The sequence below is a fragment of the Zea mays genome, chromosome 8 (genome assembly GCF_902167145.1).
Source record: "Zea mays cultivar B73 chromosome 8, Zm-B73-REFERENCE-NAM-5.0, whole genome shotgun sequence".
Lineage (NCBI taxonomy): Eukaryota > Viridiplantae > Streptophyta > Magnoliopsida > Poales > Poaceae > Zea > Zea mays.
Window position 1 is genome coordinate 107930878 of NC_050103.1, and position 72089 is coordinate 108002966.

The following is a 72089-nucleotide window of genomic DNA, read 5'->3' on the forward strand; positions in this document are numbered from 1 at the left end:
AGACGGTCAATTCAAACTTTTCATTTGATTATTCTCGTATTCCACATAGTTCAAATTCGCATTTGCTTTCCATTCCTCTTGGCAAACCTCCACACTTTGATGGGGAGGACTACGGATTTTGGAGTCACAAAATGCGTAGTCATTTATTCTCTCTCCATCCAAGCATATGGGAGATTGTAGAGAATGGAATGAAATTTGATAGCTCGGATAGCCCTATGTTTATTAATGAACAGATTCATAAAAATGCACAAGCCACTACTGTGTTGCTAGCCTCTTTGTGCAGGGACGAGTACAACAAGGTGAGCGGCTTGGACAATGCCAAGCAGATATGGGACACCCTCAAGATTTCTCACGAGGGGAACGACATCACCATGCTCACTAAAATGGAGTTGGTGGAGGGCGAACTTGGAAGGTTTGCGATGATAAGGGGCGAGGAGCCAACCCAAACATACAACCGGCTCAAGACCCTTATCAACAAAATAAGGAGCTATGGAAGCACGCGATGGACGGACCATGACGTCGTCCGACTATTACTAAGGTCCTTTACCATTCTTGATCCTCATTTGGTGAATAATATTCGTGAGAATCCCAGGTACACCAAAATGTCGCCCGAAGAAGTCCTAGGAAAATTCGTCAGCGTGCGAATGATGATTAAGGAAGCAAGGTACGTGGACGACGCCTTGAATGGACCGATCAACGAGCCGTAACCTCTTGCTCTCAAAGCAACAAGAAGCAAGGAGGCGCTACCTAGCAAGGTGGCACAAATTGAGGCGGCCGGACTTAATGATGAAGAGATGGCTCTCATCATCAAACGCTTCAAGTCGGTGCTAAAGGGTCACAAGGGACAGCCAAGCAAGACCAAGACAAAGGGGAAGCGCTCATGCTTCAAATGCGGTAAGATTGGTCATTTTATTGCTAACTGTCCCGAAAATGAAAGTGACCAGGAACACGGGAGCAAGAGGGAAAAGAAGAAAAATTACAAGAAGGCCAAGGGCGAGGCACATCTAGGAAAGGAGTGGGACTCGGATTGCTCCTCCTCCGACTCTGACAATGAAGGACTCGCCGCCACCGCCTTCAACAAGTCATCCCTCTTCCCAAACGAGCGTCACACATGCCTCATGGCAAAGGAGAAGAAGGTATGTACTCGAGACGGTACTACTTATGATTCCTCTAGTGATGATGAATCTAGTGATGAGGAAATAGACTACTCTAGCTTGTTCAAGGGATTGGATAGAAATAAAATTGATAAAATCAATGAATTGATTGATGCATTGAATGAGAAGGATAAACTCTTAGAGAAACAAGAAGATTTATTGTATGAAGAGCATGATAAATTTGTAGAAGCTCAAAGATCTCATGCTCTAGAAGTTAAAAGAAATGAAATGCTTTCTTGTGAATTATCTTCTTGCCATGAGACAATTTCTAAATTAAGGAGCATTAATGATGATATGAATGCTAAGTTAGAGATTGCTAATAAATCCAATTCTTGTGTAGAACATGTTGCAATTTGTACTAGGTGTAAAGATTTTGACATTAATGCTTGTAGTGAACACCTAGTTTCAATTTCCAAGCTTAATGATGAATTGGCTAGTCTTAATGCTCAACTTAAGACTAGCAAGAATGATTTCGATAAGCTAAAATTTGCAAGGGATGCCTACACGATTGGTAGACACCCCTCAATTAAGGATGGACTTGGCTTCAAGAGAGAAGCCAAGAACTTAACAAGCCATAAGGCTCCCATCTTCGCCAAGGAGAAAGGGAAGGCCCCTATGGCAAGTAGCACTAAAAGGAATCATGCTTTTATGTATCATGATAGGAGACAAACTAAAAACGCTTATAGGAGTTATAATGCTTATGATGATTTTGACTCTCATGCCATGTTTGCTTCTAGTTCTTCCTATATGCATGGTAGAAATATGTCTAGAAAAATGCTATTCATCATAAGCCTAGAAAGAATATTATTCATGCTCCTAGGAAAGTAGTGAATGAACCTTCTACAATATATCATGCTTTGAATGCTTCCTTTGCTATTTGTAGAAAGGATAGGAAAATAGTTGCTAGAAAATTAGGGGCAAGATGCAAGGGAGACAAAACTTGCATTTGGGTCCCTAAGGATATTTGTGCTAACCTTGTAGGACCCAACATGAGTTGGGTACCTAAGACCCAAGCCTAAATTTGCCGTGTAGGTTTATGCATCCGGGGGCTCAAGCTGGATTATTGACAGCGGATGCACAAACCATATGACGGGGGAGAAGAAGATGTTCACCTCCTACGTCAAGAACAAGGATTCCCAAGATTCAATTATATTCGGTGATGGGAATCAAGGCAAGGTAAAAGGGCTAGGTAAAATTGCAATCTCCAATGAGCACTCTATCTCCAATGTGTTTTTAGTAGAGTCTCTTGGATATAACTTGCTATCTGTTAGTCAGTTATGTAATATGGGATATAACTGCTTATTTACAAATGTAGATGTGTCTGTCTTTAGAAGGTGTGATGGTTCACTAGCATTTAAGGGTGTATTAGACGGCAAACTTTATTTAGTTGATTTTGCAAAAGAGGAGGCCGGTCTAGATGCATGCTTAATTGCTAAGACTGGCATGGGCTGGCTGTGGCATCGCCGCTTAGCACATGTGGGGATGAAGAACCTTCACAAACTTCTAAAGGGAGAACACGTGATAGGTTTGACTAATGTGCATTTCGAAAAAGATAGACCTTGTGCAGCATGTCAAGCAGGAAAACAGGTGGGAGGAGCACATCACAGCAAGAATGTGATGACCACATCAAGACCCCTGGAGCTGCTACATATGGACCTCTTCGAACCCGTCGCTTATCTGAGCATAGGAGGAAGTAAGTATGGTCTAGTTATCGTTGATGACTTTTCCCGCTTCACTTGGGTGTTCTTTTTGCAGGATAAGTCTGAGACCCAAGGAACCCTCAAGCGCTTCCTAAGGAGAGCTCAAAATGAGTTTGAGCTCAAAGTGAAGAAGATCAGGAGCGACAACGGGTCCGAGTTCAAGAACCTTCAAGTGGAGGAGTTTCTTGAGGAGGAGGGGATCAAGCACGAGTTCTCCGCTCCCTACACACCACAACAAAATGGTGTGGTAGAGAGGAAGAACAGGACACTCATTGATATGGCGAGGACAATGCTTGGAGAGTTCAAGACCCCCGAGTGCTTTTGGTCGGAAGCCGTGAACACGGCTTGTCACGCCATCAACAGGGTCTACCTTCACCGCCTCCTCAAGAAGACGTCGTATGAGCTTCTAACCGGTAACAAACCCAATGTATCTTACTTTCGTGTATTTGGGAGTAAATGCTACATTCTAGTGAAGAAGGGTAGAAATTCTAAGTTTGCTCCCAAAGCTGTAGAAGGATTTTTGTTAGGTTATGACTCAAATACAAAGGCGTATAGAGTCTTCAACAAATCATCGGGTTTGGTTGAAGTCTCTAGCGATGTTGTATTTGATGAGACTAATGGCTCTCCAAGAGAGCAAGTTGTTGATTGTGATGATGTAGATGAAGAAGATATTCCGTCGGCCGCTATACGAACCATGGCGATTGGAGAAGTGCGGCCACAGGAACAAGATGAACGAGATCAACCTTCTTCCTCAACAACGGTGCATCCCCCAACTCAAGACGATGAACAGGTTCATCAACAGGAGGCGTGTGATCAAGGGGGATCACAAGATGATCATGTGATGGAGGAAGAAGCACAACCGGCACCTCCAACCCAAGTTCGAGCGATGATTCAAAGGGATCATCCCGTCGACCAAATTTTGGGTGATATTAGCAAGGGAGTAACTACTCGATCTCGATTAGTTAATTTTTGTGAGCATTACTCCTTTGTCTCTTCTACTGAGCCTTTCAGGGTAGAAGAGGCCTTGCTAGATCCGGACTGGGTGTTGGCCATGCAAGAGGAGCTCAACAACTTCAAGAGAAATGAAGTTTGGACGCTGGTACCTCGTCCTAAGCAAAATGTTGTGGGAACCAAGTGGGTGTTCCGCAACAAACAGGACGAGCACGGGGTGGTGACGAGGAACAAGGCTCGACTTGTGGCAAAAGGTTATGCCCAAGTCGCAGGTTTGGACTTTGAGGAGACTTTTGCTCCTGTGGCTAGGCTAGAATCAATTCGTATCTTGCTAGCATATGCCGCTCACCATTCTTTCAGGTTGTACCAAATGGATGTGAAGAGCGCGTTCCTCAACGGGCCGATCAAGGAGGAGGTGTACGTAGAGCAACCCCCTGGCTTCGAGGATGAACGGTACCCCGACCACGTGTCAGGGTGATGACGCAGAAATTCGAGATGTCGATGATGGGCGAGTTGAACTACTTCCTTGGGTTCCAAGTGAAGCAACTCAAAGATGGCACCTTCATCTCCCAAACGAAGTACACGCAAGATCTGCTAAAGCGGTTTGGGATGAAGGACGCCAAGCCCGCAAAGACTCCGATGGGGACCGACGGACACACCGACCTCAACAAAGGAGGTAAGTCCGTTGATCAAAAAGCATACCGGTCAATGATAGGTTCTTTGCTTTATTTATGTGCTAGTAGACCGGATATTATGCTTAGCGTATGCATGTGTGCTAGATTTCAATCCGATCCTAAGGAGTGTCACTTAGTGGCGGTGAAGCGAATTCTAAGATATTTGGTTGCTACGCCTTGCTTCGGGCTCTGGTATCCAAAAGGGTCTACCTTTGACTTGGTTGGATACTCAGATTCCGACTATGCTGGATGTAAGGTCGATAGGAAGAGTACATCAGGGACGTGCCAATTCTTAGGAAGGTCCCTGGTGTCGTGGAACTCTAAGAAACAAACCTCCGTTGCCCTATCCACCGCTGAGGCCGAGTATGTTGCCGCAGGACAGTGTTGCGCGCAACTACTTTGGATGAGGCAAACCCTCCGGGACTTTGGCTACAATCTGAGCAAAGTCCCACTCCTATGTGATAATGAGAGTGCTATCCGCATGGCGGAAAATCCTGTTGAACACAGCCGCACAAAGCACATAGACATCCGGCATCACTTTTTGAGAGACCACCAGCAAAAGGGAGATATCGAAGTGTTTCATGTTAGCACCGAGAACCAGCTAGCCGATATCTTTACCAAGCCTCTAGATGAGAAGACCTTTTGCAGGCTGCGTAGTGAGCTAAATGTCTTAGATTCGCGGAACTTGGATTGAAGTGTAGCATACAAGTGTTTATGCCTTTGATCATGTTCATTCTGCATTTTGTTGCTTATTGTGGTGCTCAAGTTGTACAAACATTCCCTGGACCTCACAAGTCCTTGTGTAAGTGATGCACATATTTAGGGGGAGTTGTGTTACAACTTGACCCTTTGAGACTAACCATATACTTGAGTTTACTTGATTTAGTCTCAAAGGAGAATTGAAAGGGAAAAGGTGGACTTGGACCATGAAAGACTTCCACTGCACTCCGATGAGAGGGTAACTTATTCCAAGTTCATCTTTAAACTCTTATTGCCTATTTGCTCTTAATTGAAGATTTTGGTGAGGCAATGGGGTTAAAGGGCCAAGATTGATCCCGTTTTGGTGCTTGATGCCAAAGGGGGAGAAAATAAAGGCCAAAGCGATAAATGGATCAGCTACCACTTGAGAGATTTTGAAAATAGTAGAATAGAGCTTTTGGTTTGTCAAAACTCTGTTGTTGTCTCTCTTGTCAAAAGTTGGCTTCTTGTGGGGAGAAGTATTGATTATGGGAAAAAGGGGGAGTTTTTGAAATCTTTGATCAATCTCTTTTGGAATGACTCTCTTTATGCTTCAACATGTGTGTTTGACTTAGAGATAGAGATTTGAGTTTGATTTGCAAAAACAAACCAAGTGGTGGCAAAGGATGATCCATATATGCCAAAATTGAATCAAAAGAAATTTGAGTTTTATTTGAAGTGATATTGCACTTGTTCTAGTTGTTTTATGTTGTGTTGGCATAAATCACCAAAAAGGGGGAGATTGAAAGGGAAATGTGCCCTTGGGCCATTTCTAAGTATTTTGGTGATTGAGTGCCAACACAAGTGCTTAAATGTGAATTTATGCTCATGGATGGACAAAGTGCAAATCAAGAGTAAAGGTATGTTTCTAAGCTTAAGTACATTGGTGTTGTGTACTAATATACTTGTCTAAGTGTTAGAAACAGAAAGAAGAAGAAAAGAAAAGAGGTGAAAAAACTCAGCTCAGTCTGGCACACCGGACTGTCCGGTGGTGCACCGGACAGTGTCCGGTGCGCCAGGCTGACTCGGCGCGAAGTGGCCGCTCTCGGGAATTCGCCGACGGCGTACGGCTAAAATTCACCGGACTGTCCGGTGTGCACCGGACTGTCCGGTGAGCCAACGGTCGGCCAGGCCAACGGTCGGCCGCGGAATCCGCTCGCGACACGTGGCCGAGCCAACGGTCGGAAGGGGGCACCGGACTGTCCGGTGTGCACCGGACATGTCCGGTGCGCCAACGGCTCTCTGGCAGCCAACGGTCGGCAGCGCCAGTTAAGGAAAGAAATCGGGCACCGGACTGTCCGGTGCGCCCGATGACAGAAGGCAAGATCAGCCTTCCAGAATTGCTCTCAACGGCTCCTAGCTGCCTTGGGGCTATAAAAGGGACCCCTAGGCGCATGGAGGAAAAGACCAAGCAACCTTAGAGCATTCTTGATCATCCACACTCAGTCTTTGCGCATTTGTTTGTCACTCTCAGTGATTCGAGCTCCGTTCTAGTGAGAACTTTGAGATAGTCTTTTGAGCTCGATTCTTAGCCGTGTGTGTGCGCATTTTGCTGTGGATTTGCGTGTGTTGCTTCTCTCCCTTACTCCATGCTTCTTTGTGAACTTCAAGTGTAAGGGCGAGAGACTCCAAGTTGTGGAGATTCCTCGCAAACGCGATAAGAAAAGAAAAGCATAACACTGTGGTATTCAAGTTGATCATTGGATCACTTCAGAGGAGTTGAGTGCAACTCTCGTCCGTTGGGACGCCACAACGTGGAGTAGGCAAGTTTTATACTTGGCCGAACCACGGGATAAACCACTATGTCTTCTCTGTGTTGAACTCTTTGTGGTTATCGTATTGTGCAAAATCTTCTCTCTAGCCACTTGGCATTAACTGTGCTAACGTTTAACCAAGTTTTTGTGGCTTAAGTCTTTAAGTTTTACAGGATCACCTATTCACCCCCCCCCCTCTAGGTGCTCTCAGCTAGTCCACTACAGCAAAACGAGACAATTGCTGAGTATGTTGATGTGTACTCACCCTTGCTCTACACACCCAACCCCCCCAGGTTGTCCACGTTGCAACCACTGCTCAGGAGAAGATGAAGCCGTGGAGGAAGACTTCCAGGAGTTCCAAGAGCACGACGAGTTTTAGGGGTGGGTTAGCGGCAACCCCCAGTCGGCTGCCTGTGAAGGCCGCGTGTATCTACGTTTCATTTTCGCACTTTGATTATTGTTAAAGACTATGTGGATGTATCAGACATCATGATGTAATCGACTAGTATTACACTTTTTTGTTATTATTTGAGCACTGTGTGATGATGTCCAGTTATGTAATTGTTGTGTACGTGAATTGCTGATCCTGGCACGTACATGGTTCACATTCGGTTTGCCTTCTAAAACCGGGTGTGACAGCACATTAGTCCTTCGCAATGGCGCGGTCCTACTACGCCGGAGCAATTACGGCGGCGAGAATCCAACCCTCCATAGCCCCAACATGGTCATATGCGGGCACAAATCGGTACTATGAACCAAATGAACACAGCAGGGACAAAAATTTTACCGCAGAGAGAGTGGTAGATCGACCCCGACAGTGAAGCCCGCGTCCACAACCTTCTTCTTCGATTCCGATGGGCAATTCGCCCGCCACAGCTGTCTTCTGATGCTAGATATCACTCGTGTGTGTTCCCCGTTTGCTAGCACTACCCCTGACCACCGCACGCACACCTCAGCAGCGGCGGCGCGGCGACGCTACCCGATTTCTCCCCTTCGAGCTCTCCCTGGTAATGGCGGCCGACTCTTTTGAGTTCTAGAGGACGGAAGGTGGTCAAGGGTTTCGGGTGATGGGAACATGGCCTTAAGACGTGCAGGTGCGCGACGGTCTCGCAAACTCCGAGGTCTCCGGCGAGCTTCTTGCGCGAGGTGGGCGTGGTCCGCGTGGAGAGATCCGGTACGCCCTGACGAGTGGGTCCCTGCGGCCTATGAAACCCACGCCCCGAACGGACAGTAGGCGCGGCTGCCAAGCGGTCCCATGCGCTAGTGTCGCACACGCCCAACACCAGCGCACACGGTGGGACTGCCAACTGGACCCCGCATGTCGGCGCGCGGATCCCCCAGTTGGGCCGAGCGCGCTGTAACACCCCGGGATCCACAAACACCCCGAAATGCTACTAAACTACACAACTAACATTCATATATAAAATTTCGACAACATCTCCTTTAAAAATTTGCATAAACGTGGAAGCAACATAGTATAAACAAATATCATGATAACAAAACATACTAGACATTAATAATCTACTAGCAATGGGATGATAACCATAACAACATAAACTGAATTAACTAGTGTGCACGACTAGTTAAAAACAAACATCCTTTACAAGAAGTTTCTAATTAAATCATGGCTGTGCCTGGGCAGCATTATTATGAGAGTGAAGGTGGACGTGCTGCTACTTCACTCATTCCCAACATGAATCAAGTACATGCATTGAGTAATGCAAGAGTGAGATGAAAACATCTCAGCAACTAAATTGTTTTGACGAGATATTTAAACCAAAAAAATTGAATTAATCAACATTTTAAAGGGATCACAATTGAGATCAAAAATACTTGTAGATATAGAACTCAATAGTCCCAAAATAACCAATGCCATCTCATTTCCTCGAACAACCACAATAGGTTGTATAACACTTCCCTGTGTCAACAGTACCTGCAAATATCACTTCAATGTTTGCATAGGAATGCAATGTGTAAGTCCTCTGCCTTCATACCTCTTAGAGTATAAAACCACACCATCTGCAAATATCACTTCAATGAATGCATATGAATGCAATGCATATGTCTTCAGCCTTCATACCTCTAAGGGTATGAAGCTGCATCGTACCCCTACTCGGGCAACGTACGATGCTAAGTTGTACCGGTACGGTCGTACCATAGGTCACGACAAAACTACAGATGCAAGTGAATCATGTAATGTATATGGCATGCTGCATTTATCAATATACTTCACTTCCTTCACATACAATACAAACCTCAAACAATGCTTCATTTACCTTCAGATACAATACAAACCTCAAATAATACTTTGTTTACCTTCAGATACAATACAAACCTCAAATAATACTTCATTCACCTTCAGGGGTGTGAATTAATCTCGTGGGTCATACTCGAATCATCATCATCATCAATATATGATTAAGCATCAATATAATACAATCAACTAAACCATCACCATAGAGTTCAATTATGAAAGAATTCGATGATTCTGAATATTAGAGTATAGGCGATGAAACAACAAGTCAAAACGGTAGCAACCACCGCTACATTCACTTGCCTTCATCGAAGAAGAAAAATGTACTAGGCATGATCCAGAGTGTAGACACCTGCTGCGGGGCATAAAACTTAGTACAAATATTTCACAAACATTTGCCAACAATCAACAAATCGCTCCTACACTTGAAACCAAGACCCGGTGGAATGACTCCTACCCTGAACCACATGCCAAACAACAACAGTGTTGTTTGTTAATTTTGTATCTTTAAAATTATAATGGTGGTGATATCAAACAAATACTCTAGAAGTTTCTACACAAAATACCCTACAACTTCGGTATTTAATGGATAATTAAATTTTGTCATCTATAAGTTCTAAAACATCTGACAAGATACCTGACTGGATCTGTTTCAGACAACAGCATAGTTAACTTCAAAATTCGATATCTCCCAAACTGCTCAACCAAAAATTATGAAAGTCTGCTGGAAGTAAGAACTTTTATCCTCTACAAAAGTCTCTATAGTTGGAAGAGCCAATTCTGCCATTTACTAGACGAAACCTACCAGTCAACAGACCCGCTCATTTTTGTCAGGCAAACAAGAACAGCCACAGTAAAACAAACATAACTAGAGTTTAAAAATTCATATGAATGCACTATTTAACAATATGGAAAGCTTATGAATATATCTACAACTTCTTTTACCAACCTAAAGTTTAATTATGTTGATAAAATTGCCTAAATCTTAAGAGAACAGATTCTACACAGAATTGTAAGACTGAAAAACTGCTATAATCAAACTGCAATAACTTTCTGATCTGATGTTCGATTTAGGTGTTCTTCACGGCCACGGAAAGATCTACAAATTATCTACGACTCATATATAGACTTTTATTTTTTTGAGGCCACTAAGACCACGGAAAACTAGTCTGAACAGAAACTGTCGAATCTGTCATTCTGCAGAAAACTAAATTCGAGATCAAAACCTAACCCCACATGTTATCCAATCTCTAATCCTTTAATCCCCATGATCCACAACCTCCAAAAGCACATAATTACAGGGAGGAACAAGGATTTCATCCATACCTAGGGTTTTCCCCAAGAAAATCTTCAAGAAGAGATGGTGAAGAACATCTCCTTGATCCTCTCTCCCTCTTCAATTCAGCGTGCTCCTCCTCTTCTCGATCGTTGCTACATGGGGGGAGATCTAGAAAGAGGAGGAAACTGTGGAGAGGGTAGAGGGCGGCTGCCCAAGGGGAGAAGAGGAAGAGGGAGGGGGCGGTGGCCAAAGAGGTGGAAAAGGTGGGGGCGGCTGCAACCCTTGGTATAAGGGGAGGGGTCGGTTAGGGTTGGGAAGGGGGGGATCCCATCCATCGGATCCAGATCGAAGGCCCAAACACGCTCTCCCATCTGAGCTCCCGACCCCAGCAGAAAAAATGCCAAAGGATCTACTGTTTCCCTGAGGAATGCCTCCTGAAACTCCAAACCCCAATGCCACAGAACATGAAAGAAAAGAGAAAAAGAAATTTAACTTCTTTTTCAAAAAATTGGGATATCCCACTCTACCCTCCTTAAAAAGAATTCATCCTCGAATACGACCACTCCAAGCAAAGCATCCAAGGTACCCCATATAGCACCACCATTCAAAACATGGGTCCATTATTGGTCTTAATTAACACAAGAACTTCTACCTCGGACTAATTGTCTAAGGAAACTACACAACCTGATATCCAGCATGAATCAACGTGCAATGAAGCTCAAAGCAAGTCATAGATGCAATCAACACTACGATTTCACACCATCGAATTTGGATGCATCCATACATCAACATCAATGTCTTCAAACAACACTCTTTTATGAAGGGGTAATATGCACTAAGCACAACCCTTACCAGCTTCAATAATTCATTTTAATTTATTGGTGAAACATCCACACGAGATGAATGTATAAGAAGATCAAACACCTCACCTCAAAGAACCACAAATCAAGTGGTTCTATTGAAACAAAACTCCTAATCTTCCTAAACCTTGTCCTTGCCATCATGAAAAGATAATCATGTAATCTCACATTCTTTGCACCCCACAAAAGGGAGAAAGTCTACAGAACTAATGGAGCAATAAAGCCGACAAGAAGCCAATAACATTCTGCGTGGCACAGTTCATCGAAGAAATGCCAAAACTCCACAAAGAGCACTGACAGCACAACAACAACACAATACTTGCTTAATCAATGACACTATACTTCATCCAAAACTCAACTAAGAAAAATATCTAAACTAGTAAGGTTGACCTACACATAATATAAGTCTTCATCTACTTTAGTTCAGAAACTTACATTTCATTATATCATACGATGCACTCAAAGTACCAGACATATAGGGTCAATAATAACCCCGTAATCCTTCACACATTTGACAAACATCTCAAGCTGATGTAAAAACCACATCATTTAGGAATAGGTGACTAACCACACCCAACCAACTCTAGGCTAGGCAATGACTTCATTCAAACTAATAGATAAGTGGTCCAACAATGGCTCCACAAGCATGCATCAGGGAGATAACCATCAGATCCTCAACGTATTAATATATAATCAATGGATCAAGAAAATCAAAGATTTATTCTACAATTAGCAAGACTAACATGCAACCACTTTAAACCACATCTAGGCTTTATGGATACTAAAACACAAGATAGAAGGGAGACATGTAAGCCACTCTGGCTAGCTATGTAAAGACTTCCCCCAAAATCCATGTAAAAGTACCAATATTCATTTCTTTCAGAACTGGTTTCTCGGCATAAACAATCATTCCTTGCAAAGATAGTTGGAGCTATCCACCAACCACCCAACAACTTAAATCCAAATCGATGGTTACCTTGTAACCCAAAACACGCAATTCACACTCCTCTTAGAAACATCCTCAATCAAACATATATAACAATATTATTGTAATAAAACTCAACCATGAAAAACATGTTGACAACAACATAGGCATACATGTATAACACAAGCATAATAACAACCTCAATCTCACAAAAGACCAGCGATACCAATCGTATTAATAAAACAATATCAAAATTTAGAAATGAATTATATCAGGCATTAAGTCATAAACAACTTACCACATCACCGTAAAGGAATAGGGAGGGTGAAATTATTTCATCTACACTTCAAAGACATTAACATATATCAAAGATATTTGAACCCATACCCTTCCTATATGTGCAAGTGTGTCAAATTTATCTTCAAATTGCCAAGAATCTAAAGCCTATGCTTTGATACCAACTGTAACACCCCGGGATCCACAAACACCCTGAAATGCTACTAAACTACACAACTAACATTCATATATAAAATTTCGACAACATCTCCTTTAAAAATTTGCATAAACGTGGAAGCAACATAGTATAAACAAATATCATGATAACAAAACATACTAGACATTAATAATCTACTAGCAATGGGATGATAACCATAACAACATAAACTGAATTAACTAGTGTGCACGACTAGTTAAAAACAAACATCCTTGACAAGAAGTTTCTAATTAAATCATGGTTGTGCCTGGGCAGCGTTATTATGAGAGTGAAGGTGGACGTGCTGCTACTTCCCTCATTCCCAACATGAATCAAGTACCTGCATTGAGTAATGCAAGAGTGAGATGAAAACATCTCAGCAACTAAATTGTTTTGACGAGATATTTAAACCAAAAAATTGAATTAATCAACATTTTAAAGGGATCACAATTGAGATCAGAAATACTTGTAGATATAGAACTCAATAGTCCCAAAATAACCAATGCCATCTCATTTCCTCGAACAACCATAATAGGTTGTATAACACTTCACTGTGTCAACAATACCTGCAAATATCACTTCAATGTTTGCATAGGAATGCAATGTGTAAGTCCTCTGCCTTCATACCTCTTAGAGTATAAAACCACACCATCTGCAAATATCACTTCAATGAATGCATATGAATGCAATGCATATGTCCTCTGCCTTCATACCTCTAAGGGTATGAAGCTGCATCATACCCCTCCTCGGGCAACGTACGATGCTAAGTTGTACCGGTACGGTCGGACCATAGGTCACGACAAAACTTAAGATGCAAGTGAATCATGCAATGTATATGGCATGCTGCATTTATCAATATACTTCACTTCCTTCACATACAATACAAACCTCAAACAATGCTTCGTTTACCTTCAGATACAATACAAACCTCAAATAATACTTCGTTTACCTTCAGATACAATACAAACCTCAAATAATACTTCATTCACCTTCAGGGGTGTGAATTAATCTCGTGGGTCATACTCGAATCATCATCATCATCATCAATATATGATTAAGCATCAATATAATACAATCAACTAAACCATCACCATAGAGTTCAATTATGAAAGAATTCGATGATTCTGAATATTAGAGTATAGGCGATGAAACAACAAGTCAAAATGGTAGCAACCACCGCTACATTCACTTGCCTTCATCGAAGAAGAAAAATGTACTAGGCATGATCCGGAGTGTAGACACCTGCTGCGGGGCATAAAACTTAGTACAAATATTTCACAAACATTTGCCAACAATCAACAAATCGCTCCTACACTTGAAACCAAGACCCGGTGGAATGACTCCCACCCTGAACCACATGCCAAATAGCAGCAGTGCTGTTTGTTAATTTTGTATCTTTAAAATTATAACGGTGGTGATATAAAACAAATACTCTAGAAGTTTCTACACAAAATACTTTACAACTTCGGTATTCAATGGATAATTAAATTTTGCCATCTATAAGTTCTAAAACATCTGACAAGATACCTGACTGAATCTGTTTCAGACAGCAGCATAGTTAACTTAAAAATTCGATATCTCCCAAACTACTCAACCAAAAATTATGAAATTCTGCTGGAAGTAATAACTTTTATCCCTCTACAAAAGTCTCCATAGTTGGAAGAGCCAATTCGGCAATTTACTAGACGAAACCAACCAGTGAACAGACCCACTCATTTTTGTCAGGCAAACAGGAACAGCCACAGTAAAACAAACATAACTGGAGTTTCAAAATTCATATGAATGCACTCTTTGACAATCTGGAAAGCTTATGAATATATCTACAACTTCTTTCACCAATCTAAAGTTTAATTCTGTTGATAAAATTGCCTAAATCTTAAGAGAACAGATTCTACACAGAATTGTAAGACTGAAAAACTGCTATAATCAAACTGCAATAACTTTCTGATCTGATATCCGATTTAGGTGTTCTTCACGGCCACGGAAAGATCTACAAATTATCTACGACTCATATATAGACTTTTTATTTTGTTGAGGCCACTAAGACCACGGAAAACTGGTATGAACAGAAACTGTCGAATCTGTCATTCTGCAGAAAACTAAATTCGAGATCAAAACCTAACCTCACATGTAATCCAACCTCTAATCCTTTAATCCCCATGATCCACAACCTCCAAAAGCACATAATTACAGGGAGGAACAAGAATTTCATCCATACTATTCACTGTCCTGTGCACCGGACAGAGTTACTATTTATTGTACTGTGCACCGGACATGTTACTATTCACTGTCCTGTGCACCGGACATGTTACTATTCACTGTCCTGTGCACCAGCCAACAACACACTAAGTGTTTTTCCTCCATTCTTTCTCCGTTTGACTTCAACTTTTGGGAGGATTTTCCTGAGACTTAAACAAACACATTTAGAGTATAATACAATTGATTTAGTTTTAGAAACTTACATCTTTCTTGTTCTTCTCCTAGTTTTTCTGTTTCTCCTCCAGTAGAGCTCAGAATGGTACTTTCTCTACAGAAAGAGTTAGAGAGCAAACCAAAGCACCAAACTTGTAGTAAGAGGTGTATGCAACATGGTTGAACACTCAAACCTTACACACTTAACCTTTTTCATCGTTTTACCCAATTTGGCATGTTTGAGGTCGATGTTGGACTCTAAACCATTAAGTCAACTTGACTTGATCTACATTGACATATCTGAGCTCCAACTCCCTTGTTCACTTCTCGAGCTTGATCTTGAGCCTTATGACTTACACCACATAACTGTAGATGTTACCTCATTGGTGGTAAGTCATGTCTTATGTAGTGATCCTTGATCCACCATAACTCTTCCTAACTCGATCAACCATGACTTTGCAAGTCTTCTTCTTCACCCCTAGCTTTGGGTTCCTAGTCTCCTTGACCTTCTCCCGTGCACTTGGTACCTCGAAGCTCTTTTTGCCTCCATCCTTGGCTTGATCGGTTGTCTCTGAGTTACGCACACCGAGTCTCACTTAAGCAGTGTTCATTATCTATAGATAATCCAGTCTTTGGACCATCACACTTGTTCACTTGTGTTGAACCATGTTAGCTTTGCATTAAGCACATGTTCAACACTTAGCACACTTGTTAGTCCTTTAATTGGGTTGTCATCCAAACACCAAAATCCACAAGAGAGCTTTCAATTATTAGTGCTTCTCTTTTCTCCAAATTCTAGGATTCCAATTTAAGTATTAACATATTTCTTTTTACATTATTTTCATATTGTCACAAAATGCACAAAAAATAAAACCTCAGCATGATGCATATTCCATTTTAGTATCATTTATTTTAACTAATCACTCTTACTTATAGGTAAGCTCTTGTTATGATGAATATATGTCACACAAAAAATAAGAAGATCAACTATATTCTCATTGTATACATTTTTGGGTATTACATAGACAGAGCGCCTGGCCAATTTCTCGAGAGTGGCATGTTCGGCCAGATGATAGCTTGGGCACCGGACAGTAGTCCAATGCGCCCAGGCTGGCGCATGTTTGGCTAATCCAAGCCAAACTTCTTTGCTCCAATTTGTCTCGACTTGGAGAGTTTCCTAGCACTTAGATGAGCATATTTAGTAACTAAAACAATTGACTAAGTGCTAGATGCATACCTTTGATTCTCCATTTCAATAAGATTTGCTATGTGCTCCTATACTTCTCAATTTGCCTTTCTTTATACCGGTGCTCATACTTATAGTAGGCATGCTAGATCAAAGTGATGTGTTGGGCACTTAATCATCAAAACACTTAGGAATGGCATAAGGGCACATTTCCCTTTCACATGCAACTCCTATTAGTCAGGTCACTATGCACCACACGACGTTCGACCTAGACAACAACGCCAATGGCAGAGCCCTAGATTTTCTATAGTTGGTGGTGCGCGAGGACTGGATGACAAAAGTGTTCAATGCAGAGCAAGTGCGCACGGGCGATGGCATCATAGAAGAGGATATGGTGGTATTGCTACAGGTGGCCATGGGCGCTTCAGTGCGACGACATATATATAGTATAACAAGCGATAGATAATTTTCGTGAAAACTCAAACCACAGTAGATAAAATTATATTAAGGTGTTGTAAAAGTTATATAATCAAAAGATATTTTTTGTTAAGAGGATTTTGATAAAAGTCAATCTCTTTAATTGACTTTTAGTTTTTTTAAAGTTAAATTAAATTGAAAAGCTCAACCAAAACACCTTTGTGGTATAAAGACATGGCGTCGTAAGCAGTGGTGGAGGACACACTAAAGTTAAGGTGTTGCTAATACAATGACATCATCCTTTGTCGCACTCGCACGTAACAGTCAAGCAATGACTTGTAGCACAACCACACCATGGCAAGGCATATCGTCGAACAACCATCGTGAGTCGTCCATGAGCCTCGACTTGCATATCCCATCGACGATAACGGGCGTGGCAAGTGGTGAGATGAAGCACGGGCACGAGCCAAGCGTCCGCATTAGGAGGCTTGCGACATTCGCAAGTGAAAGGGAATTATGCTTACACCTTTTTCCTAATTGATTTTGGTGGTTGAATTGCCCAACACAAATAATTGGACTAACTAGTTTGTTCAAGATTATACATTCTACAGGTGCCAAAGGATCAACACAAACCAATCAAAAGAACAAGTTAGGTCTCAAAAGAAAGGAGAAAAAAGGAAACCAAAGGCTGCCCTTGTCTGGCGCACCGGACCGTCCGGTGTGCCACTAGACATTGTCCGGTGCACCACCGGACAGTGTCCGGTGCACCAGGGTGAATCAGCTCGAACTCTTCACCTTCGGGTTTCCTAGGCGCACCTCCGCTATAATTCACCGGACTGTCCGGTGTAGCACCGGACAGTGTCCGGTGGCGGTCCGGTGCACCAGCGGAGCAACGGCTATCTGCGCGCAACGGTCGACTCTGCAAAGTGAACAGTGGAATTCAGATGTTAGAGCAGCGAGTCAGAGGGGCACCGGACTATCCGGTGCGACACCGGACTGTCCGGTGCCACATGAGGACAAAGCCTCCAACGGTCGACCAGCTTCAGGGCCTAACGAGAAGATGACGTGGCGGCGCACCGGACACTGTTCGGTGCGCCCTTCGCCAGCAGACTTCACCAACGACTAGTTTTTGGTTGGTGGCTATAAATACCACCCCAACTGGCCACTTCAAAGCGTGGGAGCCCAAGCAACATTCCAAGTCATTTGTTTGACATACTCAAGCCCTCCCATCCACTTCTATTCATTGATCCATCCTATACACAAGATTTAGACCACTACAACCAACACAAGTGCCACAAAAGAGAAAGCAAGCAAGAGAGAGCTACTCATTTGAGTTTAGCACTAGTGCCTTGTGAGATTCATTGAGAGATAGTGTGTGGTATATCCTTGTGTTCATTTGCGCGTGGAGTTTTGACTCCCATTGAACTTCCTCCAAAGTTTTGGAGACATGTAAAGCTAGCAAGAGACACCAAAGAGTGTGGTGGTCCTTGCGGGGTCTTAAGTGATCCTTGAGAAGAAGAAGAGCTCGCCGATCTTGAGTGATCGGTGGAGAGAGGGAAAGGGTTGAAAAAGACCCATCCTTAGTGGACTCCTCAACAGGGACTAGGCCTTCGAAGGCCGAACCTCGGTAAAACAAATCACTCATGTCTTGTGTGCTTATTGCTTGTGATTTGTTTGTTCTCTCCCTTTCTAAGTTCTCTTGCGCTATTCTTTGCCAACATTATTTTGTTGCCTCAAGTTAAATTCTCTTTTAGAGAAGCCACACCTTGCAAGAAAGAACTTGTGTTATTGCTCTTCTTATCTAAGTCCTCTTGATTTATTCTCATAGACTTATTAGTAGTATTGATTTGTCAATTCCGCAATTATTTGAAAGCAATACTCCTTACAAGCAAAGACTTAGTTTTTACTGCGATAATTGTATATCTTGTTCTAACCTCTAATCAAGGGATCTAGTTGGGGGATAAAGTTTTAATTTTCAGGTTTCGCCTATCCACCCCCCCTCTAGGCGACTTTCAATTGGTATCGGAGCTAGGCACTTCATATTGAGTCTAACAACTCAAAGTGATGGCTCAAAGAAGATCCCAAAAGAACAAGAAGACAACTTCGAAGGAGAACATGGAGGTAACTCTTGAAATATTACTTTCCGATTCTTCTAATTATGATTCATGGTCTACTAGAGTGATAAATGCTTTTAGGACCGTAGATCCTCAATTAGAACAAATTATAGACAAGAGTATCTTTCCGTCTAGCTATAATGGAAAATTATTTCCGAGAAGGATCAAAGATGTTTTCGCTTAAACTACCTAGCTTTTGACATCTTAAGTAATTCTCTTAGCAATGAAGATTATCGTGCCTTCATATCCAATTATAATGAATCTATTCATGATGCGCATGATATTTGGACTAGAATTAAAATCAAATTTGATGAGTCCAAACATGATAATTCCTTTTGTGTCTCTACTTCCTTTGGTATTTGTGATACTAACCCTTGCAAGGAAGAAGAAGAAAATGACCGATGGAGACCAAACGATGAATCCACCTCTCCAAAAGGTTTGTCTTCCCATTTGGATTCCCACATATGTTGGTTGGCTAATGAAAATAATAGCGGAAGCACAAATGAGGATGAGGAGGAAGAAAGAAGCTTCTTACAACTCTACGCTTGCCTAAGCCAAGAAGATAAGGCGGTCATGCTCAAACTTCTAGAAAGAGCGAGAGAGCAAAGCGAAGCTCGTCAAAGGCTAGAAGATGTTCTCTCCATGAAAATGCTACACTTTGACGAGTTGACTAAAGAACATGAGGAGCTACAGTGTTCTCATGTTGATTTGGTCCTAAGGTATGAAACTATTTCAATTGAGCAAGATAACGCTTTACATTGTATCGCTCAATTAGTAAATAAGAATACCTTGCTTAAGGACCAAGTAGAAAAGCTAAAAGTTGAAAATCTAGCTTTTCAAGAAAAATATGATATGCTCCTATGCTCTCATGAAAATCTTATGGATAATCATATAATATTAGTTATTGCTCATGAGGTTGTGATAGAAAACTTAAAATCACAACAACCTCACTCATGCACATGTATTCAAATTGAAACTATATTACCATGTGCTATTGCTTGTTGTCCGTCGACAAGCAAATCTTCCTTTGAGCTAGAATTTGCAGGAACAAAAGATGATACATATCAAAAGCTCAAAGAAGAAAATAAGAAGCTAAAGATGAGCTTGACACAACTAAAAGGGAAGTGCATTGCTCAACCTTCTCAAGATAACCGTGATCACATGGTGAAGAAGCTTGAGACGGGAACAACCGTGGCATGCACTAAATCCGTTGAAGAAAATGTCAAGGACTTGAGGATTGCCAAGAGGAGGGAACAAAAGAATAAAATCAATACCTCTTCCAAAAGCCTCAACCATGCCTCCACAAAAGGTAACATCCAAGGTAATAATCAAGTCACACTTCACACTAAGAGAAGTAAGAAGTGTAGTGAATGCTTTGAAAAGGGGCACTCGATTAGGTCATGTCCCTATATTAAAAATGACTTGATCATTAACAAGGATGATAAACTTTGTTTTAAATGCTCCAAGAAGGGACACTTGTTTAGGTCTTGTCCCCATTTGAAACAAAAAGGCATAGTATTAGAAAAGAAAATATTGACTAACCATGTAGCAAGAAAGAAACAAGGAAAGAAGAAATCTTCAAGACTTGAAGATCGCCTTTGCTACATATGCCGAAAGAAGGGACATCAATGCAAGGATTGTCCCATTGGTAACAATCTCACTCCTAGCTTGTCAATTAATTCTCATGTAACTAGGCAACCCAAAATTGCAACTTGTGCTAGAAAGGTAATGAGTTTACCAAATGCTAACACAAAGGACTCTTGGGTTCCTAGATCTTTGTTGACTAACCATGACGGACCCATCAAGCGACGGGTACCAAAATATGCTTGACAAGCTTTGTAGGAAAAGGAGATGATACGAAGCTTTGGGTGCTTGAGAGAGTCAATTCAATTCTTGTTAACTCAAGCCATTAATCTTCAAAGATCTATATCCATGATTGACCCAAGGTTATTTTTCGAATTACTATGTCTTAAACTCATATCATCTCGGGGAAAGTATTGATGTTGTAGGAAATAAAGAATTATCCTGTGCGGAAACAACAAAGCCTACAACGTGGAGGAAAGCCAAAGGATGGTAACATCTATGTTTTTAAGTGCAAGTATCTTAAATTATCTCACCTTTCTTTGAAGAAATTCCTCTCATATGGTAGATTGAGTATTCATCATTTCTATATTTTGACAATCTACATACTTTAAACTGTTGGAAGTACCCATGGCATGTTTTACACTAATTAACCTATTATTGCCATGATTCTAGATATAGAGAGAAATATTCCATGTTCCTAAAAGAATAAGGTGTCATGTAAGGAATTCAAATCCTTATGACACTTATAAAAGGGAAATTCTCTCTATGACTAGAATTGTGAGACTAATGCTCTTATCTAAGTAACCCATGTAGTCTCACTAGTAGAGAATATGTTTCTCTTTAGGGATGCGTAACCTAACATAAAAAGAAAAATTCAATCCAATGATTTATGTTGTTTTACTTCTTGCTTATATTGGATATGATTCTTCTATATTTATCGCTCTCCATGTTATGAATTAGATTTATTCCCAATCTTAAAGTATTAACTATGCTTGTTTCATAAGTTAAAACTAAGCATATATCATGGAATCATTTTGAATATAATATAAAGTTTCCATGCTTTAGTAATCTATATTCCATTCCTTGTAAAAAATGATTACAAAAAGGAAACTAGTGCTTGTGTAACTAATAACATATCCTTTGAGCTTTCTTATAAAAATCTACAAGAGAGTAAGTGCAAGCCGCAAGCCACAAGGGTTACTCTTCACCCAAAGGAAGAAAGGTAAAAGCAAAGGTATGGGAACTCCTCTTCTTAATCAAATATAGTTCTCATCAATTGTTGTTTACTCTAATTTATCATATACTAGCTATGTGAAGAATAGATTCTTTATTGGACTTAATTTTTACTAAGTGTGCATTCAATCTCATTCTCATAAAATGCACTTGTCCATTAGAATCTAATTCATGCCTTTGCTATATCTGTTCTCATATTGATATGCTCTTAAGTCATAATAATAAATTCAATATGAAGAAGTAAAATTCCTATGATTGATCAAGATATATAAAAGGTGCTTATTCCTCTTTTCTAATAATGTGCACTAATGTTAAGGATTTTACTTCATGTCTGTGTGACTTATGAATGATGAATTGTTTATATTCCTTATCTAAAAGAAATCATTCTTCATCATGTACTCCCTTGTGCTATTAACATCTCTCTTGAGTATTTTCAATAAGTTTGGAAGGAAAAAGAGTCAACTATAAAGGGAGGACACTCAAATGAAAAATGAAGCAATCAAGAGCAACAACACCTACTTGGATAATGAGATCTTCAAAACAATCAATGGTGTGGTTGTAAGCATTCTAAATCTTTTTCATTATGAGAATACTAGGCATAAAATGTTTATTGCAAATCTTGTAAGCCTTGATCAAGTTGAATGGTGATTCTCCCTACTCGTCTCTAAAGTTGAATGCATCTATTCCTTTCATTTCAATTGGTATCAGAGAAAGCATCTATCCCTAAAGCTTTTTTCTATACATTCTTTGCATATCTTGTATAAAAGGAAGAGAAAGCATGTTCATGCATTTACCCTACTTCATACCTAGTTTAGCTTCTCAACCATTCATTCTTGTATCTTTGATAAAACTGGGTGAAGTAGTTTTATTGTCAAAGAGCTTAAAGCTTAACCTTGTAACGAGGATAAGCTGCCTTTGTTCCAAAGGTGGATGGTCCTTAAGCCTCTTTGAAATCCTTAAAGGTAAATGCTTGAGATCTTTATAACATGTTTTCATAAGTGCATAAACTGTCATGAGCATCACACTTATACTATGACACAATGCACTTCACATTCTCTATGATATAGACATGATCTCATTAACCTAAGTATGTGCACTTGGCATTTAAGACCAAGAATTTGTATTCCTCTCAAAGCACATATTTAGGGGGAGCAATCTATATCATATAGAATTGTTTAAGCTTAATTTACATATCCTTTTAATCATATCTCTTTCCTTTGGTACATTTGCATATTTCCTATCTCTATTGTGCTAAGGCTAAGACTAATATGATTCTATGAGCATCTCATGTATTAAGTCTTAGATTGAAAGGGAAACGGAGTATTCAGCAACGGCATCGCTTCCACTCTACATCTTTGGTATTATCCTTCCTTGCCGGTATTCCGCATAGCTCTCTAATTTGGTATAATCTTCACTCATATATTATTTGCCAAAGGGGGAGAGAAAGCAAAAAAAGGAAAGGGCTTATATTTCACTCAAGTATTCGTTTTTGGCGATTCATGCCAAAGGGGGAGAAAGTATTAGCCCAAAGCAAAAGGACCGCACCACCACCAATTTTCAAAATTTAAGTTAAGAAAAGGTTTTGAAATGATGAATTTTACAATTGGTATCTTATTTTTGATAGAATTTCAAATTGGTACAACCTCTTCAAAAATAATATCTAAAACCCTCTTGAACACTAAGAGGAGGATTTGATTAAGGGGGAGTTTTGTTTAGTCAAAGGAAAAGCATTTGAAACAGGGGGAGAAAATTTCAAATCTTGAAAGTGCTTCTCAAAATCTTATTCATATAACTTTGACTATTTTGCAAAAGACTTTTAAAAAGAATTTTTCAAAAGAATTTGCAATAACAAAACAAATGGTGCAAGCATGGTCCAAAACATTAAATATGAAGAAAGCATCCATGCATATCTTATGAAATATAGATTGGTTTAATTCCAAGCAATCTTTGCACATATATTTTGCAAACTAGTTCAATTATGCACTTATATATTTGCTTTGGTTTGTGTTGGCATTAATCACCAAAAAGGGGGAGATTGAAAGGGAATTAGGCTTACACCTTTTTCCTAATTGATTTTGGTGGTTGAATTGCCCAACACAAATAATTGGACTAACTAGTTTGTTCAAGATTATACATTCTACAGGTGCCAAAGGTTCAACACAAACCAATCAAAAGAACAAGTTAGGTCTCAAAAGAAAGGAGCAAAAAGGAAACCAAAGGCTGCCCTTGTCTGGCGCACCGGACCGTCCGGTGTGCCACTAGACATTGTCCGGTGCACCACCGGACAGTGTCCGGTGCACCAGGGTGAATCAGCTCGAACTCTTCACCTTCGGGTTTCCTAGGCGCACCTCCGCTATAATTCAACGGACTGTCCGGTGTAGCACCGGACAGTGTCCGGTGGCGCACCGGACTGTCCGGTGCACCAGCGGAGCAACGGCTATCTGCGCGCAACGGTCGACTCTGCAAAGTGAACAGTGGAATTCAGATGTCAGAGCAGCGAGTCAGAGGGGCACCGGACTGTCCGGTGCGACACCGGACTGTCCGGTGCCACATGAGGACAAAGCCTCCAACGGTCGACCAGCTTCAGGGCCTAACGAGAAGATGACGTGGCGGCGCACCGGACACTGTCCGGTGCGCCCTTCGCCAGCAGACTTCACCAACGACTAGTTTTTGGTTGGTGGCTATAAATACCACCCCAACCGGCCACTTCAAAGCGTGGGAGCCCAAGCAACATTCCAAGTCATTTGTTTGACATACTCAAGCCCTCCCATCCACTTCTATTCATTGATCCATCCTATACACAAGATTTAGACCACTACAACCAACACAAGTGCCACAAAAGAGAAAGCAAGCAAGAGAGAGCTACTCATTTGAGTTTAGCACTAGTGCCTTGTGAGATTCATTGAGAGATAGTGTGTGGTATATCCTTGTGTTCATTTGCGCGTGGAGTTTTGACTCCCATTGAACTTCCTCCAAAGTTTTGGAGACTTGTAAAGCTAGCAAGAGACACCAAAGAGTGTGGTGGTCCTTACGGGGTCTTAAGTGATCCTTGAGAAGAAGAAGAGCTCGCCGATCTTGAGTGATCGGTGGAGAGAGGGAAAGGGTTGAAAAAGACTCGTCCTTAGTGGACTCCTCAACGGGGACTAGGCCTTCGAAGGCCGAACCTCGGTAAAACAAATCACCCGTGTCTTGTGTGCTTATTGCTTGTGATTTGTTTGTTCTCTCCCTTTCTAAGTTCTCTTGCGCTATTCTTTGCCAACATTATTTTGTGTTGCCTCAAGTTAAATTCTCTTTTAGAGAAGCCACACCTTGCAAGAAAGAACTTGTGTTATTGCTCTTCTTATCTAAGTCCTCTTGATTTATTCTCATAGACTTATTAGTAGTATTGATTTGTCAATTCCGCAAATATTTGAAAGCAATACTCCTTACAAGCAAAGACTTAGTTTTTACTGCGATAATTGTATATCTTGTTCTAACCTCTAATCAAGGGATCTAGTTGGGGGATAAAGTTTTAATTTTCAGGTTTCGCGTATCCACCCCCCTCTAGGCGACTTTCAGCAAGGCACCCCGCATGACGGAGCGAGTCAGCGAGAGGAGAGAGGACATGAGCGATAGTGGATCGAGGTCGTCGAGGCGGGACAAAGCAACATCGAGCGCCTCGGCCGCACGACACATCACGCCTACGTCCGTGCGGAATAGTATGTCGTGGAACGTCGCCACAACGTGTGGCGGCGTGCCACACTGGAGCGAGGAGGCGGTGAGGTATGTGAACGACATCGCCAGGAGCCATGGTGTGAGCCGTGATGGGAACGTGAACCTAGCGGCGACAAAGCGCTGCACAGTAAGGAGCGACGCGAAGGCGTAGAGCATGGGCGGAGTCGCCTAATCGGAGGCAGTCGACAATCGGCGGAGGTGATCCTAGTCGATTGCTAGTGTTAGGTTAGAGATAAGATTTTTTGTGTTCATGTTTTATTAGGATATACCAAGGTATTGCCTAGTAATACCGGCCTACATGGCCCCTCCGCCCATGGCTTTAGGCCAACGTTCACGAAACTAGAAACCGCGACGTGTGGCGGCGTGCCACACGGGAGCGGGGAGACGGCGAGGTATGTGAATGACATCGCAAGCGCCATGGCGTGAGTAGAGATGAGAACACGAACCTAGCGGCGACAAAGCGCCGCGCAGTAAGGAGCAACGCGAAGGCGCAAAACAAGGACGAAGTCACCTAATCGGAGGCAGTCGACGATCGATGGAGGTGATCATGGTCGAGTGTTAAGTTAGAGATAATATTTTATCTATTCACATTTTACTGGGCTAGACCGAGGTATTACCGAGTAATACTGGCCTTCATGGCCCTAGCCCATGACCTTAGGCTCAACATTCACGAAACCAGAAAAAATTTAGAAAAGTTAAAAAATGGAAGATCCCGCGGTCGCGTGCGCGCCCTCACCCGATCCACCTCTGCGCACGAACGCACGCAGTGTCCCACCCGGTCACCCCACCAGCCACCACACGCGGGACGCAATAGACCAGCGCGGCATCGCAGCACAGGCCATCGCGAAACCGAAACCGAAACCGAAACCCACCCGATCGCAAGTCTGTTGTGCTTGTGCCTGCGCTGCGCGGCCTTGCTGTCCCGTCTCTCGCCCGCCCGACCGCTGTCTCGCTCGCCTCCCGTCTCGCTTCGTCTCCATTTTCTCCCCACCCCACCACACCCGCGTCAACCAACCAAACCCTAGAAGGCTCTCGCCCTCGTCCCCAATCCCTCGCCGCCCCGCGATCCCCGCCGCCCGCAGGCCAAAACCCTACGCGTATTGCTCGACGCCGGGTAAGCTCCTCGTCGCCCCGCCCCATCAGCTCACTGTTTCTCCTGCCCTCTCTCTCTGATCCCTCGCTGGTTCGATTCGATTTGGGCGTGGAGTTCGGTGGCCCCATGGTTTGATCCGCCGACGCGCGGGAATGCCAACGCTCGCTGGAGAGTGTGTGGGAGACTGGGAGCCGCGCGCCCGTGGAATTCAGACGGGGAACGGCCGCTGGGGCTCCACGGGATCGCGTGATTGCGGTGCGGGTGACCGTGGCGGGCGTACCATGCGCGCCTGGGCATGGAAGGACGCCACACGTCGATAATTTTCGGGGATTGGGCACAGGTGATGGCTCGCGGGGATTTGCAGGGAGTCCTCTCGGTGTCAGGATGCTGGTGAAGCTATGGGTGATTATGCTGTAGAGTTTCGTGAAAAGAGAATTTTTGGTTTCTTATCTACTGGCTCATGAATTGATGATTAGGTTTTGGAATTCAAGGGATGAGAAATGTAAGCGCAGTTTTTCTGGAGGCTAATAGATGCAAAATGCTCATTCAGCCAAAATTCTGGTTATAGTAGCTGTAAGTTGGTTTTTCAAAAAAAATATAATACATGTAAGATTCCTGTTTTGATCCGGTAATCTGATGGCAAAGGGAACATAAGCAAATATACTCGGAGCTAATCCAACAAGTCATAATTCTCTAATTCTGTAATGATTTAATAATCTCTTGCTTTAGTTCTGTTGTTATGTGCGTAAGGTTCTGCTGCTTGATTATGGGATATGGGATATCGAAACAAGCACAATTTCTTTGACGCAGAAAAAAAAACAACTAAAATGAAGCATCACTAGTGGATAGAAGTTGCATGTCAAATGTAAGTGGACCTAAGGGGGTGTTTGGTTTGAAGAATCAATTCATTCTAGATGAGGTGATGCATCATGAGTTTATTCCAAAAATTTAGTGTAATGAACTCATTCCTCATATTATTACTAATTATTAGTCTATGATGAATAAAACGGAATGGTGATGGATCAACTCATTCCATTCCACAAACCAAACAAGAAAGTGAGGAGTGAGAAGATGATGGACTATCTCATTTCTCAAACCAAACATGTTGATTTTGTTCTTAGCATGGGAGACCTGTGGTAGTTGTCATGTGGCGAGCAACATGGCATTCGTTTCTTATCAGGATGTCAGATTATTTTTCACAGTTGGATTAGCTGTAATATGGATCATGTTGCATGTTGTGTTTCCTTAAAACAGCTATTTGAGTTGGCCTAGCTGTCTGGCATATGTTTGGTTAGATATGTACTTTACGTTTTTAGTTGTTTTTTACTTGGATGTTGATATTCTCTATTTGTTATGGTTGAACTGGCCTCATTTGCCAAGAGGAAGATCAGTACTTTACACATGTTTTCTTGGAGTGCTGATCCTTTTGCTTTGGCAAATTTCATGCAGGTATAGACAGTGTAATCACTTTGTCAGAAATGCCTTCTGCATCCAAGTCCAAGGCAAAAGAAAGATCAGCTGCAAAAGTTGCAAAAGAGCAACCCAAGGTTGCTGCAAAGCCAATGGGAAATGCTACACTTGCAAGTTCTTATAACAACCTGTCTGGAAAGTTCCATGTTCTGGAACCATCAAGCTCTTTGTTGGGTAGCCAAGGCATCGATAAATTCAGGAATACAGATGAAATAGATGAGCATTCTCGCAGCTCCCATGGTACAGGGGATTTCGATTGTGCCTCCAACAATGGTAGCTGTTCTGGTGACTCAGAGGATACAAAGGAAAAATCAACCAGCACTGCGTCCCGAGTAGACTCTGTTCCTGGATGTGATATTGATAAACGTGAGAAGATTAGACAGAAAAATGAGAAGAAGCATCAAAGACAGAAGGAGAGGCGTGCCCAAGAGTTACACGAGCGTTGTAAGGGATACATTATGTCCAGAAAGTTGGAAGCACTTGCGCAGAAGCTTGTTGCGATGGGTTTCTCAGCAGATCAAGCAACGATGGCTCTTATACAAAATGAGGGTTGCGTTGAGGAGTCTGTTACCTGGCTCTGCAACTTTGATGCCAGTGAGGAAGCTAAACAACAACTTGTAGCTGATCAACAGTCTGGAGTTAACTTGAAGATTGATATAGCTGATGAGCTTTCAAAGATTGTGAGCTTGGAGGCAAAATATAAGTGTACAAAGCAAGAAGTTGAAAGGGCAGTTGTTTCCTGTGAAGGTGATCTAGAAAGGGCCGAGGAGGCCTTGAAGACACACAAGCAAGAATCAACTGCAATCCCACCAAAGCCTGAGGGGTCTGGCTATTCAAGTGGCTTGCCTAATAAGCCGCAAGTTGTACTTGCACAGAACCCTGCAAGGCCTCAAACAAATGGATTATCATCAGTAGGATCTCATCAGATGAGAAGAGAGGAGAAGGACATAAACTATAAGCTTTTGATGAATGGTAGTGGTCCAAAGGAACCTGCAATTAAAGGTTTTCAGCCACTGGCAACACCGATTAAGCCAGATTTGGTCCGTCAGCAATTTGTTCAACCTGAGAAGAGACGTCTCAATCCCAACTCGAATCCATCAGTTCCTTCTGTGGCATCGTCTCCTTTGCCTGTTGCAGTGCCACAAGTGAAGCCAGACATGCGGCATGTGGCAGGGACCAATGAGGTGAAAAGTTTGATGCCCAATGGAAGCTTGCGAGAGTCTGTGATTGTAATGCAGCGTCCTCAATCTGCAGGTACCAAACAGAGCCTACCATCCACTAGCCATAGTATGTTTGTGTCAGAACCATCTGCAAGGGATTGGTACTTAAATGGCGTGTCAGGTGTGGATATGATGTTGAATGGGGGCTTAGGTCATGGACTAAGGAATATGAGTTTGGACAGTGCTAGTTCTGCCAGGTCGTTTGGGCATGCAAACCATCAACAAAATTTGGTTTCTAATCCTATAGAGCTGGCTGCCAATGGTTGGGGTGGCACCTGGAGTTCTGGAGGTACATCATCTTCCCGTTCTGTGGTGTCATCACTCGGGGCATTTAGAGGGTGGAATGCATCCGAGTCCTCTGCATTGCCTCATTCTGATTGGAGAACCAACGGGGCAGCACCTTATGACTACACCTCAGTAGACTGGAGCGTCGACACAACACTATTGAACCCAGCAGCAAAGAGCGAGCTGCTGTCGGACACATGGTCAACCATGTTCATGGGTGGCAGATCAACAAGGACACCTGGGAACCTCAGTGGTGCAGGCATCGCTGGGTTGTATGACAGTAACCGTCCAATGGATCCTGCTCCTTCGGCTCGTCCATATGAGTGGCCTACTTTCTGCAGGGGAGGATCTTCCTAGTTTCCCCAACCCTGTAGGCAAGAGGCCATTGAATAAAAAAAGTAAAAGCTGTCATTTGTTTCTTTTCTTGTTTTGGTCTCAGTTGCAGTTGGTTGAAAAAGTTTTACTTTGTCTATCGAACCGAGCTTGTGTACCCTTGACTGTTGGCCGAGATAAGTCATCTTTCTGTGAAATCGTTGTGCATGAAAAATGAAGGAAGAGAACTGAATCTATCTTGGCTGAAATGCAGGTAATTGTTTTTATTTTACTTGCTATAATAGTAACTTACTAATTCTTTCTCACAGTTCGGCTTAGCTGCCATGTGCATTCTTGCTTCACGGACTGTTTTTACTGCGGTCCTTCTGAAAAAAGGCACACACGTTTTTCTCTTCTTTTATTTACTTGGTTGCTTATTACCACCGAAACTTGTATATGTGTTTCATCAACCTTCAAGAGAAGAGGTTAAAAGAATATTATCATGTTTTACATTGGCGTCGTGTAACCTGTGTTTTATCCAGAAAATGCAGGAGTTTTCCTATATGTTGGCAATGTGTATTTTCTTCACAGTGATTTATGCACATGAGACCAATTGTGACTCCAAACCATTTGAAGCCTCTTTTCTTCTTCCTGGTTTATTCAACGAGAACATCGAATTTAGCTTTCTCGGTCTGTTGGGCTGGCCAATTTCCTCGTGATGACTGATGGGATCAGTGTTTGAAACTAGGTAGCATAAAATGGCATGTTCATTCAGATTATATGATCCTATTATGACCCTCAGGGGTTCTCGGTACAATATGCATACCAGAGTATATGGTGTTTGTACCGCAACTTAAATATTTGTCTCACAATTGAAGTGGTGCTTTCATGCTGACTAAAGCAGGAGTGGTTAAGCGTTTTTTACTGTTCGAATTTGTCATCTTTGTGCATACCTGCTCGTGGTTCCAATTTGTGCATGTGCAATATCGAAGAATGCTGCCGATTCTGTTTTTTATTTAAAAAATATAATATATAGTAGAATTATCCATCCTGCTTGCTTGTCTTTCTGAGTTGTGCATGCGCAACGATTTGGCTTGGGTGGTGGTGCTGAATTCATCATGGGATAAGCTAAGCTTGATGGACACGATTCTTTGTTGGCTATGATGGGTCCGTTTATTTGTTTTTTTTTGCTCCGCCCTGTGCTGTGATTCATGGTGCAAATCGAGTTTTCTTAAAAAATGACTGACCTAATAAGCTTCTGAAGGGGTGCGTTAACGCTCATTGGGTTGCTAACCGATAGTTCTTTTGTTATGAGATTGTTCATCTTTTTCTATTTAGATTAAAGTTGTTGTGATCTTGGTTTAACGCTCATATATAATGTTGAGGAAGTGTTGGAGGGTGGAAAAGTGCTCCCAGCAGGATTTCATATTTCGTTACAAGACCAGGATCGAGCTTTTGGTGCAAGTTTGTGATCGGTCTTTGATGGCCGCTGCGCTGAGGTGCGCGAAATCAGGGCAAATTTGGTTTGGCTGGCACACCTACAGCTTGGTACGGAGTACGCTGGACAAAAAAAGAAGTCGGGGGACATTGCCGCATCCACTTCACCTCGTGGTCAAGTTGGCGGCGAAGCAAGCGAATGCGACCCGCTGCCGGAGCCAGCTGCCCATTTTTCTAGTCATACGCGTCTGAGTCAGACCATGTTCGGCAGGGACGCACGCACGGCCGCGTGGGGTGCCGTCCGGTGCGGAAGCGAGGGGGGCACGTCTTCTCCACGCGCGTCGCCGTCCGACCTCTTGCATTCGATTCGGACGGAGTAGGAGCCGGACGCGAAGTTATTCCGGCGCGGTGCGGCAGTGCGACTTTGATCAGATTAATTCGGAGCATGAGCCGCGGACTCGACGCGTTGGTACCGATCAGACCACGGTCCACACGACCGCAGCCATGCACAGGCACGGGAATGACGCTTGACGCGCGGCAGTGCGCCGAAGGCCGAAGTGGCGCGGCACGACGGATGACGACCCAACGTCCGGGGACGTGCGCGGGAGGCACCGGCCGATCCCGCCGCGACACCTGCGCGCGCGTCACGGGCAGTGTCTAGTTGTTAAAGTATACTCAGTGGTAACGAGATTGAGACAAATGACAGAGACAATCACACTTGTTTATTGCAGTGATCACACAGATATATATACAACATGAAGGGGTATATCCCTAAAGGGTGTGTCCCTGGGGAGACGTTGTCGAACCCCTTGGGTTGGTCATAATGTAATAACATGTTTTGCAACACTCCCCCTTGATCAATACAAGTCCATTTGATCATCTGCAAATTGACTTCCAGTATATTATCTCCTCAAAAACCCTATGGGAAAAATAAGGAGTATACAATATCTTTTGGATAATTAGAGAATCTCACTTGAACTCCAAAAGGAAAATATGCTTGTAATCATCATGCATAAAAACCCCGTGGTGGAAAATCAATGATGAAGCATATAGCTTAGTTGATATTACCTCGTTAAAAACTTTGGATGAGAAAACCTCAATAAGGTAAAACTCATACAAAGAAAAGAGTGTAATATGATGGTACAAAACAGGTCAAATATCATGGAGAATTACTCCCCCTGATTCTTGCAATCACTTAAGTCTTCTCATACCAATCCCCTCAACACATTTCTGAAACGTGGAGTATGGTAGAGATTTTGTGAATAGATCAACAAGATTATCACAAGACATTGTTTGCAAGATATTAATATTTCCATTTTTCTGTTTCCATCTGAACAACACAAGCTCAATTATCCTTATAGATAATTGTCGGTGATTCAATCGAATCATGGTACGTTGTTCTCCAATGGACCTCTAGCCCAAAGAACAATAATATGTCTATAGTCATCATTTCAAAAAAAAACCCCCGTGGGGAAAATAAATGATGAGACATATAACTCAGGCTAATATTTTTCCAAGATAATCTTGCCAGAAAATCTGAGAAATCAACATATGAGCTGAGTATCCTTAAAAACCCAGTGGGAAAAATAAGGAGAGTAGTCATACTCTATTGTTGATCTATTTGAACTCTAAGGAGATAAACTCATCACCTAGTTCAAATACAACAATAACTATGTCATAATGTATCATCCTCAAAAACCTCTACGGGAAAAATAGATGATACGACATAGGCCTTGTGTTGATGTTGTCTCATTAAAAACTTTGAATGAGAAACCCAAGTAGGGAAAAACTCATGCGAAGAAAAGAGTACAACATGATGTGTAAACAAGTTCTTCTGATCAAAAGGAAACTCCCCCTGATCTTTACGAATCACTAAGTCATCTCATACCTGCTCTCAAACATATTAAAAATGTGGAGTAAGGTAGAGACTTAGTTCGTAACTTGTTTTTCATCTAAACAACACAAAGTAATATTATCTCCATAGATAATAAGGTCAATGATATAAAAATCATGACCACCACATACCCTCTTTATGTAGTATATCATTCTGTACTATAGAATGATTAGTGTAAGTGACCATTAATCTTTGTTGATTGACATTTATCAAACAGTAGGTCCAACTTACCAGAAGTATGTCATTGATCTTGTACCTGGGGATCTTCTATAGATATCCAAGATCAGTATATCCAAACATAAGGAGAGCATGAGTACATCTGGAGATCATAACTCGATCTCATGTGCTGTTAGCTAGCAAATCTTTGCAAAGCAATATCCGGCCGGATGCTCTTGCATGATACAATAGCACATCTCATGATCCGAAAAGAATCAAATAACAATGATTCTCTCATATTGAATTTCTTCAATATATGTTGGATATAGACAACTTTGTATCCAAGATACTAAGATAGTTTACTTTGAATTGAAATCTCTTACAATTCATATCCTCTATCTTGAACTCCGTCGATAAGTAATGTATGTTTAAAATATGCTGCACATATTTACACTGAACATACCATACTTTGTGTATCCTTTCAGAAAGAAGGATTCACTAGGTCGAATGTACCATATTTGACCTAGATGCTCTAAGTCACAAAGACTTTCCAAGCATTGCAAATTTGTGATTGGTGATTATGTATTTGGAATCCTTCAAGACTCCATAATCCAGTGACCACATATGCACATGTTGTCACTACATCTATCAACTGCAAAGATAGATGATTTACTGCCCATATTATTGTATCAGAATTTTACTACTCACAGTAGAGGAGAATTTATAGCATTAAAATAATGCTTGGGTTTGCGTATAAACCCAGTTGCTACTAGCCATGCTTTCTCACCACCTCATTGTTTCCAAGTCCATGAAAACAAACTTGTATCCACAGTAAGATACCTTGAAGTGAAAATAAGTTAACACTTCTTTCCGGTGAGCAAGGCTATCTCTGCAACATTGTATCACTCAACAAGATCCAGTTTGAGCATACTCGTGCTCTGCTATGGCCATAGTCTTTTGGATCACTTGGAGCGCATATACAATTACTGAGATGTATGTGTCGACACTTGTAGCTTTTAAATAACACAATTCTCCAGTTGACTTAAAGTCATTTTCTTATGCACCCTTATGATTTCTCGTGAAATCCCAAAACGAGAATCAAGGGCTTCCGATAACCTAGCCTCATCAGTGCGCACTGAGCTAGGTTGTGAATGTCTTACATTCACAGGATAATCCATATCCTCTAGGTGTCTACCAACACTAGGTTGGTTACCAACGAATAGTTGGTCTGCATTTACTATCTCAGAAGGTCTTGCCTTCAGCTGCTTGCAAGCATCTTAATCCCAGTTTGTGTCCATACTTCTCCCCCTCTTATTTACAACATCGTTGCAATAGGGAGTTAAGTGGCTTTCCATATAACCACTCTTTCTGGCACTTCCACATAGGATTAATTTAAGTGACACCTCATAATAAATGCACATGGCAGTCAATTTGCAACTTCTTGCAAATCATTCGAACCTAAAGGTTCAGTTTTAGTACGTGATCCTGAGCCTGAATGCTTACTGCATTCATTATAATTTCCTGGCATTCATTTTGGTACTCGAAATCTCCCCCTAATGCCTGGAAAAGCTCATGATTCAAGCAAGCGTACGGGCCGTAAATAGACTCTCATGAAGAGATTCTAAAACTTAATGATCGACAGAGAATGAATTCTCACATAGATCCCCAGCTTTCTGTGTGCCCATACATGTACGCTGCGGTGGTGAGATTGGGAAAAACATACCCAATGTACGCATGGGAAATCTTTCATGGATTCCCACGTACTAAAAACCATAGGGGAACTCGTACATGCAGTACATGCAGTTAATCACAAGTCAGGAGCGTGCAAAACTTCCTGACTCCAACCATAACTAGTTGGAAATGACAATTCATTACTGCTGGTCATTAATGATCTGAAATTTTCGAATCTATCACAGATTCATCATATCCTTTATGGATATCATTCTGAATACCAAGACAAACAATCATCATTGTAAGCAGATTTGGCAAATTCAGCAGTGTGGAGGCTAATGTGCTCAAGCTTGAGACATTATTACTTAATGGTCACGTGTTGTCCGAATGACACACTTCAGGTCATCATATAGATGCACCATAGAACCATATAAAGCCTTCAATGTCCATACCATCTTTGTAATGGACCACACTCGTTCCTTTGAAACAATTCAAAGAACTTAACCAATTCAGATCAGATTTTAAGATAAGAGGGACTTAAAATCTCATTTCCGATGATACTCATCAAGTATCCATCTTATGGGAAAAACATGACCAATAGAATTGTTCATAACTTCTCATTTCATCCCAACAATGGGATGACCAATTCAATCTTACCCAGCATGGTAAGTATCATCACTTGAAAAGTTATAACATATGCAACACTTTGTATGGGAGGATGTATGTAGAATACAGTCCATAAGAAATGTTTCTGAGAAACATATGCAATATCCATCACTATCACCTTGTGTTTCCACATGATAGAAATTATATGGATATCTCTATAATATGGTAAGATAACAATTAGGATATATCAACACATCCTTGATACTTCCAATACCAAAGGGGATATGATAATAACATATCATGATATCACGCGAAGCGATTGTTAAAATATTATTTCCTCTTTCCAAAGGAATATGAGAATATTTTGTTTCCCCACTTATAGAGTTTGTGGCTCAATTCTCCACATTGCATTTTTCTTCCTCAATTGGAAGAATCCCTGTACAAGTTTGCACAACTCAAATCAATGAGTCTTCAACTCCCTTGATGAGTTGGTTCAACTCTAATCGATGAGTTTGTTCAACTCAAATCACATGAGTGATCAACTCCAATCGATGAGTTTGTTTAACTCAAATTCATATGAGTTTTTACACTCAAATCACATGAGTGTGTTCAACTCACATCGCATGAGTTGAATCTATCACGATATCAATTATGAGATCATACCAAATCTCATGAATCATTTATATAGTACTCAAAAGCGAATCATCTAACAAAGTGGTCTTCTCTTAGAAAAAGAAGTGTTGTTACATGATTATTCCAAATCACGATTTACACAACTAACCACTATTATCATGTCAGATGGAAGATTGAAGTACACTTCATATCTTAGCTTTCATGAGTAGTATGCATCTATTGGTATTTCATATACAAGATTAGATGCTTAGGCATACAACACTATACCACGTATAGTGTAATGACAAAAGAGTTTGTCATACTCATTGCCCTTCCCTTTTTAATGTGCTTATATATTTGCTTTCAAGCAAAATATATGAATACAAAGTGTTAGTCTACAACATAATGTAGACACATACTCATAAGTCCACAAATCTTATGATTTTCTTTGCTATTCATTTTGGGCTTGCACATCAAGCCACAAAAGCACATTAGTTCTTTTCATAAGAACCACAAGAGAAAGGGAGCATCTCACTTCCTCCAAAATAAAGAAGTGAATCCCCATATTATGCAAAGATGAAATGAACATATCCAATGAACATTAGGGATAATTAAGCCCATTAGGCGAGTTCATCAAACTCTATTAAATAATTATCCTTCAAATGGCATAACCATTTTTCGTTTGCTGTTGCAACTTTGCCGCAAAATATAACATATCTTTATATGTTGGAGAGTTCCAGGTATCACATAAAGTGTACCAAAGATTTTTGAAAATTGGTGTACACAATGTAGATAATCTCCATGTAATGAAACAATGGAGTAGATCTCCCAGTAGTGGGCAAAACTTTTGCTGCCTGAAAGCATGGTCTCTGGGCTGATATATTCAAGGAACATACCGCAGCCAATGCTTAGGACTCCACTACCCTGTGCTTGACCAAAATTTCAAAAATAAAATGGAAATCACCATAAAGTGAATAACCAACATCACATCTCCAACATATCTACTTGGAAGAACACATAGGTAATCATCATAACTGTTGGAACTCGCTATCAGTCGCAAGAAAGCCAACAGGGGTGAACAATGTGGACAGTAGGGTTACGCGTGGGATGGCAAATAGCTCTATTAACCAGGCCTCTCACGGGCACTGTGTGGGGGTATTTATAGGTACCCGAGCGCCCAGCGCCTAGTGTTAAGGACGCATGTGCCCTCAGCTACCTAGGTTATTCCCAGAATATTCCCATAAAGCAGGGTTACAGACTGTAATTACAGGGATACCTTTACAAATTAGGCCCGTAATACGCGGCGGCCACGCAGGGCCCGTTACAATGGGCCGGAACGCACGTGGGCCTCTGAGCTGGACGAGGCCGCACTGTGGAATGCCTTCGTTGCCGGTCTTCGTCTGGTGCCGATCGAAGCGAAGGGTGTCCCTGCCTGCTTTGTCTCTGTCAGAGCAGCGGCTAAGCAGCAGAGACTTCGAGCGAAGGGTGGCGTTTCTGTCTTCGCTCCAACATCTGCCCTCCGAGGGACCAGTTCGACAAAGTCACCTGGTGCCGAAGACGTCGCTAGATGGCAGAGACGCTGCCCTCGCTCGAAGTGGTTCCGCGGGGGTTTTTGATGTGACCGTTGATGGACCGCGTACTGTTGGATTGCGGGTTTCCCGAAGCGCCGCGCTCTGTCGGATTGCGGGCTTCCCGAAGAGCCGCGCCCTGCCTATAAAAGGGGGCGGTGGCCGGCTCTTTTTTGAACTTTACTTTGCGCACTCCGCGAAAACCCTAGCCGCCCGCCGTCTTGCTGCTCGTCTGCCCGCCGTGCTCTTGTTCGCCGGAGATCTGGCGCGAGTGAAGCAGACTGCCCGCCGCCGCCGACGGTACGTAGCGATGCCGTCTTCCTCTTCTTCCGCTGCTGCTACGCCGCCGGCCGGTTCCTCACCGCCGACCGCCGCCTCGTCGGAGGAGACGATGAGCAGTTTGATGCCGGAGGAGTTACGCGCCGGCGATTCCGTTGATTTCGGCGTGTCGCGAATGTCGTCGGCCCGCGTGGAGGATATGCAGCGGTTGGGCTATTTCGGCGGCGGAGTTGCCCGTGCCCCGGGGACGGAGAAAGTCCCCGAGCCGGAGGGCAAGTTGGTTGTTTTCGAGGCGTTTTTCGCCGCCGGCCTCCGCTTGCCTGCGCATCGGTTTGTTGGCGAAGTCCTGCGCAGGTTCAACGTGCAAATACATCAGCTGACGCCGAATGCCGTGGTGGCCCTGTCGAAGTATGTTTGGGCGACGACTTCGTACGGCGGACAACCATCGGTCGAAGTCTTTGCGAAGCATTATTGTTTACACTGGCAGAAGAGGATGATTGGGGACGAAATTGCTCAGTTTGGGTCCTGCACATTCACGCCGAAGACCGGCAAGACCACGATGCCAGTAGTTGAGTTGGTCCCTTGCGCCCGCAACAAGTGGGGCAACTGGAATGAATTTTGGTTTTACGTTGCTGAGGGTGCCGTCGAAGGCCACAAGGGACTTCCCGTGTCCGAGATGTGCTCTCATTTTTACTCGGCGTACCCGCCCTTTGAAGTGGCGGAGGATGATGTGGACGAAGGGGCCCTTCGGTGTGCCGCCGGCCAGATCAGTGGGCGCGACTTGGTTGAAGAGTTTGTGGCGTACGGGGTATGGCCCTTGGCGCACGGTTGGGCGTTGGGCGAAGTATGCCCTCGCCGGATGCCTTTCCGTGGTGGAGAGATCGTGCGGAGTCCCGCCTTCGCTCTTAATCTGCGAAACCGTGATCCGGCCGCCTTCGTGCGTGAAGCTGAGGATGAGGGGGTGCGGCTTGTTGGGCGTTATGTGCCGAGGACCGAGGGCCAGCGCAGCTGGGAGATCCGCGGGTCGAATGACCGTTTCAATAGGGTCTTCGAATTGAACCAGCTGCCGTATGGCGGCTATCCTGGTCAAGACGACGCGGACCGTCGGGGGAAGAAACCGGTGGTGGAGGCTAAAGACGACCCTGCGCAGGCGGCCGCCCCGTCCTCTAAGAAGAGGAGACTAGGTACTGCCATGGGAGGACTCGGGGTTTCGGATGGGTTTGCTAGAGAGTTGATGAGGACATGCGCGGCCCCGGGGGAAAGGATGTCTTCGCCCGAGCTCCGGGAGTCTTCGGCTCGGATGCTGAAGGTTACCGGGGGTTGCTGGCCTAGGAATGTTCCTATCCCCTGCGCGGCCAGCGGGGACGTTTTTACATCTCGCATGGTTCGTAAATGGAGAGTTTTTCCTTACGGGCGAAATATTGCTACTGTTGTGTCGGCAGTGATGGACAAGGATCGCCAGGGGGCTGCCCAAAAACGGCAGGCGGCTATCAGGATTGTTGACGCCAGGCCAAAGAGGCAAAAGCGGGGGTCGGCGACGGATGTGGCCCCCGGCGGAGGGAAGCCGCCGCTGGCGGCGAAGTCAGGCGTCCCTGCATCTGGCAAGGCGCCAGAGGCAGCGGCGGGCGCCGGAGGCTCCAAGCCGGCGAAGGCTGTGCCGCCGCTGAGCAGGGTGGCGGAGGCCGCGAAGGCGGCCCGAGCGTTGCCGCCGGCAGGCAAGCGTGTCGCCGACTTCGCCACCGACATCTGTGTGGATGACTATCTTGGTGGTAAGTCGTTGGCTTTTTTTTTTAAATTTCGTTGGTGCATTGCAGGGTCGGACGAGGGCCAGCTTGCTACAGTTGCGCCTGACGCGGCGGTCGCGACGGCTGCCATGGTGCCGAAGGCAAGGGGCGAGGCTCTTGGCGCCGGAGGCGAGGCGGCGGCCCTCGCGGTTGTCAGGGACGAGGCGGACGCAGCGATCCGCCGGCTGAAGGAGGTGTCGGAGGCGCTGAGTCAGGTCTGCTGAGCTATACTCTCCCCCCCTTTTTCTTTTGGGGCCACAGCCTTACGTGTGCTCTGCAGGTGGCTGACTTCGCCAGCCGTACTGCGTCGGGGGCCCTCACGGCAGCTGTTTCTGCCGAAGTCGAGAGGCTTCGGACGCAACATGCTGACGCTATCCGTGAGAAATCGGCCTCCGACAGCAAGTGCCATAAGCTGGCGGACAAGGTGGCCGCGTTGGAGAGGGAGAAGGCTGACCTCCGGCGCCAACTGGCGGCGGAGAGGAGGGAAGCCAACGAGGCCGTCGCCAAGGAGCAGGCTGCGCAGGCGGAGGCCAAGCTGGCGCGGGCGGAGGGCAATCTTGCCAAGGAGCTCGCCGAACATCTGCAAGAGCGGCTCACCGCCCTGGAGAGCCGCGCGAAGGGGGCCGAGGCCGCGATGCGCGCGGAGTCCGAACGGACGCGCACGCAGCTTATGGATACATATCGTGAGCTGGGTGCGCAGACCGAAGACTTCGAGGTGCCGGACCGAGAGCCCGGGCTTCGCTGTCTGCAGTGGGTGCAGGAGGAGCTGCTGGAACTCCCAGCCGTCGCGGGGGGGGGGGGGGGGGGGGGGGGTTGATGTCGTACGCCTCCCTGGTCACCTGCGAGGGGGCGATGAACGCGCTCTCCCGCGAAGGGTGCCGGCACTTCGAGGCCTTCGACCAGGCGGATGAAGATTTTGAGCGAGATATTTATCCGCCGGGGCCCTTTATGACCGGATGTGGGGTCTGTACGGTCGTGTGGTGGTCAGGGAGCGGGTGGAGGCGGCGATGGCTCAGGTAATGTTTTCGTTTGCTTGGCGTTTGTTGGATGTGGGGCGCGCGTGTGGTTGCTGAATTTTGCGTGCTTTGGCTTAGGCGTTGCGTGGCGAGCGGGTGGACGACCTCGGGGCGCTGAACAGTGCGCTGCCTGACCCGGAGCCGACCCCTGCGGAGGCCGCGTTCGGGGTCGCACTGGAGCCAACCCCGGAGGCCGCCCCCACACCTGCTGCGGCCGGCGAGGACCTGCCCCCAAAGGTGGACGAAGGCGCCCCTGATGCCCCCGCAGCTGCGGTGCCGAGTGCTGGGGATCCCGTGGCGGAGGTGGTGGAAACAACAGGAGGAACGGCGGCGGAGCCAGCGGCGGAGCCAGCGGCGGAGGCTCCCGCAGCGTCAGGGCCTTCGCAGGTGGCGTAGCGGGTGTAATAGGGTTGGGGAATTTTGAATATGTTACTGAATTTTGGTTGCTGCGCAGGTTCAAGATTTTGGGCCTGCGCACGCAACCGCTACTGCTAAATTTTTGGCGGCTTTGACCGCGGAAGGTGGCAATGAATGTGGTGGATCTGGATCTGAATTTTCTGAGTTTTCTGATGTTGTTTATTCTGGGAGCTCGGTTGAGTGGACTGAGTCATCCGAGGAGGATTTGGACTACTTCGCGGCTTTGGATGTGGCTGCGGCGGAGACCTCACCGCACGCTGCGGGCGCGCAAGATATGCCAGGTCCTAGCACCGGGCGCCGACGGCGAAGGGCGGTTGCAAAGCGTAGAGTTAGTACGGAGGAAGGGTCTCGGCTTCGTGTGAGTAGGGCTGGTCGGCAGGAACTGTTGTCTTTGTCGGCCGCCGCGAGTACAGGGGAAGGGGAACTGCAGAGTCTTTTTGCGGGTGAGGAGCTTAGGATAATGTTATTTAATTATAGAGAGATGGGAATTATTCCTAAGGTTGAACCGATGTAGAGTGTGGCGCCCTCGCGTGTATATATGTAAAGGTTTGTACGATGAAGTTGTGTGCCCTCGCTTGCCTGTGCCTGCGGGGGCGTTGTGTACTTTGTCTGGTATGTTTTGTTATGCTGTGCTGGTGTGGTTATAGTCGGTCTTAACGCGGACGGTTTGATGCTGTCGTTTCTGCTTTTGTTGTACTGGTTCGGCTGCGCCTTTTAGGCGGCTACTGCGTGGATGGTCTTTGCGGTAGACTTCGGGGTTTTTCGCACTTGTTGTGCTAGTCCGGCTGCACCCTTAGGCGACTTCTGCGCGGATGGTCTTCGCGATAGACTTCGTGTTTTTTCGCACTTGTTGTGCTAGTCCGGCTGCACCCTTAGGCGACTTCTGCGCGGATAGTCTTCGCGATAGACTTCGTGTTTTTCGCACTTGTTGAGCTAGTCCGGATGCACCCTTAGGCGACTTCTGCGCGGATAGTCTTCGCGATAGACTTCGTGTTTTTTCGCACTTGTTGTGCTAGTCCGGCTGCACCCTTAGGCGACTTCTGCGCGGATAGTCTTCGCGATAGACTTCGTGTTTTTTCGCACTTGTTGTGCTAGTCCGGCTGCACCCTTAGGCGACTTCTGCGCGGATAGTCTTCGCGATAGACTTCGTGTTTTTTCGCACTTGTTGTGCTAGTCCGGCTGCACCCTTAGGCGACTTCTGCGCGGATAGTCTTCGCGATAGACTTCGTGTTTTTTCGCACTTGTTGAGCTAGTCCGGCTGCACCCTTAGGCGACTTCTGCGCGGATAGTCTTCGCGTTAGACTTCGTGTTTTTTCGCACTTGTTGTGCTAGTCCGGCTGCACCCTTAGGCGACTTCTGCGTGGATAGTCTTCGCGATAGACTTCGTGTTTTTTCGCACTTGTTGTGCTAGTCCGGCTGCACCCTTAGGCGACTTCTGCGCGGATAGTCTTCGCGATAGACTTCGTGTTTTTTCGCACTTGTTGTGCTAGTCCGGTTGCACCCTTAGGCGACTTCTGCGCGGATTCGTCGCACGCGAGGGTGGCTAGCGCTTAGCCTCGCGGTGACCCCGAATTGGTCGAATGTTGAAGACCGTCGTCGCGGTCTTTTTTCGACGCATGTTTTTGCGGGGGATTTTTCACACATATATTACATGGCTCCGCCTCGTTAAAAACCTCACCCCCCCCGGGAGGAAAAGAGTGCGGGCCGGTACAAGATTGTTTTTGGCGAATTACAAGGGCGAAATCAGCCCTAATGAGTCAAACAAAAAATTTGCGAAGGTTGTCGATGTTCCAGGAGTGCTCCAGGTCCTCGCCGTTTGGCGTTGTGAGCCTGTAAGCGCTGGGGGAAGCTTTTGTCTTGACTATAAAGGGGCCCTCCCACTTGGGCTCCAGCTTGCCCCTGGACTCCGTCCGAGCTGTTCGGACGAGAACGAGGTCCCCTTCGCTGAACTCCCTCGGGATGACTGCGTGGTCGCGCCATGCTTTGGTCTGGGCTTGGTATTTGTTTAGGGCCTGTAGGGCGAAGACCCGGTCTCCGTCAATGAGATCTTTTGAAGTTGGCTCGTCCACGTCGGGGACGGCTGACGGAACTGTACGCGGGGACCCATGCTTTATTTCTTGCGGGGTCATGGCCTCCGATCCGTATAGAAGGCGGAACGGAGTGAACCCAGTCGCCCTGCACTCGGTTGTGTTTAGCGCCCAGACTGCCTCCGGTAACAAATCGGTCCATCTGCCTTTTTTCTCATCGAGGAGCATTTTCTTGACAGCCGTGAAGATTTTCCCATTGGCGCGCTCTACGACCCCGTTGGACTGCGGGTGATAGACTGAAGCGAAGGCAAGCTTGGTGCCGATGGAAAAACAAAAATCCTTGAAATCTTGGCTGTCAAACTGCTTGCCGTTGTCAACTGTTAGCTCGGACGGTACTCCGAAGCGGCAAACGATGTTTTGCCAGAAGAATTTTTGGGCAGTCTTTGATGTTATTGTAGAAACAGCCCTCGCTTCGATCCATTTGGTGAAGTATTCGATGGCTACGAAGGCGAACTTGAGGTTCCCCTGAGCGGTGGGCAGGGGCCCGACAATGTCCAGGCCCCAGCGCTGGAGAGGCCATGTATGGGCAATCAGCTTTGTATACTGCGAGGGGCTGCCTGGCCGAGGAGAAAACTTCTGGCAGGCTTCGCAGGACCTTGCGACCCGATTTGCAGCGCAGATCATTGCGGGCCAGTAAAACCCTTGGCGAATCACCTTGGCAGCTAGGGCCCTTGGCCCTGCGTGCGAGCCGCACGTGCCACTGTGGACTTCACGTAGGATCTGCATGCCCTCGGTTTCGGTGACACACTTAAGCATCGGCTGACTGATCCCTTTCTTGTAGAGTTGGCCCTCAATCAGTGCGAAGTCCCGGCTTCGATGTCTGAGGCGCTTGGCCTCACTGACATCGGTTGGATGATAGTACCCCTGTAAGAACAGGGTTATTGGTGCCCGCCAGTCTTCGGTCATGATTAGGTTGACTATGCGGTGGCCCTCGCTATCATTGGTTATCTGGAGCCCTTTGGGGCTCCGGACGGCTGGCGTGCCGATGGTGTGAAAGAACACGTCGGAGGGCAAGGGCTCGCCCCTAGCGGCAGCCTTGGCCAATGCATCGGCCTCCTCGTTCTTGGCCCTATCCACATGCTGCAAGGTGAATCCCTTGAACTGTCTCTCGAGACTTCGAATGGCCGCGAGGTATTGCATGAGCGCGGGGTCTTTTGCTGCACAGTCTTTCTCGACCTGGCCGGCAACTATCTTGGAGTCTGTTTTGATGATACATGTGGTGACTCCGAGGGCCCTTAACTTGCGGAGGCCGAGGATAACCGCTTCATACTCTGCTATATTATTCGTGCATCTGTCGGATTTCAGAGCGAAGCTGAGGCGTGCTGCATATCTGTGTTTGACTCCGGCTGGTGAGGTGACGACTGCAGCGACGCCTGCCCCCGTATGGCACCATGCGCCATCGCAATGGATAGTCCAAACCTTCTCTATGGACGGGTCTGGCTGCGTTATTGGCCCAGTCCAGTCGACGACGAAGTCTGCCAGGACCTGTGACTTGATGGCTGTCCTGGGCTCGAAGCTGATGTGGTAGCCGGATAGTTCGGCTGCCCACTTGGCAATCCTCACCGATGCCTCCGGGTTTCTGAATAGTTCGCCGAGTCCCCTGTCTGAGGTGACTCGGACCTTGAATGCTTCAAAGTAATGGCGCAGCTTGCGCGAAGACATAACGACTGCGTAGGCGATCTTTTCCAGCTCTGTCATGTTGCACTTGGACGGTGTCAGTACTTCGGAGACATAGTAAACAGGGCACTGTCTGACCGCACCCTTAACCGTCTGCTCTTGCACTAGTGCCGCGCTGACCGCGTGCGGCGAAGCCGCGACATAGAGCAATAGGGGGAGCGAGGAGTCGGGGCTCGTGAGGATTGCCAGCTCCGACAGATACTGTTTCAGTGAGGCGAAGGCCGCTGCCTGCTCCGGTCCCCAGGCGAAGTCTTTTGCACCGCGGAGTGTTTTGAGGAAGGGGAGACTTCGCTCGGCGGACCTGGAGATGAACCTGTTGAGAGCGGCCAATCTGCCTGTCAGACGCTGGACGTCCCTGGCGGACTGCGGGGGCGTCATGTTTATGATGGCCTGGATCTTGGTTGGGTTGGCCTCAATGCCGCGATGCGATACCAGGTAGCCCAATATCTTGCCCTGGCAAACACCGAAGACGCACTTTTCCGGGTTTAGGCGGAGTCGTGCGTCTCGCATGTTCGCGAATGTCTCGGCGAGGTCGGCGAGATGGTCCTCCTTATTCTTGCTGGCGACGACGATGTCATCCACATATGTAAATATATTTCTGCCAACCTGCCCTTCGAGTACTGTTTTGGTGAGTCTGGAGAAGGTGGACCCGTCATTTTTGAGTCCCTCCGGCATTCTGATGAAGCAATAAGTGCCGAAGGGTGTTATAAAGCTGGTGCTGGCCTTGTCTTCCTCCTTCATGTATATCTGGTGATAGCCGGAGAAGCAGTCGAGGAGTGACATGACCTCGCATCCGGCCGCGCTATCGACTATTTTGTCGATCCGTGGCAACGGGAAATTGTCCTTTGGGCAGGCCTTATTGAGACTGGTGAAGTCTATGCACATTCGCAATTTCCCGCTTTTTTCTGCACCATTACAACATGGGAGAGCCACGTGGGGTAAGCCACTGGCTCGATGAATTTAGCCTCTAGGAGGCGGTGTACTTCCGCCTTGGCGGCCTCTGTCTTTTCGTCGGACATTTTGCGAAGCCTTTGTTTTCTCGGTCGCACCGAAGGGTCAATTCCCAAACCGTGCTCAATTATGGATCGGCTGACTCCGACCAGGTCGAGGGCGGACCAGGCGAAGACATCTTTATTTTTGGCTAGGCAGCAGAGAAGCTTCTCTTCTTCGTGTGAGGTAAGATCTTCGCTGATAGTAACTATCTGCTTGGGTGTGGCCTGATCGAGGGGGACAGTCTTGGTCCCGTCTTGGCTCTGCAGCTGTGCCTTGTCGTGGTGTTTATCGGTTGGGCTGGCGGGCGCAGGGACCTCGCGCTGGGTCGTGAGACAGTGCACGTTCCTCTGACCAGGCACGAAGTCCCACTCTATGTTGCGCGCCGTCTGCTGGTTGCCGTGGACCGTAATAGCACCGAGTGGTCCTGGTATCTTCATGCATAGGTACAGCCCGTGGATGGCAGCTTCGAACTTATTGATGGAGCCCCGGCCCATGATGGCGTTGTATGGATATACCATGTCCACGATATCAAAGGTTACTTGCTCACTTCGGGCATTGGGTGCTACACCGAAGGAGAGGGGCAACTCTATCTTGCCAACGGGAAAGGTGCCCTTGCCGCCGAAGCCATACAACGGGTTGTCCGAAGGCTTGAGCAGGCTGTGGCTTATACCCATGCGTTCGAAGGCGTGGAGGAAGATGATGTCCGCCTGACTGCCGTTGTCGACTAGGACTTTGTGTAAGTCCCAGCCTGCCACGCTGCAATTGATGACCATGGCGTCGATGTGGGGGGCGCTGCGCAGGTCGACGTCTCGTGCGTCGAAGGTTAGCGGTATGTGGGACCACTTTGTCTGCACGACTGGGCCAGTGACAGCGACATGGTTGATGCTGCGGTAGTGGTCCCGCTTCTGCCGCTTGGTGTCGAAGTCTGTGCTTGACCCCCCTGTTATCATGTGAATGACTCCGCGATATGGTTGATCAGCGAAGTCTTCTTGCTTTGGGGCATGGGGGATGTTTTGATGTTGCTGGTGTGGAGGTGGGGGTGGAGGAGGTACGATTTGTACTTCCTGATGGTGTTGGTAAGCGTGGTGCGGTGGATGCGGAGCGGGGGCGTGGATATATGGTGGAGGGGGTTGCTGGTAGTTGTGCGCGACAATTCTGGGGTTGTCGGCTGGCTGCGCCCGTGCCATTCTGTCTCTGGTGGCCTTCGTTTTGGGGCAGTCTTTGGTTTGGTGGGCGCAGTCTTCGCCGTGAAATAGGCAGTAGAATCGGCGCGGCGGCTGCGCGCGCCCTCGGCCCCTGCCACGAGTTCCGTTTCCACGGCCTTGGGGGGGATATTCCTGACGGCGAGGGGGGTCAGCAGCGGGATGAGCGGGATGCTGGTTGGCGATGTTGTGCACCTGCTGCTGACTGCGGCCGTCTCGACCAGAGTCTGGCTGCGGAGTCCTTGTCCATGTGCGGCTGGACTGCGGGGCATCTTTGGGCTTCCGCTGTGACTCAACCTTGCGCTGGTGGAGCTCTTCGGATTTGGCATATTTTTCAAAGAGTTGATATAGCTCCTGGAGGTTTTTGGGTGGATCTCTGATACAATGACTGTAGAGGACGCCGGCACGAAGTCCACTGATGGCGTAGTGGATAGCGATCTTGTCACACCCGGTTTTAGAAGGCAAACCGAATGCGAACCATGTACGTGCCAGGATCAGTTATTCACGTACACAGCAGTTACATAACATGGACATCATCACACAATGCTCAAAATAGTATTAAAAGGGAATAAGAGTTGATTTCATCATGCGTCTGAGACGTCCATATAGTTCTTACAATAAATCAAAGTGCGGAAAAGAAACGTAGATAACTGCGGCCTTCACAGGCAGCCGACTGGGGGTTGCCGCTAACCCACACCTAGAACTCGTCGTAGTCTTGGAACTCCTGGAAGTCTCCTTCCACAGCTTCATCTTCGCCTGAGCAGTGGTTGCAATGCTGACAACCTGGGGGGGGGGGGGGGTTTGGTGTGTAGAGCAAGGGTGAGTACACATCAACATACTCAGCAATTATCCTGTTTGGCTGTAGTGGACTAGCTTTATGTGGGGATAAGTCAAGCGGTTGCTTTTAGTTGGTCAGATTATTACTTACTAGTAGAAAGCCAAGTTTTAGCATTAACCCAAGTTATTAACCCGATGTACCCTTTCCAAACGGAAAGAATACCACTTACCAGCACCATAGTCATAACCAAAACCATCAATCTCATAACCACCTGTACCAAAGTATCTCTGATCAAGTACCACTAATCACTGGAGCTCCCTTGGCCGCTCATAACCGTGAGCACGGCTGATATATCAGTTTTCAAACACTCTGCAGAGGTTGTGCACTTTACCCACAAGCCGTGATTCCCATTCTGCCCGGAGATCATGACTCTCCATTGATCACTACCAAGGTGACCCAGCAGGGCATCACTATGTAGCCTTTACAAAGATTCCCCGGGGCTGTAGCCACCCGTTAGGTTTCCTAAATGTACCGCACTCCTCCCCAAGGGACAAATCAACCTTGGCAGAGCGAGCCGCATACACCGAGCCCCATTGACGGCACGACGGCTAAGTGAACTACACCCCGGATCCTCTAATTATTCAGCTAAGGGCACCCCATTCTACCCTCATGGTTGCACTGTTTTCCTGGGCGGTCATCCATAGAACAGGTCCTTACGGAGAGGCACTCGAGAAACCGCTCGAGCCCCCTTGAAGGTCACAAGTACAACATCATAATAAGAGAAGGGAAAACAGCGTATCATAGATAATCTCATCATGTTCATTGATTAGAGTTTGAGCAATAGCATAGAGCTAAACAGTAATAATCCAACCCAAATAGGTAATCAAGGACAGGGATAACAAAAGCTAGTCAAACCTTAGGTATAAATATGTAAAGCGGGAGGTGAATTAAAGAATGAATAGGACAGAGATAGGTCAAGGGACACTTGCCTCCACCAACCGACTGCTGCTCAGGGGCTTCTCCTGCGAGTTCCTCGGGCTCTTCAACCGGATCGTTCTCTATGCGAGCGCAAACATACATACATCCACATATTTAATACAAAAGAACAGTACACCATACAATAGAATGCAATAAGTAAACAGACGTTCTACGCGGGCTCGCGAGTACGGTTAAGAGAGAAAGAGGAAAAGACAGTCGAGAAACGATCACGTTACATGATTATAAATTAACTACTCGCTTAATGGAAGGAAATTTAATGTAGACACTATGTTTAGCGTAAAGTAAAGTCATGTTTCATGTCTAATTATTATAAGCAGGTGGAGATAAACAAAAAGATGGTCGCGTGGCGAGACGCGCGACAAAGCTCTCTAAAACAAATTAAGAAGTTAACGACTCGTCGCGCGACCGAGCACGCAACGAGACACTTCGCCTTAGTTACGAGGAGACGTTAAGCGTCGCGCGACGAAGCGCACGACGGCATACGTCGACTAAACTGAGTCCAAAGTGGAACGTCGCGTGAATACACACGCGGCGTTACACCTTAAACAACCTGAAACAAAAAATGGATCGTCGCGCGACGAAGCGCACGACACAACACAAGATAGAATCTGAATTTAGACAAATCCGTCGCGCGGCGAAGCGCGCGACGCAACACGCTAATTAACGAATAATCACCGCGAGCGCGGGCGAGCGAAGATACGGTCGGGCGAGGCCGGGACGGGGGAACGGGCGGGCGAGCTGGGGCCAGGGCGGTTGAACCGGCCAGGGGGGCGGCCGAGGCCGGGCGGGCACGGGGGCGGCCGAGCCGGGCGGGCACGGGGTAGGGTGCGGGGGCGGCCGAGCCGGCCATGGCGGCCGAGCTGGGTGGCGGGATCGCCACCGCGCGCGGGGGAGGGGCGGGGAGCGCCGCCGGGCGGGCAGGGGCGAGCGGGCGCCGCCGCGGGCGGGCAGGGGCGGGCGGGGGCGCCGCCGCGGGGAGGGGCCGAGCGGGCGGGCAGGGGCGCCGCCGCGGGGAGGGGCCGAGCGGGCGGGCAGGGGCGCCGCCGCGCCGGGCAGAGACGGGGTCGGGCGCGGGCAGGGGGAAGAGGGAGGGTGCGCGCGCGGGGGAGAAGAGGAGGGAGAGAGAGAGAGAGGAGAAGGGGAGGGGAGGGGAGCTCACCTCGGGGTCCAAAATCCGGTGATCGCCGTCTCCAAATCCTAGGGCACCACGGAGAGAGAGAGGTGGAAGAGGGAGAGGAGAGGTTGTTGCGCGGGAGATCCAAATGAGAGAGAGAGAGGGGAGGGGGCGCAGGGGGGGGTTTTGGGCGCCAGGGGCGCGCAGGCTGGGGCGGGCCGGGCCGGCTGGGCTGGACTAGATTGGGCTGGGCCGGGCCACTTCGCGGATCGAAAACCCACGACGAGCGCGACCACTAAACGGAATTAAATCGCGAACCGAAATCCGGAACGGAACGAGACGAACACTCATCATCAGACAAAGAAATGTGCTTCGGCATGATGCAACACCCATGACACTTAGGTTTTGGTTTATACATGAGACGGACACATGCCGCTATACTGGTTTGAAATTGGGAAGAAGGAGCAAACGGGGAAAGAGAAAAGAGAGTAACGCCCGAATTTGGTGAGAGAAAAGAAGAAAAAATTCTACCCCCAAATTCAGGGCGTTACAAACCTATCCCCCTTAAAAGAATCTCGCCCTCGAGATTCAGGGTTGGCTAGCAAAGAGCTTAGGGTATTTAGCCATCAGATCATCTTCACGCTCCCAGGTTGCTTCTTCTTCAGAGTGATGATTCCATTTGACTTTGCACATTCTGATGGTCTTCCTTCGGGTGACTCTGTCTGCAACCTCAAGGATTTGCACTGGCTTCTCAACGTAGGTCAAGTCCTCCTGGACTTCAAGACCTTCCACTGGCAACTGCTCTTCTGGTACACGCAAGCACATCTTCAACTGAGACACATGAAAGACATCATGCACAGCAGACAAATTTTCGGGCAAACTGAGCTGATTGGCCACTTCTCCACGTCTTGCAAGAATCTGATACGGGCCAATGTAGCGGGGTGCTAGCTTGCCTTTCACTCCAAATCTTCTGACTCCTCTGATCGGTGACACTTTCAGATAGACAAAGTCTCCGACTTCGAAACTCAGCTCTCTTCTTCTTGTGTCTGCATAGCTTTGCTGCCTCGATTGCGCTATCTTCAGATTCTCTCGGACCATCTTGATGTTCTCTTCGGCTTCAAGCAAAATGTCTGGCCCAAACACCTGCTTCTCTCCAGGCTGATCCCATTGCAACGGAGTTCTGCAACTCCTTCCATAGAGCGCCTGAAATGGTGACATCTTCAAACTGGCCTGGTAACTGTTGTTATAGGAAAACTCTGCATAAGGCAATCTCTTATCCCATCCGGACTGATCTTGCAACGCACAGGCTCTCAACATGTCTTCAAGAATTTGATTGGTCCTTTCGGTCTGACCATCCGTCTGCGGATGATAAGCTGAACTGAAATTCAGATGCGTGCCCAAGGCTTCATGCAACTGCTGCCAGAAATGAGAGGTGAACTGCGTTCCTCTGTCTGACACTATCTTCTTTGGCACACCATGAAGACAAACGATCCGAGACATATACAACTCTGCCAATACTGCACTGCTGTAGTTGGTCTTGACAGGTATGAAGTGGGCTGACTTGGTCAAGCGGTCCACTACTACCCAAATGGAATCGTAGCCGGCTCGAGTGCGAGGCAATCCGACTATGAAATCCATACCAATTTCATCCCATTTCCACTGAGGGATCTGCAACGGTTGCAACAATCCAGCAGGTCTCTGGTGCTCTGCCTTAATTCTTCGACAACTATCGCACATAGCCACATGCTCTGCGATTTCCCTCTTCATTCCGTACCACCAGAATTTCTTCTTCAGATCCTGATACATCTTCTCACTGCCAGGGTGAATCGAATAAGCTGTCTCATGAGCTTCCTTAAGGATCAACTCCCGAATGGACTGGACATTGGGAACACACAAGCGGTCTTTGAACCATATCACGCTTTCTGCATCTTCTCGAAAATCTTTGCCTCTGCCATCTAGAATCAGTCGCCGGATCTCATTGATCTTCTCATCATTCTTCTGCGCTTCTTTGATTTCGCGCTCCAAGGTAGGTTCCAACTCAACTATGACTCCTCGAGAATTGTTCAGAAATCCGAGACTCAACCTGTCAAACTCCTTGGCCAACTCATAAGGCATCGGACGAGCAACCATCAGATTGACTTGACTCTTTCTGCTCAAAGCATCTGCCACTACGTATGCTTTGCCTGGATGGTAATGAATCTCCAACTCATAGTCTTTAATCAACTCTAACCATCTTCGTTGCCTCATGTTCAACTCTGACTGAGTGAATATATACTTCAGACTCTTATGATCTGTGTAAACATCACATTTCTGTCCATACAGATAGTGCCTCCATGACTTCAGTGCATGAACCACTGCTGCCAACTCTATGTCATGGATTGGGTAGTTCTTCTCATGAACCTTCAACTGTCGGGACGAGTAAGCCACAACTCTTCCCTCTTGCATCAACACGCATCCCAAACCTGTTTAACAAGCATCACAATACACCGAAAAGGGCTTGTGCACATCAGGCAAGACTAGGACAGGCGCTATAGTCAACTTCTCTTTCAGCGCTTCAAAGGCCTCTTGGCATTTCTGGGTCCACTTGAACTCAACTTTGTTGCCTAGCAACGCTGTCATTGGTTTCGCAATCTTCGAAAACCCTTCAATGAATCGCCCATAATATCCGGCCATTCCAATGAAACTCTTGATTCCTCGAGCATCTGTTGGCGCTTTCCAGTTCAGAATGTCTGCCACTTTCTTCGGATCCACAGCCAATCCTTCTTTGTTGATTATGTGACCCAAGAACAGGACTTCACTGATCCAGAACTCACACTTGCTCAACTTTGCATACAACTGATGCTCTCGCAATCTCTGCAATACCATCTTCAAATGATCTGCATGCTCTTCTTCGCTTTGAGAATAAACCAGAATGTCGTCAATGAATACCACCACAAACTTATCGAGATAATCCATGAATACACTGTTCATCAAGTTCATGAAAAACGCTGGCGCATTGGTCAAACCAAAAGACATCACTGTGAACTCATACAACCCATACTTGGAAATGAATGCCGTCTTCGGAATGTCCGAAGGTCGGATCCTGAGCTGATGATAACCTGACCTCAGATCAATCTTGGAGAACACACTGGCTCCTCTCAACTGGTCGAACAGATCTTCTATTCTGGGCAAAGGATACTTGTTCTTGATCGTGACCTCATTCAGAGCTCGGTAATCAATGCACATCCTCTTGGTGCCATCTTTCTTCTCCACAAATAGGACAGGGGCGGCCCAAGGCGAGGTGCTTGGCCGGATGTAACCTTTCTCTGACAGCTCATCAATTTGCTTCTTAAGTTCATCCAACTCTGGTCCGGATATTCTGTAAGCTCTCTTGAAGATAGGGGCGGTTCCAGGAAGAAGCTCTATAGCAAACTCAACTTTCCGCTCTGGTGGCATACCCGGTAAGTCCTTTGGAAACACATTCGGGAACTCGGACACAACCTTGATCCTCTCGATTGGGTCTGCTTCACTGCTATCAACAGCCATCTGATAACAACTTCCTTTCTTTGGCTCAGGCGGGACTAACTCGGTCACCACTTCCTCTCCTAGTGGAGACACCAACTTGATTGTCCTTTTATCACAGCTGATAACTGCCTGATACTTATCTAGCCAATTCATCCCTAGGATGACATCTATTCCCTGAGTACCCATTACTATAAGGTTGGCGGGAAACGCTATTCCCCTTATTTCCACACTTATATTCAAACAAATGCTATCGACTCGAATTCTACCACCGGCTGAGTCAATTTGAATGGGGTTTGACATGGTAGTAATTGGAAGATTATGTGCTTCTACCCATGATGCAGTAATGAAAGAATGTGTTGCTCCAGTATCAAATAACACTTCTGCAATATGGGAGTCGACTGGGAACATACCTACTATCATGCCGGGGGTCTCCTGAACTGCTTCAGCCTCCAAGTGGTTCAGTCTTCCATGATTATAGCGCGGCTGGGGGCGATTGCCTGCTCCAGGCTGAGGCACATTCTGCTTTGCTGGGGCATTGGGGCCTGACTGCTGCTGGGCTGCCTTCTTCGGACATTGCATCACCCAGTGGCCTTGCTCTCCACAGTGGAAACATGCTCTGTTTCCAACCTGAGCTGGTGCTGCCTGACTGTTCTGCTGGTTTGCTGGGGCAGGAAGACGAGGTGCCTGCTGATTCTGCCTCTGAAATTGACCTCCTGACTGATTGTTCTGACGGTTCTGATACTGATGCTGAGGGTACTGCCTTTGGAACTGCTGATGCTGCTGAGGTGGACGCTGGTTTTGCCTGAACTGCTGAGGTTGATTGCCTGAGAAACGAGGACGATTGCTGCTTCCAGGCTGGGGTCCACTGATCTTGCGCTTACGATCTTCCATCTCCTTACGCTTCCTTTCTGTCATGATTGCTCTGTCAATCAGGTGCTGGAATGTCGGGCACCCCATTCTACCCTCATGGTTGCACTGTTTTCCTGGGCGGTCATCCATAGAACAGGTCCTTACGGAGAGGCACTCGAGAAACCGCTCGAGCCCCCTTGAAGGTCACAAGTACAACATCATAATAAGAGAAGGGAAAACAGCGTATCATAGATAATCTCATCATGTTCATTGATTAGAGTTTGAGCAATAGCATAGAGCTAAACAGTAATAATCCAACCCAAATAGGTAATCAAGGACAGGGATAACAAAAGCTAGTCAAACCTTAGGTATAAATATGTAAAGCGGGAGGTGAATTAAAGAATGAATAGGACAGAGATAGGTCAAGGGACACTTGCCTCCACCAACCGACTGCTGCTCAGGGGCTTCTCCTGCGAGTTCCTCGGGCTCTTCAACCGGATCGTTCTCTATGCGAGCGCAAACATACATACATCCACATATTTAATACAAAAGAACAGTACACCATACAATAGAATGCAATAAGTAAACAGACGTTCTACGCGGGCTCGCGAGTACGGTTAAGAGAGAAAGAGGAAAAGACAGTCGAGAAACGATCACGTTACATGATTATAAATTAACTACTCACTTAATGGAAGGAAATTTAATGTAGACACTATGTTTAGCGTAAAGTAAAGTCATGTTTCATGTCTAATTATTATAAGCAGGTGGAGATAAACAAAAAGATGGTCGCGTGGCGAGACGCGCGACAAAGCTCTCTAAAACAAATTAAGAAGTTAACGACTCGTCGCGCGACCGAGCACGCAACGAGACACTTCGCCTTAGTTACGAGGAGACGTTAAGCGTCGCGCGACGAAGCGCACGACGGCATACGTCGACTAAACTGAGTCCAAAGAGGAACGTCGCGTGAATACACACGCGGCGTTACACCTTAAACAACCTGAAACAAAAAATGGATCGTCGCGCGACGAAGTGCATGACGCAACACAAGATAGAATCTGAATTTAGACAAATCCGTCGCGCGGCGAAGCGCGCGACGCAACACGCTAATTAACGAATAATCACCGCGAGCGCGGGCGAGCGAAGATACGATCGGGCGAGGCCGGGACGGGGGAACGGGCGGGCGAGCTGGGGCCAGGGCGGTTGAACCGGCCAGGGGGGCGGCCGAGGCCGGGCGGGCACGGGGGCGGCCGAGCCGGGCGGGCACGGGGCAGGGTGCGGGGGCGGCCGAGCCGGCCATGGCGGCCGAGCTGGGTGGCGGGATCGCCACCGCGCGCGGGGGAGGGGCGGGGAGCGCCGCCGGGCGGGCAGGGGCGAGCGGGCGCCGCCGCGGGCGAGCAGGGGCGGGCGGGGGCGCCGCCGCGGGGAGGGGCCGAGCGGGCGGGCAGGGGCGCCGCCGCGGGGAGGGGCCGAGCGGGCGGGCAGGGGCGCCGCCGCGCCGGGCAGGGACGGGGTCGGGCGCGGGCAGGGGGAAGAGGGAGGGTGCGCGCGCGGGGGAGAAGAGGAGGGAGAGAGAGAGAGAGAGGAGAACGGGAGGGGAGGGGAGCTCACCTCGGGGTCCAAAATCCGGTGATCGCCGTCTCCAAATCCTAGGGCACCACGGAGAGAGAGAGGTGGAAGAGGGAGAGGAGAGGTTGTTGCGCGGGAGATCCAAATGAGAGAGAGAGAGGGGAGGGGGCGCAGGGGGGGGGGGGTTTGGGCGCCAGGGGCGCGCAGGCCGGGGCGGGCCGGGCCGGCTGGGCTGGACTAGATTGGGCTGGGCCGGGCCACTTCGCGGATCGAAAACCCACGACGAGCGCGACCACTAAACGGAATTAAATCGCGAACCGAAATCCGGAACGGAACGAGACGAACACTCATCATCAGACAAAGAAATGTGCTTCGGCATGATGCAACACCCATGACACTTAGGTTTTGGTTTATACATGACACGGACACATGCCGCTATACTGGTTTGAAATTGGGAAGAAGGAGCAAACGGGGAAAGAGAAAAGAGAGTAACGCCCGAATTTGGTGAGAGAAAAGAAGAAAAAATTCTACCCCCAAATTCAGGGCGTTACAGATCTGGTCATCGACTGAGGGCAGCTGTGACTTGAGTGTTAGGAATTTGCGGTAATACTCCCGCAGAGTCTCCTTTTCCAGCTGCTTGCAGAGCGAGAGCTCGGCCAGGGCGTCGGTGTCTGGGCGGTACCCTTGGAAGTTGAGCAGGAACTTGTCCCTGAGACTTCTCCATGAATCAATGGACAGCGGAGGCAATCTGGTGAACCAGGTGAGTGCTGGGCCCTTCAGGGCGATGATGAAAGACTTCGCCATTGTGGCGTCGTCCCCTCCGGCGGATGCAACGGCGACCTGATAACTCATTATGTACTGCGCCGGGTCGGTGCTGCCGTTGTACTTGGGATAAGTTCCTGCTCGGAAGTTTGCTGGCCAAGGTGTGACTTGCAGGTGTGGCGCCAGGGGACTTCGCTCGTCGAGGTAGTTGACCCCTTGGAATGGCGCGCCGTGCTGGAAGGTGTAGTCATGCTGGGGGAAACGCGGGTTCTCCGGCTGCGCTCGGTGTTGCAGGGGTGGGCCATGCTGGAGGCCGAGGTGGCCTTCGCGGGTGTCTTCCGGTTGTGCGCGTTGCTGGATGGGTGGCTCTTGCTGTAGACCGAGGTGGCCTTCGCGCTGCATCAGCGCGATCTCGCGCTCGAGGTCTTGGGCCTTCTGCTCCTCGTCACGTATCATTTGCCGCACCTTGGCTAGTGCGGACACACGCTGGCGCTTGGCCTCCAGTATCTCTTTCTGCCTCTGGAGATTGCGGTTCTTGAGGCGCAGGGCGCGCAGCTGTAGCTGTTCTTCTGTTGAGACGCCGAGGACCTCGCCGTCTTCGGTGAGATCCGCGCCTTCAAGTGGGGCGAAGCCTGGGGGCGGCTGCGATTGTCTTTCGGGCCCGCAGGTGTGGAAGGTGTCATCTTCGCAGGTGCGGGGAACATTGTCTTCAGTGGGCTCTTGGTGGGTGGATTGGGTGAGGGCGAGGGCCGTGCCCTTTCTTGCGGCAAGCAATGCTGCCTTCGCAGCCTCGTCAGCCTTCGGGTTAGCTCTCTTGGGTGCCATCGCGGGTGGTTTTGTCGTAGCACGAACGGTGGGCGCCAAATGTTGGAACTCGCTATCAGTCGCAAGAAAGCCAACAGGGGTGAACAGTGTGGACAGTAGGGTTACGCGTGGGATGGCAAATAGCTCTATTAACCAGGCCTCTCACGGGCACTGTGTGGGGGTATTTATAGGTACCCGAGCGCCCAGCGCCTAGTGTTAAGGACGCATGTGCCCTCAGCTACCTAGGTTATTCCCGGAATATTCCCATAAAGCAGGGTTACAGACTGTAATTACAGGGATACCTTTACAAATTAGGCCCGTAATACGCGGCGGCCACGCAGGGCCCGTTACAATGGGCCGGAACGCACGTGGGCCTCTGAGCTGGACGAGGCCGCACTGTGGAATGCCTTCGTTGCCGGTCTTCGTCTGGTGCCGATCGAAGCGAAGGGTGTCCCTGCCTGCTTTGTCTCTGTCAGAGCAGCGGCTAAGCAGCGAAGACTTCGAGCGAAGGGTGGCGTTTCTGTCTTCGCTCCAACAATAACCATATGATGTAGACCTCTTACTGATGGGCAAATAACATTTTGCTGCCTAAAAGCTTGGTCTCAGGGCAAATAAATTCAAAGAACTTATTGCAGCCAAAGCCTAGATCTCCATCATGTGTTGAAATATCCCAAGTTCAAGATATGTGTCATATTTTGCAAGAATTCATCGTTTAATTAAGTAGAACTTAATTAAAAGAATTCTTTTAGCAGTCAGCATGACTGCAGCGTCCAGCCTGGCTCCATAGCCCGTGACGCCTGCGTGGTCCGTGATCTTTTTGGGTTAGCATGTATAGGTAATCATCTCGAAAGATGTAGACCTCATAGTGATAGGCATTTCAAATGCGGCTTAAAGCACGGTCTCAAGGCTACTAAACTCTATAAAGAATTTAGCGCAGCCAGTGCTTAGTACTCCATCACCCTATGCTTTTCCCAAAAATGCAATATCATTTTGCATGAGAACCATTAGTTTCGACTTCATGACGTGCAATGTTTTTCATGCAAACATAAAATAATGCAAAAAAAAAAACAAAAGCACATATGTATATATGAATTATAAATGTAAAAACAAATATAATTCATGAACGAGTCTGCAATATACATTATGAAACCAGACAAGTACGTACAATTACATATATCATCAACAATCTAAATATTTAAATATAGATACAGTGATGATAATAATTGTAAATATATTCAGCCAAAAAATAGTCCTTGTCGAAATGGGCCAAAACAGCCAGCCCATTTGCGGCCTATAGGAGGTGGGCAAGCAGTTAGGGTTTCCTAACTCTTCTTGTCGCGGCCCTCTCTCTCTTCCACCAGCAGCAGGGCGCCGCCACCGCCGCCGCCTCGCGGGTGCGCCAGCCGCTGCCACGCGGGCGCACAGGCAGGCCACAGCGCGGCCTCGCGCGGTGCTCGTGCCTGAGCAGCCGAGCGCTTCGGCCCCGGCGATGGGCCAGACCCGGCCATGGCGCGGTCTCTTGCGGCTGGCGCAGCCCCCAGCCCCGGCTCGCCAGCGGGTGGCCCGGCCAGGAGCGGCGGGTGTGGCCTCCTTCCCCGGCCTCGGCCAGGCGCGTGCGGGCCCCAGCCCCGACTCGCCGGTGGGCGGCCCGACCAGGAGCGGTGGCCATGGCGGCCTTGGGCACAGGCGCGGCGGCCCCTGGCCCTGTCGGCGCGGGAGTGGCTCACCAGCGCGCACGGGCGCGGCTCCAGCGGCTCGGCGCAGGCCGGCGGACAAGGGCGGGCTCAGCCCATAATGTAATAACATGTTTTGCAACACTAGTGACGGCGACAAGCACCCGCCGCCGACGCTGCCACGCGGCGACATCCCCTTGATTGTCGCAGCGCCGGTAGCCGGCCCGTGCGGAACTGCGGATGAGCATGCAGCCGGGCAGCGCACGGACCTTCGGTCTGGGCGCGCTCAAGCTTCCTCTCACGTCGACGGCAATGCATTTACATATAGGTCTAGGTCCTGAATGCATCGGTTGGGTCATGCAATACGGGCTCCGACACGCCGGGGTCAAATTACGTAGTAAACACCTTAATCGTGAATTGGAGGATTCCAATCCTTACTAATCATATGAGTTTATGAGTTGTGTGATGATCTAGGCATCAAGCACGAGTTTTCTGTCAAGTACACTCCACAAAAAAGCGCCTTATTAAGATGAAGAATAGGATACTCAAGCTCAATGCTAAGATAGTATAATGCGAGTAATACATTTGGGCTAAAGCAATCAACATGGCATGTCATGCATCAAATAAGCTCTATTGCCATCCAAGGGTAGTAATGGATCGTGATCCAAATGCTTCTTCACAATTTGTTAGGGCCCTAAATTATTTCTAGTTCAAAAATAAATAGAAATAGGGTCTGATCCTAATCCAATCCTTAAATTTTATAGTGTAAAATTTAGAGCTTATTGTCACCCCTACCGCCACCATCTCTTAAAAGAAGACCCATGTAGCTATTAATTGGAAGAAAGACCACAATTGCATATTTTAGAGTGTTTGGTTACAAATGCTATATTCTCAAGGACACTCATTTGAGAAAGTTTGAGACGAAATACTGAAAGGATCACGATGCCCAAGAGGGGGGGGGGGGGTGAATTGGGCTTTTCTAAAATTCTAACAAAAGATTGACCCTAAGCATGAGCCAAATTCACCTAAACTACTAGCAATAAGTAAAAGCTATGAAATAGAGGACAATCCTAAGTCATTATTGCAAATACACAAAGTAAAATGCTCAAACTAAATGCGGAAAGTAAAGTAGGGACAAGAAAACTCCTCCAATTTTTTCCAAGGTATCAAAGAGTCGACACTCTCCACTAATCCTTGTTGGAGCACCCGCTCAAGGGTATCGCTCCCCTTTAGTCCTTGCAAGAACCAAGTGCTTACTATGAGATGATCATTTGCCTCTCTAGCGTGCTGGATCCCTCGTGATCGCGTACAATCGTCGAGTCGGGTCAGCAACAAATCCTCCAGGGTGATCACTGAACTCCAATAGTCACCGAGCCGTGTAGGCGATGCCAATCACTAAGAGTAATAAGCCATATACCTTCACTTGACTAAGAGAAGCCTAATGCATGTGGTGTGTGCTCTAGGTGGCTCTCACGCGCACTAATGAGATCCTAACACGGGATTATAATTTTGCTAATCACCTCACTATGCTTTGTGGACTTGCAATACCCTAGCAATGAATACAAGTTGGTTGGGGCAGCAAGACACTCATAATTGCTGGTAGAGGGGGGTATAAATACGCCCACCAACCAAAACTAGTCGTTACTGTAGACTGCTGCGCATGGGCGCACCAAACAGTCCGGTGCGCCGACGGTGCGCTTCCAACGGCTAGTTATGATAGCTAACCGTTACTCTGATGTCGCACCGGACGGTGCACATTGCCTATTCAATGTGCACCGAACAGTCCGGTGCTGGGCTAAAAATCAACTTCACGAACTATGCACTCTCGGGTTCTTCGGGCCTGTTGAGGGTTGCTCTCGGGCGCTCTCGGGCGCGCTACCAGGGGGAGCACCATATAGTCCAGTGCACATCGGACAGTCCGGTGCCCCTAAGTCAACAATCCCATTTCCTTTTCTTAGTTTTTTCTAAACCGTTTTCGATTCTAACTTGTGAGTGAGTTATAGAGTGACACCTAACACTAGTTGTGAGTGTGAACATGCACCGACACTACACTAGATTTCTCTTGGTCAAACTACTCATCCACAATCCCTCTTTATAGTACGACTAAAACAAAATAAAAGTCCTAACTCTATACCAAGTGGCCACAACTCCTTCAACACTTAATATATGAAGTCCTTCATCTTTTGGTTCGCCTTTTTCAGCCGTCGCTTCAAGTTCTCATCTGAGGGATTGTTTTCACCATTGTAACACAACTCACTGCAATGTGACCTAACTTACCATTTGCTCTGCAAAACACACGTTAGTCACATCTAATCTTACGTTGTCATTAATCACTAAAACCAACCAGGGGCCTAGATGCTTTCAAATACGATGAAGGGTTTCTACTTGTTAATCCACCTCAAGCAAAGCATATAGAGTCTATAACAAGACACTTGACATATTGGAGGAAGTTCATGATGTTGAGTTTGTGAGACAAATGGCTCTCAAGTTGGTAATGAAAATTTAGATGATGTGAGAGTTGCCAATCTTGATTAAGCAATGAAATACTAGGCAATTGGTGACATAAGGCCTAGAGAGGAATAAGTGCAAGAAGATGACTCAATTAGAGTGGTTCCTTCATCAAGTATCCAAAATCAAGATCAACCTGTCTCAAATGGCTATCAAAATGGAGATCAAGTTCAACAAGTGCAGTGCTAATATTTGGCTAGTTTAACTCAAGTGATTCAACCAAGTGATCAACCAAGTTTATGCAATCAAGTTGTGCTATCGAGAATCCATCAAGCTATTGGAAGGAACCATCCATTAGATAACATTATTAGTGAATCAACCAGGATTATTGGTGCCGCAATGGTGCTGAAACCCACACAAATTGCCTGTAGAATCCTGCAAGACCAAGAAAACTCCGAACCTGCGCAACCATGATCGGAAGTGGCCAGCTCGTGATGGCAACAATCTTTGCCTCATCGATCTCAATGCCCTGCGATGTCACAACATGTCCAAGAAAAGATACATGGTCGGTGCAAAAGATGCACTTCTCAAGGTTACCAAATAAACGTGCATTACACAAGACATAAAATACAACACATAAGTGTTGAATATGATCATCATGAGATTTGTTGTAGATAATAATATCATCGAAATAAACCACCACAAATTTACCAATGACACGTAAAACCTCGTTTATTAATCTCATTACAAATTTACTCACACACAAGGGCATATAGAGTCTTCAACAAGTCCACTTGATTAGTTGAAGTTTCTTATGACATTGTGTTTGATGAGACTAATGGCTCCCAAGTAGAGCAAGTTGATCTTGATGAATTAGATGATGAAGAGGCTCCGTGTGTCATGAAAGTCGCCTAGAGGGGGGTGAATAGGTGAAACCTGAAATTTATAAACTTAAGCACGCACTAAGGTCGGGGGTTAGCGTTAGAATTAAATTCAAGTTCGAAATAGAGGGGAAAACAAATCAAACAAGAATCGAGGCGAATGAACACAGTGATTTGTTTTATCGAGGTTCGGTTTTAAAGAACCTAGTCCCCGTTTAGGAGGTCACAAAGACTGGGTCTATTTCAACCATTTCCCTCTCTAAAACGGTCACTTAGACCGAGTGAGCCTTCTTCCTTAATCTCACGGGTCACTAAGACCCCGCAAGGACCACCACACACTTGGTGTCTCTTGCTTGGCTTACAAAGCACTTGAGAATAAGAATGGGAAAAGAAAAAGGCCAAGACAAGCAACAAGAGCAACAAAGAACACAAATACACCCTCGCTCAAGTCCCTAATGGAATTGAGTGAATTTGGACGCTTAGAGTGGATTCAATCTATTTGATGTGTTTTGGAGTGGAGTCTTTTGCTCTTGTATTGAATGAGATGTTTGGAATGCTTGGATGTATATGAATGAGGTGGTTGGGGATATTTATAGCCCTCAACCACTTCCATAGCCATTGGGGAGGCTGCTGGCGATTGGCGCACCAGAGAGTCCGGTGGACCACCGGACAGGCACTGTTCCTTGTTCGGTGCGCTGTCACGTCACCCAACCGTTAGGGTTCGGAGCTGGGTCGACTGTTGGAGCTTTGTCTTCTTGCGGCACCGGACAGTCCGGTGCCCCTCTGACTTTGCTGCTTTGACTATGTCGCGCACTGTTCACCGTGGCAGGTACTTTTGCAGTCGACCGTTGGCGCTGGATAGCCGTTGCTTGCTGGGTCATCGGACAGTCCGGTGGCACACCAGACAGTTCGGTGAATTATAGCGGAGCGCGCCCTGGAATTCTCGAGAGTGGCTGGTTGACATCTGTACGGTCCTAGTGCACCGGACACTGTCCGGTGCGCCAATTTTCAGCACACTCAAGTCCTTTTGCTCCAATAAAATTGTGTCACTAACTTAGTTCTTTTCTTGGTTTGTGTTGAACCTTATGCACCTGTAATACATGAGTTCTAGACAAACTAGTTAGTCTATGTGTTTGTGTTGACTATCAGCCACCAAAATTAGTTATAGGAAATGGTTAACCCAATTTCCCTTTCAATCTCCCCCTTTTTGGTGATTGATGCCAACACAAAGTAAAGCAAATATAAAGTGCAGAAATGTAACTAGTTTGCATTTAGAATGTGCATAGGTTACTTGGAGTTAAACCAATTGAAAATCTCACTAAGTATGAATGGATTACTTTTTCTTTTATTTAACATTTTGGACCTCATTTGCACCACTTGTTTTGTTTTTGCAAATATTTTTGGAAGATCTTTTCAAAGTCCTTTTGCAAATAGTCAAAGGTATATGAATAAGATTGCAAGAAGCATTTTCAAGATTTGAAATTTCTCCCCCTGTTTCAAATGCTTTTCCCTTTGACTAAATAAAACTCCCCCTGAATGAAATTCTCCTCTTAGCTTTCAAGAGGGTTTTGAGATAGATATCAATTTGAAAATTTAAATCAAGTGAAACATGGATACCAATTGATACCAATTTGAGAATACATCAATTGAAATAAATACCGACTGAAGAATACCAATTAAAATTTCATTTCGATTTTTTTTGAAATGGTGGTGGTGCGATCGGTCCTTTTGCTTTGGGCTTAATACTTTCTCCCCCTTTGGCATTAATCGCCAAAAATGGAGACTTTGAGAGCCCTTATGCATCTTTCTCCCATTTTGGGGCCTAATACTTTCTCCCAAATGGTAATATAAATATGAGTGAAGGGTCATACCATGGAGAGTTTGTGGGAGTAACGACAAAGGATAAATGATACGGTCAGAGTTGGAGTGGAAGCCTTGTCTTTGCCGAATACTCCATTTCCCTTTCTATCTACGACTTAGTATAGAAATACACTTGGAAACACATTAGTCATAGTCTTAGCACAAGAAGAATAAGAAATATGCATTTCTACCAAATGAAAGAGACATGATCAAAGGTATATAAATGAGCTATGTGTGCAATGTTTCAATCAAAGTTCCGAGAATCAAGTATATTTAGATCATTCCTAAGTTTGCTAAAGGTTTTCTCATCTAGTGGCTTGGTAAAGATATCAGCTAATTGGTTTTGGGTATTAACATAAGCAATTTTGATATCTCCCTTTTGTTGGTGATCCCTCAGAAAGTTGTACCGGATGTCTATGTGCTTAGCGCAGCTGTGTTCAACGGGATTATTCGCCATGCGGATTGCACTCTCATTATCACATAGGAGAGGGACTTTGCTTAATTTGTAGCCATAGTCCCTGAGGGTTTGCCTCATCCAAAGTAATTGCGCACAACAATGGCCTGCGGCAATGTACTCGGCTTCGGCGGTAGAAAGAGCTATGGAGTTTTGTTTCTTTGAAGCCCAAGACACCAGGGATCTCCCCAGAAACTGACAAGTATCTAATGTGCTCTTCCTATCAATTTTACACCGTGCCCAATCGGCATTGGAATATCCTATTAAGTCAAAAGTGGATCCCTTGGGGTCCGAGAGCCCAAACTTAGGAGTGTAAACTAAATATCTCATGATTCTTTTCACGACCCTAAGGTGAACTTCCTTAGGATCTGCCTGGAACCTTGCACACATGCATACATAAAGCATAATATCCGGTCGAGATGCACATAAATAGAGTAAAGATCCTATCATCGACCGGTATACCTTTTGATCTACGAATTTACCTCTCATGTCGAGGTTGAGATGCCCATTTGTTTCGATGGGAGTCTTGATGGGTTTGCCATCCTTCATTCCAAACTTCTTAAGTATGTCTTGAACGTACTTTGTTTGGCTGATGAAGGTGCCATCTTGGAGTTTCTTAATTTGAAATCCGAGGAAATACTTCAACTCCCCTATCATTGACATCTCGAATTTCTGTATCATGATCCTACTAAACTCTTCACAAGTTGACTTGTTAGTAGATATCATCAACATATATTTGGCATACAAACAAGTCTTTTGCAACAATTTTAGTAAAGAGAGTAGGATCGACTTTTCCGACATTGAATCTATTAGTGATAAGAAAATCTCGCAGACATTCATACTATGCTCTTGGGGCTTGCTTGAGCCCATAAAGCGCCTTTGAGAGTATATACGAATGGTTAGGGTACTCACTATCTTCAAAGCCGGGAGGTTGCTCAACATAGACCTCTTCCTTGATAGGTCCATTGAGGAAGGCACTTTTCATGTCCATTTGATAAAGTTTAAAGCCATGGTAAGTAGCATAGGCAAGTAATATGCGAATTGACTCAATCCTAGCTACGGGTGCATAAGTTTCATCAAAGTCCAAACCTTCGACTTGTGAATAACGTTTAGCCACAAGTCGGGCTTTGTTTCTTGTCACCACACCATGCTCATCTTGCTTGTTGCGGAATACCCACTTGGTACCTACAACATTTTGATTAGGGCATGGAACTAAATACCATACTTCATTCCTCGTGAAGTTGTTGAGCTCCTCTTGCATAGCCACCACCCAATCCAGATCTCTTAGTGCATCCTCCACCCTGTAAGGCTCAATATAGGACACAAAAGAGTAATGTTCACAGAAATGAACAACTCGAGATCTAGTGGTTACCCCCTTATGAATGTCACCAATGATGGAGTTGACGGGGTGATCTCGTTGAATTGCTTGGTGGACTCTTGGGTGTGGCCGCCTTTGATCTCTTATTTCTTGATCATCATCCCTGTCTTGATCATCTTCATGTTCCCCTTGATCAGTGTTCTCCTCTTGAGGTGTCTCATCCTCTTGATCTTCATTTTCATCATCTTGAGCCTGATCCTCATCTTGAGTTGGTGGAGATGCTTGCATGGAAGATGATGGTTGATCTTGCGCTTGTGGAGGCTCTTCGGAATCCTTAGGACACACATCTCCAATAGACATGTTCCTTAGCGCAACGCACAGAGCCTCTTCATCATCTAGTTCATCAAGATCAACTTGCTCCACTTGGGAGCTATTAGTCTCATCAAACACAATGTCACAAGAAACCTCAACCAATCCAGTGGATTTGTTGAAGACTCTATATGCCCTTGTGTTTGAGTCATAACCAAGTAAAAAACCTTCTACAGCCTTAGGAGCAAATTTAGATTTTCTACCTCTTTTAATAAGAATAAAGAATTTACTCCCAAAGACTCTAAAATATGAAACATTGGGCTTTTTACCAGTGAGGAGTTCATATGATGTCTTCTTGAGGATTCAGTGAAGATATAAACGGTTGATGGATTAGTAGGCGGTGTTAATCGCCTCGGCCCAAAACCGGTCCGGTGTATTGTACTCATCAAGCATGGTTCTTGCCATATCCAGTAGAGTTCTATTCTTCCTCTCTACTACACCATTTTGTTGAGGTGTGTAGGGAGAAGATAACTCATGTTTGATGCCCTCCTCAAGAAAACCTTCAATTTGTGAATTCTTGAACTCTGTCCCATTATCACTTCTTATCTTTTTGATGCTCAATCCGAACTCATTTTGAGCCCGTCTCAAGAATCCTTTTAATGTATCTTGGGTTTGAGATTTTGTACTGCAAAAAGAATACCCAAGTGAAGCGAGAATAATCATCCACAATAACTAGACAGTACTTACTCCCGCCGATGCTTATGTAAGCTATTGGGTCGAATAGATCCATGTGGAGTAGTTCGAGCGGCCTGTCAGTAGTCATGATGTTCTTGTGTTGATGATGGGCGCCAACTTGCTTTCCTGCTTGACATGCGCTACACACCCTGTCTTTCTCAAAATGAACATTTGTTAGTCCTAAAATGTGTTCTCCCTTTAGAAGTTTGTGGAGATTATTCATTCCAACATGGGCAAGTCGACGAAGCCAGAGCCAACCCATATTAGTCTTAGTAATTAAACAAGTGTCTAGCTCAACTTGATTATCATTAAAATCAACTAAGTATAGCTGACCATCTAGCACTCCTTTAAATGCTATTGAATCATCACTTCTTCTAAAGACAGTAACACTTATATCAATAAAAAGACAGTTGTAGCCCATTTTGCATAATTGAGAAACAGAAAACAAATTGTAATCTAAAGAATCTACAAGAAAAACATTGGAAATAGAATGGTCAGGGGATATTGCAATTTTACCCAAACCTTTGACCAAACCTTTATTTCCATCCTCGAATGTGATATCTCGTTGGGGATCTTCATTTTTCTCATAGAAGGAGAACATTCTCTTCTCCCCTGTCATATGGTTTGTGCACCCGCTATCGATTATCCAACTTGAACCACCGGATGCATAAACCTACAAAACAATTTTTAGGCCTTATTCTTAGGTACCCAAACAGCCTTGGGTCCTTTGAGGTTAGAAACAAGCACCTTGGGTACCCAAACACAAGTTTTGGAGCTCTTGTGTTTGCCCCCAACATATTTGGCAACTACTTTGCCTGATTTGTTAGTTAAAACATATGAAGCACCAAAAGTTTTAAAAGAAACATTATGTTCATTTGAAGCAGCAGGAATTTTCTTTCTAGGCATTTTAACATGTGTGGTATGCCTAGAGCTAGAAGCCTCATTTTTATACATAAATGCATGATGAGAAACAGTATGATGTTTCCTAGCATGAATCTTCCTAATTTTGTGCTCAGGATAGTTAGCAGGATATAAAATGTAGCCTTCACTATCCTAAACCATGGGAGCTTTGCCCTTGACAAAATTAGACAATCTTTTAGGGGCATTAAGCTTGACATTGCTCCCCTGTTGGAAGCCAATGCCATCCTTAATGCTAGGGCATCTCCCATTATAAAGCATACTGTGAGCAAATTTAAATTTTCCATTTTCTAGTTCATGCTCGGCAATTTTTGAAGTTAATTCAGCTATGTGATCATTTTGTTGTTTAATCATAGCAAGGTAATCATCAATAGCTTCTATATTAATATCTCTACATCTAGTACAAATGGAAACATGCTCAACAGTAGATGTAGAGGGTTTGCAAGCATTCGATTCTTCTATCTTAGCATTTAATATGACATTTTCATTTCTAAGACAGGAAATAGAATCATTGCAAACATTCAATTCTTTAACCTTAGAAACTAAACTAGCATTTTCAGTTCTAAGACTAGAAATTGAATCATGACAAATGCTAAGCTCTTTAGTTAAGTTTTCACATTTTTCTACTTCCTGAGCATAAGCATTTTTCAGTTTAACAAATTTTTTGTTTTCTTTAATGAGGAAGTCCTCTTGGCTATCCAAGAGTTCATCCTTCTCATTAATGGCTTCAATTAATTCATTTAATTTTTTCTTTTGGTCCATGCTAAGGTTGGCAAAGAGAGACATTAAATTATCCTCATCATCACTAGAGCTACCCTCATCACTAGATGTTGTATATTTAGGGGTGGCTCTAGAGTGTACTTTCTTCTTTTTGCCGTCCTTAGCCATGAGACACTTGTGGCCGATGTTTGGCAAGAGGAGGCCTTTGTTGACGGCGATGTTGGCGGCGTCCTCGTCGGAGGAGTCAGTGGAGCTCTCGTCGGAGTACCATTCCCGGCATTTGTGGGCATCGCGGCCCTTCTTCTTGTAGTATCTCTTCTTCTCCTTCTTCTTCCCTTTCTTGTCCTCGTCCTTGTCACTTTCACTAGAAATTGGACATTTAGCAATAAAGTGACCGAACTTACCACACCGGTAGCACACCTTCTTGGAGCGGGACTTGTAGTCATTCCCCTTCCTTTGTTTGAGGATTTGGCGGAAGCTCTTGATGATGAGCGCCATTTCCTCGTTGACAAGCTTAGAGGCGTCGATTGGAAGCCTACTTGATGTAGACTCCTTCTTCTCTTCTTCTGTTGCTTTGAATGCGACGGGTTGCACCTCGGGTGTGGAGGTGGCGCCTTGCTCCAAGTTGACAATGTGTTTGGAGTCTTTGATCATAAGTTCAAAGCTCATAAACTTGTTAATCACTTCTTCGGGAGACATTAGTTTATATCTAGGATCCCCACGTATTAATTGAACTTGAGTAGGATTGCGAAATACGAGGGATCTAAGAATAACCTTGACCATTTCATGGTCATCCCATTTGGTGCTCCCGAGGTTGCACACTTGGTTCACCATTGTCTTGAGCCGATTGTACATCGCTTGTGGCTCTTCTCCTTTGTTGAGGACGAATCGACCGAGCTCCCCCTCAATCATCTCCCGCTTGGTGATCTTGGTCACCTCGTCCCCTTCGTGCGCGGTCTTGAGGATGTCCCAAATTTCTTTGGCGCTCTTTAACCCTTGCACCTTGTTATACTCCTCTCGACACAAGGAGGCGAGGAGTATAGACGTGGCTTGAGAGTTAAAGTGCCTAATTTGGGCGACCTCGTTCGAGTCGTAGTCTTTGTCCCCCACCTTAGGTACTTGTGCTCCATACTCAACAATATCCCAAATATTTTCGTGGAGTGAGGTTAGATGGTGCCTCATTTTATCACTCCATATACAATAATCTTCACCATCAAAATATGGTGGCTTGCCTAGGGGTACAAAAAGTAATGGAGCGCGCTTTGAAATATGAGGATAGCGTAAGGGCATCTTACTATACTTCTTGCGCTCATGGCGCTTAGAAGCGGTGGATGACTCAGAGCTTGATGTGGAGGGTGACGAAGAGTCAGTCTCGTAGTAGACCACCTTCTTCATCTTCTTCTTCTTGTTACCTCTCAATGCGACTTGATGGAGGAAGAGGATTCCTCCTTGTGTTTGTTGCCGGACTCCCTTGAGAGAGTCCTCCTCGAGCTTGCGGATTTGTCGCCGGTCATGATCTCCCTCTTGGCGTGATCTCCAGACATCACTTCGAGTTGGTTAGGCTCTTAATGAAGCACTGGCTCTGATACCAATTGAAAGTCGCCTAGAGGGGGTGAATAGGCGAAACCTGAAATTTATAAACTTAATCACACACTGTCGAGGGTTAGCGTTAGAATTAAATTCAAGTCCGAAAGAGAGGGGAAAACAAATCAAACAAGAATCGAGGCGAATGAACACGGTGATTTGTTTTACCGAGGTTCGGTTCCAAAGAACCTAGTACCTGTTGAGGAGGTCACAAAGACCGGGTCTATTTCAACCCTTTCCCTCTCTCAAATGGTCACTTAGACCGAGTGAGCCTTCTTCCTTAATCTCACGGGTCACTAAGACCCCGCAAGGACCACCACACACTTGGTGTCTCTTGCTTCGCTTACAAAGCACTTGAGAATAAGAATGGGAAAAAGGCCAAGCCAAGCAACAAGAGCAACAAAGAACACAAATACACCCTCTCTCAAGTCCCTAATGGAATTGAGTGAATTTGGAGGCTTAGAGAGGATTCAATCTATTTGATGTGTCTTGGAGTGGAGTCTTTTGCTCTTGTATTGAATGAGATGTTTGGAATGCTTGGATGGATATGGATGAGGTGGTTGGGGGGTATTTATAGCCCTCAACCAGTTCCATAGCTGTTGGGGAGGCTGCTGGCGATGGGTGCACCGGACAGTCCGGTGCGCCAACGGACAGGCACTGTTACTTGTCCGGTGCGCCGCCACGTCACCCAACCATTAGGGTTCGGAGCTGGGTCGACCGTTGGAGCTTTGTCTTCTTGCGGCACCAGACAGTCTAGTGCCACACCGGACAGTCCGGTGCCCCTCTGACTTCGCTGCTCTGACTCTACCGCACACTGTTCACCGTGGCAAGTACTTTTGCAGTCGACCGTTGGCACTGGATAGTTGTTGCTCGCTGGCTCACCGGATAGTCCGGTGAATTATAGCGGAGCGTGCCCTAGAATTCCCGAGAGTGGCTGGTTGACATCTGTACGGTCCTGGTGCACCAGACAGTCCAGTGCGCCAATTTTCAGCACACTCAAGTCCTTTTGCTCCAATAAAATTGTGTCCCTAACTTAGTTCTTTTCTTGGTTTGTGTTGAACCTTATGCACCTGTAATACATGAGTTCTAGACAAACTAGTTAGTCCATGTGTTTGTGTTGACTATCAGCCACCAAAATTACTTATAGGAAATGGTTAACTCAATTTCCCTTTCATGTCATGATAAGGAACATGTCTATTGGGGATGTGCCCTCAAAAGAACCTGAAGAGCCTTCACAAGCACAAGATCAACCATCATCTTCCATACAAGCATCTCCACCAACTCAAGATGAGGAAATGGCTCAAGAGGAAGAGAATAAAGATCAAGACGATGAGCCACCTCAAGAGGAGGACATCGAACAAGGGGGAGATGAAGATGATCAAGACAAGGAAGATGATCAAGAGATTTAGGATCAAAGACCACCGCACCCAAGAGTCCACCAAGAAATTCAAAGAGATCACCCCTTAACTGCATTCTTGGTGACATCCACAAGGGGGTAACCACTCGATCTCGACTTGCTCATTTCTGTGAACATTACTCTTTTGTGTCTTCTATTGAGCCATACATGATATAGGATACACTTAGAGATCTGGACTGGGTGGTGGCAATGCAAG

At 46.0% G+C, this 72089-nt stretch overlaps 2 protein-coding genes across 3 annotated transcripts; one reads left to right on the forward strand and one right to left on the reverse strand.

Moving 5' to 3' along the window:
• The first annotated feature begins 26239 nt into the window (after positions 1–26239).
• LOC100383949 (Ubiquitin-associated/translation elongation factor EF1B protein) lies at positions 26240–30088 on the forward strand. Of its 2 annotated transcripts, none has more exons than XM_008657081.4 (2): positions 26240–27016; positions 27964–30088. In XM_008657081.4, exons 1-2 carry the CDS (start codon positions 26983–26985, stop codon positions 29844–29846), a joined length of 1917 nt encoding a protein of 638 aa, XP_008655303.1. In that variant the 5' UTR covers positions 26240–26982; the 3' UTR covers positions 29847–30088. The 2 variants fall into 2 exon arrangements, with proteins under 2 accessions (XP_008655303.1, NP_001349163.1); NM_001362234.1 differs by having other exon boundaries at positions 26379–26535; positions 27964–30016.
• A 28604-nt stretch (positions 30089–58692) lies between these two features.
• LOC100383673 (uncharacterized) lies at positions 58693–59951 on the reverse strand. The gene has a single exon (NM_001368209.1). The coding sequence runs from the start codon at positions 59440–59442 to the stop codon at positions 58756–58758; it is 687 nt and encodes a 228-aa protein (NP_001355138.1). The 5' UTR covers positions 59443–59951; the 3' UTR covers positions 58693–58755.
• Between the last annotated feature and the right edge of the window lie 12138 nt (positions 59952–72089).

Bases quoted from the DNA above. Each gene is read 5' to 3' on its own strand.
- LOC100383949 (XM_008657081.4), top strand. From the start codon at position 26,983: ATGATTAGGTTTTGGAATTCAAGGGATGAGAAAT. The intron at 27,017-27,963 runs GTAAGCGCAGTT...AATTTCATGCAG, and splicing joins GAATTCAAGGGATGAGAAAT to GTATAGACAGTGTAATCACT.
- LOC100383673 (NM_001368209.1), bottom strand. From the start codon at position 59,442: ATGTCGCCGCGTGGCAGCGTCGGCGGCGGGTGCTTGTCGCCGTCACTA.